General features: G+C 40.6%; 1 pseudogene; it reads left to right on the forward strand.

Annotated features, from left to right (window-relative positions):
• The first annotated feature begins 3,496 nt into the window (after window positions 1-3,496).
• Window positions 3,497-50,533, forward strand: LOC140860956 (uncharacterized; annotated as a pseudogene).
• Window positions 50,534-72,089: the final 21,556 nt, after the last annotated feature.

A 72,089-nucleotide genomic window follows, 5' to 3' on the forward strand; every position in this document is an offset into this window, starting at 1 on the left:
TCCTTATTAATTTTCATTATACCCGAAAAGCACGTTCAAATTGCATCCCTTTGTGGTAGTAGAAGTGCCAGAATTCGAGAAGTATAGCGGAACCACTTTGATCAGTACTGCATAGTCTAGCTCTTTTTTAATCTGCTTTGGCAAAGAAAAAGAGATCATCACCAAACATAATATGAGAAATGTATGGTCCATTGAAACCTTGACAAGGTTCCATGTTTTCTACTTGAGTTTCTCGATTTCTTTATTTTAATTCCCGGGATTCAACTTATTTATGGATTCCTTTGTGGGTACGAAAAAGACGCTCTTGATTAGCATCTACTTAAGTCAGGTGCAAGAGAAAGAAAGGAATTTCCCATAGAAGTAGAAGAATCGAGTAGTTTACTTTTTTTTTTCCAGTGGTCTATGTCGGATAAAGTAGCGGAGACTTGACGAATTGAGTGGATCGAGGTTTTGAAGCGGATACCTACATGGGAAAGACTAAAATCCTAGTAATAGTTGAGTTCTTCGATACCACTGTGACAATAGTAAAGTCATGTGGAGCTGTGTATTAACTTCCTGAAAATCCATCTTTTCGAGAGGGATCTTTGAATAATTTCTTGAGTAAGAAAAGAAAGCAAAAGCGGATTCAATCTAAACAATGGCATAAAGCGTACCACACTGTCTTATTGAATATATTTCTCTTGAAGCCAAGTAGCCAGGAGTGAGAGTTCAATCCTTTTTTTTGGTTCCCGAGTAATAAGTTTATCTCTTGGATACTGTACTACCCAAGCACACAGGTATGGGTTTAAAGGTCTACCTTGACCATAAAATAGATTATAGTCATGCGCCTCAATATGGCTCTATAAGATCTGATCAGAGATCCGATCATGGAGGTCTCCTGCAATACTTTTATACCCTGTACCACCAATACGGCATAAGAGAAGAGCTTTAGCGAAGAAAGAGATGTGATAGTTGTGTTTTATTCGCATATTTTTTATGTTATTTTGTTAGTAGTTTGCATGCATTTATTTGTTTTAGTTCATGTTTTATCTTAGTTTTGTTTTTATGCATGCATTTGGCTACCTAATCTATTCCCGGGTTTAATGTGTAGGAGATTTTAAGTTGAAGAAAACGAAGGCAGAATGTTGGATATTTTCCACGCGCTCGATCCCACGTACTCATAGGATCGAGCACGGTATCCGGATTATCAAGGCAGTGGGATAGCATATTTTGGCGCGCTCGAGCGGATGTACTCGCGCGATCGAGCGCGGCCAAGAAGTTACAAAAAAAAAGAGAACACACATATTTTGACGCGCTCGAGCGGATGAAATCCTGCGCTCGAGTGCGCTAGGCTGTTCGGGAATAATTTTATAATTTTGGTAATTTTTTTATTTTGGACTCTAGGCTTTATTAGGTTCTTAATTCCGTTTTGGAAAGATATTATCAGAATTTTGGAGACTTCTTTGGAGGCTAGGTTTTGTTCTTTCAATTTTTCTCTCTAGTTTTCTCTCTTCCTTGAATTTTTATTGATTTGGTGATGAATCGTTGTAACTAAATTTTATACTTGGTTGAGGGAGATGAAACCTTGATATATTTTATTCATGAGATTTGATTTTCAGTGTTTAATCCTTATTGAGTATCGATATTTGATCTGGTTTATTTCATGTTTGTATGCGAGATTTTAGGATTGGCCATCTTAGGATTTTGTTTTGCAAACGATAGCTAAATTAGAATTCAAATCCGTAATTTTTTGAATTAACTAATTTGCGAAGCAACTACGTTTGATATTTTCTGCTGTTGAATTTATTAAATTGTAGGGTCAAATATCGACTAGGCTAAATACAACCGCTGGTGTTTGTGTTGTCTAGGTTCGTCAGATTTACTAGTTTGAATGCTACCGTAAATTTAAATCTAGATCGCTGGAATTCGGGTTAATTTATTTGTAAGGGTTAATTTAGAATGTTGTTTTCTAATTAACTAAAATTATGGTGAAACAGGAATTTGATTTTCCATGACGAATATTTAATAGTATTAATTATTTTTAGTGAATTGATGATTTAATGAACAAATATCAAGGGTGTAGTCGACCGATACCAAATATCGTCTCTTATTGATTTCTCTAGTTGAATTGTTATTCTTGAATGATAGTGATAATTTTAATTTTAATTGCTTAAAATTTTCAGTAGTTAATTTCCAATCTCAAACCCCCTTTTTGTTTATTAAGAACACAATTAAATTTACCTTTCCTCGTGGAAACGATCCCTACTCACACTACTACATTTTTCATTGTTTAATCTGAGTTGGGTTAATTTGGGCGCGACACGACTAAGCGCTACCAAATTTTGGCGCCGTTGCCGGGGAACAGTGTTAATTTATTGTGTTCTTTTTCTTTCTGTTTTGTTTTGAGTATTCTCACTCTCTTCTTTTTTCTTTGTTTCTAGTTCTTTCTCGTTCATGTTTTCAGGTGACTTTGCTGAAGAAGACTCTCTCTACGACCCGGAAATCGAAAGGACTTTGCATAAGCGAAGGAGAGAACTTCGTAGGCAACAACAAGAAGCAGCCGCTCGAGTTGCTTTTCCAGAAGAAGAGATGACTGCTAATGCGAACCTAAGTCTTAGACAATTGGGCACTCCTGATCCCAATCAACAACCTTTATGCATTACATTTCCTACATTAGAAAATAATTCTACATTTGAGCTTAAGTCTGGACCTGCTTTTCATGGTCTTGCAGGTGAGGAACCGAATAAACACTTAATGGAATTCCACGTGGTGTGCACGAGTATGAAACCCCATGGAGTGACAGAAGAGCAGATTCAGCTGAGGGTCTTTCCTTTCTCTTTGAAGAGTGCTGCTAAGGATTGGCTATATTACCTACCCTCTAGTTCTATCACAACTTGGACGGAGATGAAAAGAATCTTCCTGGAGAAGTATTTCCCAGCCTCTAGAGCTGCGAACATCCGGAAGGAAATCTATGGAATTAAGCAATACTCAGGGGAATCACTGCATGAATATTGGGAGCGGTTCAAGAAGCTTTGTGCTAGCTGTCCGCAACACCAGATAAGTGAAAATCAGTTAATTCAATTATTCTATGAAGGTTTGTTACCTCATGACAGGAGTATGATAGATGCGGCAAGTGGAGGTGTTTTCATGGATAAAACACCGGTACAAGCGAGGAACTTAATTGAGAACATGGCTGCCAATTCTCAACAATTTGGCACCATCAGGAATGAGCACGTACAAAAGAAGAACTCCGAGGTAAATGTCTCTTCCCTTGAGCAACAATTAATTGAATTGACGACTCTTGTGCATCAAATGGCTGTAGGGAATGGACAATCTGCAAAAGCATGTGGGATTTGTGCTGCCATGGGACACGCTACTGATATGTGTCCCACGCTCCATGAATAATTGGTTGAACAGGTCAATGCTACTGGAGGACTTCCTGGACCACCACAACAAAAATATGATCCATATTCCAACACATACAATCCTGGTTGGAAGGATCATCCCAATTTGAGATATGGGAACCCTCAAGCAAATCAATCAGGACCTCAAGCATAGCCGCACAATCAAACATATAGGCCACCATATCCTCTGCAGCAAAAGCATCCTCAAATTCCAAACCCAGGTGAGTTTCTTGAAAATATTGTTAAGGATCTTGCTACTAACACTGTGGCCTTTCAACAGGAAACCAAAACAAGCATTCAAAACTTGAACACCCAGATGGGACAGCTCGCCACCGCCATCAATAAGCTAGAAGCACAGCATTCTAATACTTTACCATCTCAAGCAATTCCAAACCCAAGAGAAAACTCAAGTGCAATCACTCTAAGGAATGGGAAGGAGCTGAAGATCAAGGAGAAAGAAGTGGAGACCTCATCCAAGGAGAAGCCACAAGAAGAACCGAAGGCGATTGATGGAGAAGAAACCAAGGAAGAAGCGCCAAGAGGTAAGTTTCCTCCACTTTCTGAATATAAGCTTGTTGCCTCTTTTCCCTTAGCACTTAAAGAATCTAGAAAAGATGAAGGGATAAAGGATCTTTATGAAACTTTTCGTAGATGTGAGGTGAATATTCCGTTGTTAGATGTTATTAAGCAGGTACCTCGATACGTGAAGTTCTTGAAAGAATTGTGCACAGAAAAGAGGAAACAGACATTAAAGGGTTGTCAAAAAGTGGAGCTTGGTGAGAACGTATCTGCTGTGATCCAACAAAAATTGCCCGCAAAATGCAAGGATCCAGGTATGTTTTCTATCCCATGCACTATAGGAAATGTTAGACTTGAGAAGGCTGTGTTAGATCTAGGAGCATCAATCAATGTCATGCCTTATTCTATCTATGCATCCTTGAAACTTGGTCCATTGAACAAAACTGGAATTGTTATTCAGTTAGCAGATAGGTCTAATGCATACCCTAGGGGAGTAGTAGAAGATGTGCTAGTGCAAGTAAATGAATTGGTATTTCCTGCGGATTTTTATGTGCTAGACATGGAAAACGGTGATCATAATAGTCCTATTTTGTTAGGGAGACCTGTAGTGACCCTTACCTGGATCACCTACTAAACAGAACTTAGGCATGCAAATAACTTAATAAATAGATATTAGAATAAACTGCGAAAACATTACTAAAATTACAATCCCAAGGCAAGAAATCTGTAAATATCCAAAATAAATTATACAACCAAATCGAAAGCTGTATCAACCCAAAACAACAGAAATAAACCTAGACGAAGCTCCAGCTAGCCAACCACTGTCTAGCCCCTCTTGGAACCACCCGCCTCGTCCAATCGCAAACCTGCCCCATGGAATAGGGTGTCCAGAAACACAGAGTATGAGACGTGAGCATAAAACGCTCAGCACGAGAGTATGAGTATACATGCATGCAAAGTGAACTCCCTATAAACTCGAGGTCAAGGATCAGATAACAGAGACAGACCGGGCCCTGGTATATAGAACGCTGTGCCGTCTCTTCAGGAGGTGGCTCCCATACCATAATACAAGTGGATATGCCGGACCCAAATCGATGGAAATCCAACCACTAACAGGATAGGGAAAAACCCTACTAACAGACATCTCGAAGGAGATAGCTCAGTATGCAAATGAATGCAGCATAAATCAATGACATATAATGTGAGGACCTCGATTCTAATCAATTAATCTCAAATAGTAAAACAATCATTGATAAATAAATGAGCCAATTTTTTTTTTTTTTAAATCAAGAACAGTGCCTCGCTCGAGCGGTAGAAAAATATTCGGCTCGAGCGAGATCATCTCAGGCTCAACCATAAAAATCAATTTAACTCGTTCTTCGACATACATCATGTAACACCCGGTATTTTTAAATACGTAAATCCGCATGCATAATTAGGATATTTAATTATTTAAATTTTATATTTATGGGTTAAATAATTATGTGAATTATTTATGCATGATTTAATTTATTTTCAAGCATTTAACCCATAATTAGTGATTTTTATGATTTATGGCATTTTAATTATTTGATCGCGTAGACGGGACCGTGGACGGACGAGATAACAACTTTCTACCCAAATTATTTTATGAGTCTTTTAGGAGCCCAAAAATATTATTTTGAGATTTATTTCCTCAAAATTTTTAGTATTTAATTTTATATAATTTTAGGAGTCCATTTTTATCCAAATTTAGCCATTTTAATGACTTTTAATTATTTTTAAAATTCCCTTAATTTGTAATTTCGGGATTTTTATGTCTTTAATTTAAGTTATTAGATTTTAACTTTTATTTGGAGTTTTAAAACTTTATATTTTATATTTAAAACTTTTAATTTCCTAAAAACCTATTAAATTAAAAACCTAGACTAAGTCTAACCCTAAACCCCACACACTCACACCTCCCTTCACCATTAGCCTCCCCACTCCACCTCCTCCATCTTCATCTTCTTCATCTAGCAATCCTCAAGAATTCATAGCTCGTTTTTGAAGGTCCGAAGCTCGTCGTCGTCCCGTCGTCCCGGAAACGTTCTACGCAACTCGATCTTTGATTCATCGGTGAAAGGCATGTTTTCTTTCTCCATTTTTCGTTCCCTATCAGTGATTAATAGTGTGCGTGTGTATGCATCAAATTTATTCAAGAAATTTTCAGAAAAACGTTTGCTTTTGGATGTTTGCACCTTGTTCATGTGTTATTTTCATCATGCTCACGTTTTGCTATGGTGTGTGCACGGCTGCTGGTCAGGAGACGCATGGGGGGGTTCCTTAGGGTCCCTAGGATGGGTTTGGTTGGATGGTTAAGGCTGGAAGAGGGCTGGAGTCGAGCTACATCAGATCAAGGGTCCAAGGGTTCGCAGCTTAGGGTTTGGGAGAAAAGGGGTCGGCTGGTGCATGCAGGGCCGAGAACCAGCCAACCCATGGCCAGGTTAGGACCGGCAGGACCTTGGGAAGGTCCTGCTGGCGGCGGTCCGGCCAGTGGTGGCCGGAGTGGTGCGACAGCAGCCCTTGAAGGGCTGCTGCACGCAGCCGAGAGGATTTGAGAGAGGGGGGGGATCGGGTTGGGCTGGGTTCTGGGCCTGGGTCGGGTCTGGGTGTACTGGGTCGGGTCAGTAGGTTAGTGGGTCGGGTTAAGTTTGTCCGGGTCCGGGTTTGGTGGGCCGGGCTCGAGTCTTTTTAATTTTAAAATATTTTAGGAATTAATTGGTTTTTGGGCCAATTAATTAGAAATAAAATTATTTGGACTCCCAAATAATTTTATTTGGGCTTTTAAAATTTTAATTAAGTTAGTCCATTAATTTTATGGGCTTTTGAGCCCATGAAAGTTATTGGGCCAGTCTTTGGGCTTTTGGGCCCATTGGGCCAGTTTAAGTTGTTATTGGGCTTAGAATGTTTTAAATGGGCTTTAATTATTTAATTGGGCTTAGAATAATTTTTATTGGGCTTAAGTATGTTATTGGGCCAGTCTCAGTGTTAATGGGCCAGATTTAAGTAAATGGGCTTGAGTGTTAGGGCCAACAGTCCAGGACGATCCATGAGAAAATTGCATGTGTCCTGATTATATATTTAATTATTTTATGCATTAAGTTATTTTAATATTTATATGTTAGTAAGAAATTTAAATTAAATATATATGAAGGACACACATTTTAATTAAGTACATGCATTCATGAAATAATTTTATGCATAATTAAATGTTTAAGGTTGAGCAATAATAATAAAAATATTTTATGTTGGAAGTTGAAGTAGTGTGACAATTTAAGGGGGATTCGTCCCCATATGTGAACTATTGAAGGGCAGTTTACTGCCAATTTAAGAGGTGATTCGTCACCGCCACGTACGTTGGTTTCCACGCTGATCAGTATTTGATGTATGATTTAAGGTTATACTACGGATACAACCATGCGATGTTAGAAAATTAATTGCTCAACAATGTTTATGTATTATGTTATTTAAGTTAAGTTATGTTATGTTATGAAATTTTCAAGCATGCTCATTCATGTATATGTATGTATTAGTATTTAATTATTTTAAATTATTTTAAACCCTTGTTATGTTAGCATGTTGGGTCTCTAGGCTCACTACACTGGTATGGTGCAGGTGAGTTCGTTGAAGATGAGGTTGTACCCACCGGAGGCGAGGATGTATGAGCGGGCATGCAGTGACCCTGTGACCGTGATAGATATCTGAGTCACATGCATGTTTTTGATTATGTCAGCACGTTACACATTTTATATTATTTTTCAGTGGTTGTGAGTTTTGAATATTTTATTGAATATTTTCAGTACATGCAAATTTTAATCATTTTATTTATGCAGCATTTTTAATTAAATGTTTGACTCAGATATTTATTTTATTTTAAAGAATGCATTTTTATTTAAGTATTTAATTGTTTATTTATTTATTTATGTATTTTAAATCTTTTTATTCTGTGCATATATGTATGGGTATATATGTACATATTTTATTTAGTAATTATAAAAAAAAAAAATTTTCGCATATTTATTTATTAATTATAGAGTTAGGGTCGTTTCAGTTGGTATCAGAGCACGGTTTTTGGAGGGGTCATTACTGCTATGCGAGCTCAGAAATCCACGCTACCGGTCTGTAAGTTTTAAGTGTTTACAGCATGATTTACTTTTAAGAATTTAAGTTAGCATTAATTTTTAAACCACTAGTTATGCATGGCGATTTACGTAAAGAAATATGTGGTGGTGCAGAATGCCTCCCAGACCGATGAACCGACGTGGGGGATCTCCATCTACACCTCCACCTCCACCTCCACCTCCGCAGAACCCTCTAGCAGCATTGGAGCAGGCCAATGCGAATATGATGGCAGGGATTACTGCTCTGTTAGAGCAGCAGGCTACTCGTCCCAGGTTGTCCCATGAGGAGGACGTTGCTGAGAGGTTCCAGAGGAAGGGACCCAAGGAGTTTGTTGGTACCACCGATCCTTTGGTGGCGGAGGGATGGATTCACTCTCTGGAGTCCATCTTTGCTTATATGGGGATCACAGACACCGACAGGGTGAACTGTGCGACGTACATGCTGAGGGGTGATGCAGCGCTCTGGTGGGAGGGTGCAGCCAGGGGAGTTCACCTTCCTACACTGACCTGGGCAGAGTTTAGGCGTATCTTCTACGCCAAGTACTTCACTGAGGATGTGCGCAGTCGCATGATCCGAGAGTTTATGAGTCTCCATCAGGGGGACAAGACAGTGGTTGAGTATGTGAGACAGTTCGAGAGGGGCTGTCACTTTGTGCCTCTGATTTCAGATAGTCCACCAGAGAAGTTGAGGCAGTTTGTGGAGGGTTTGAGGGCGGATATCAAGCATGATGTTCGCATGGCAGACGTCCTTACTTATGAGTCTGCAGTCAGTAGAGCCCTGCGTTCCGAGGAGGGTCGGAGAGAGATTCAGAGGGAGCAGCAGGGGAAGAGGCAGTTTCAGGCTGGGTATCAGCGACCATCTTCGCAGCCTCCTGCGAAGAAGCAGTTTACAGGGCCGGCTAAGGGCCCGAATCCACAGCAGAGGCCACAGCAGCAGAGGCCGCAGCAGCAGAGGGGCGGGGCCCCTAATGCCATAGCTTATCCTACTTGCCCGAAGTGCCAGAAGATGCATTCGGGACCTTGTCTATTGGGAGCAGGAGTTTGCTACCACTGTAGGGAGCCAGTGCATCAGATAGCTAACTGCCCGAGGAAGAAGAACACCGCTGGTAGGGTGTTTGTGATGCAGGCCGAGGAGGTAGATCCAGACACCTCCTTGATCACCGGTATATCTTACCCCTAACTTTTAATAATTTTCCTTTGGTTAAAATTTCGTCTTTAATATGGAATTTGTTGTTATTTGGGTTATTTAACTACATGTTAGAATAGGAAGCATGTTTTACTTGTGATTAGAATTAAGAATTTGTAGTGACACGTTGGGGAAAATTTAGTAGTGGTATGAAACTGTTGGGAATTTTCTGCGTGTAGGGAGAATTCTAGTTGAAGGCAACTCCACGTTTGCGTTACTAGATTCAGGGGCTACGCATTCGTTTATCTCCCTGGAGTTTATCAGGCGGGTAGGCATCACACCTGAGAGTAGTGACAGTGGGTATGATGTTACTATGCCGTCAGGGCAGATTATTTCTACCTCGAAGGTTATTCGAGGACTGGAGTTAGAGCTGCAGGGACACTCCATTCGAGCAGATGTAGTAGTTTTGCCATTGAGTGGATTCGATTTGATTTTGGGCATGGATTGGTTGGCAGTCAATGGAGCTTCGATTGATTTTCGTCGGAGATCAGTGTCAGTGAGACCTACAGTAGGCGACCCGTTCACTTTTCATGCATCTCAGAGCAGTGATATGCCTCAGGTGATATCTCATATTCAGGCGAGGAAGTTGTTGAGACGGGGTTGCCAGAGGTTTCTAGCGAGTATTGTCACGACTTCAGAGCCATCTAGCAGATCATTATCAGAGATAGAGGTGGTTCGTGACTTTCCGGATGTCTTTCCGGAGGATGTTGCCGGAATTCCACCAGTGAGAGAGGTGGAGTTCAGCATCGACTTAGTGCCAGACACCGTGCCTATCTCTAAGGCACCGTACAGACTTGCTCCTACCAAGATAAAAGAGTTGAAGGAGCAGATTCAGGAGTTGTTAGAGAAAGGCTTTGTTCGTCCTAGCTTTTCTCCGTGGGGGAGCTCCGGTGTTATTTGTGAAGAAGAAGGATGGCAGTATGAGACTGTGCATCGATTACCGGGAGCTCAACAGGGTCACAGTGAAGAACAAGTATCCATTGCCGAGGATAGAGGATTTATTTGACCAGTTGCAGGGAGCTTCGGTGTTCTCCAAGATCGACCTGCGATCTGGTTATCATCAGTTGCGTGTTAGAGATGCAGATGTGTCCAAGACTGCTTTCAGGACACGATATGGGCATTACGAGTTCTTAGTGATGCCATTTGGGATGACCAATGCTCCAGCGGTTTTCATGGATCTCATGAACCGAGTCTTTCAGCCGTATTTAGATCAGTTCATCATAGTCTTTATTGATGATATTTTGATCTATTCTAGGAGCATCGAGGAGCATAGACAGCATCTTTAGACAGCCTTGCAGACTTTGAGGGAGCATAGGTTGTATGCCAAGTTCAGCAAGTGCGAGTTTTGGCTTGAGCAGGTGGCATTTCTTGGCCACATTATTTCGAGAGATGGGATTGCAGTTGATCAGTCTAAGGTTGAGGCAGTGCAGAATTGGGGTATTCCGAAGAATGCTTCAGAGATTCGCAGTTTCTTGGGTTTGGCAGGATATTATAGGAAGTTCATCAAGGGTTTTTCCTCTATTGCAGTACCCTTGACTTCCTTGACCAAGAAGAATGCGAAGTTTATCTGGAGTTCAGACTGTCAGAGGAGCTTCGATCAGCTGAAGGAAGCACTCACTACTGCACCAGTGTTAGCGATGACAGTACCACACAAGGAGTTAGTGGTGTACACCGACACGTCTAAACTAGGTTTAGGCGCAGTGCTTATGCAGTGTGGTAAGGTTATTGCGTATGCGTTGAGGCAGCTGAAGATTCACGAGCAGAATTATCCGACGCATGACTTGGAGTTAGCAGCAGTGGTTTTCGCTTTGAAAATCTGGAGGCACTATCTGTATGGCGAGAAGTGCAAGATTTTCACAGACCACAAGAGTCTCAAGTACTTCTTCACACAGAAGGAGTTGAACATGAGACAGCGCAGATGGTTGGAGTTGGTGAAGGACTATGACTGTGACATTAGCTACCATCCACGTAAAGCTAATGTAGTGGCCGATGCTTTGAGTCGGAAGTCATCAGTGGTATCATGTTTGACCGTACAGTTACCACTACAGAGCGAGATTCAGAGATTTGGCTTGGAGTGTTATCCGAGTGGCCATGCACCGAGCTTGTCAGTGTTGACGGTGCAGCCAGTTCTGCGAGATCGGATTAGGGAAGGACAGTCTACTGATGAGGAGTTGCAGCGATGGAGACAGAGAGATGAGGCTAGAGGTAATCTCTTGTATACAGTGGAGAATGGTATCGTTCAGTACCGTGGGAGGATGTGGGTACCGAACGTCGATAAGTTGAGAGCTGAGATTTTAGCAGAGGCTCACACATCTCCGTACTCCATTCACCCCGGAAGTACGAAGATGTACAAAGATTTGCAGCTATTGTATTGGTGGCCCGGGATGAAGAGTGACATCGGGAGAGTGGTGTCAGAGTGCTTGACTTGTCAGCAAGTCAAGGCAGAGCATCAGCGTCCAGCAGGACTTCTTAGACCTCTTCCTATTCCGAAATGGAAATAGGAGAATATTACGATGGACTTTGTGGTTGGCTTACCGAGGAGTGCCAGAGGTTGTACAGCGATTTGGGTGATTGTGGATAGACTCACCAAGTCAGCTCATTTCTTGCCGGTGAGGACTACTTATACTTTGACACAGTATGCAGAGCTTTACATCAGAGAGATTGTTAGACTGCATGGCATACCAGTGTCTATTGTGTCAGACAGAGATCCGAGATTCACATCTGCGTTTTGGAAGAGTCTGCACACAGCTTTGGGGACGAGGCTTTTGTTCAGTACAGAATTTCATCCCCAGATAGATGGTCAGTCTGAGAGAGTGATCCAGGTTCTCGAGGATCTTCTGAGAGCTTGTGTCATTGATGTTCGGGGCTCTTGGGAGACTAGACTGCCATTAGTGGAGTCTACCTATAACAACAGTTTTCAGTCGTCTATAAGTATGGCTCCTTATGCAGCATTGTATGGGAGGAGATGTAGATCTCCTGTGCATTGGGATGAGGTTGGTGAGTGGATTTTGCTGGGTCCTGAGATTGTGCAGCAGACAGCTGACATAGTGACTCAGATTCGAGATCGGATGAGGACAGCTCAGAGTCGGCAGAAGAGTTATGCAGATGCCAGACGACGAGATTTGGAGTTCGCTGTAGGTGATCACGTATTCCTGAAGGTGTCACCTATGAAGGGAGTAGTGCGTTTTGGCCGGAGAGGCAAGCTTAATCCGAGGTATATAGGGCCCTTCGAGATCTTGGAGAGAGTTGGCACGTTGGCCTACCGTTTAGCTCTACCACCGGGGCTAGCGGCAGTGCACAACATTTTCCATGTATCCATGCTTCGGAGATATTTCTCCAACCCGTCGCATGTGTTGGATTTCGAGCCCTTACAGTTGCCACCAGATCTAGTGTATGAGGAGAGGCCAGTGCGGATCTAGGCTAGGGAGGAGCGGAGGCTTAGGACGCGGGTCATACCGATGGTCAGAGTCCAGTGGCTGAATCACTCGGAGGAGGAAGCTACTTGGGAGACCGAGGCAGACATGAGGACTCGCTACCCGGAGTTGTTCGGGTAAGTACTTTAATTTTGAGGACGAAATTCAATTTAAGGGGGGGGGGGAGAATTGTAACACCCGGTATTTTTAAATACGTAAATCCGCATGCATAATTAGGATATTTAATTATTTAAATTTTAGATTTATGGGTTAAATAATTATGTGAATTATTTATGCATGATTTAATTTATTTTCAAGCATTTAACCCATAATTAGTGATTTTTATGATTTATGGCATTTTAATTATTTGATCGCGTAGACGGGACCGTGGACGGACGAGATGACAACTTTCTACCCAAATTATTTTATGAGTCTTTTAGGAGCCCAAAAATATTATTTTGAGATTTATTTCCTCAAAATTTTTAGTATTTAATTTTATATAATTTTAGGAGTCCATTTTTATCCAAATTTAGCCATTTTAATGACTTTTAATTATTTTTAAAATTCCCTTAATTTGTAATTTCGGGATTTTTATGTCTTTAATTTAAGTTATTAGATTTTAACTTTTATTTGGAGTTTTAAAACTTTATATTTTATATTTAAAACTTTTAATTTCCTAAAAACCTATTAAATTAAAAACCTAGACTAAGTCTAACCCTAAACCCCACACACTCACGCCTCCCTTCACCATTAGCCGCCCCACTCCACCTCCTCCATCTTCATCTTCTTCATCTAGCAATCCTCAAGAATTCATAGCTCGTTTTTGAAGGTCCGAAGCTCGTCGTCGTCCCGTCGTCCCGGAAACATTCTACGCAACTCGATCTTTGATTCATCGGTGAAAGGCATGTTTTCTTTCTCCATTTTTCGTTCCCTATCAGTGATTAATAGTGTGCGTGTGTATGCATCAAATTTATTCAAGAAATTTTCAGAAAAACGTTTGCTTTTGGATGTTTGCACCTTGTTCATGTGTTATTTTCATCATGCTCACGTTTTGCTATGGTGTGTGCACGGCTGCTGGTCAGGAGACGCATGGGGGGGTTCCTTAGGGTCCCTAGGATGGGTTTGGTTGGATGGTTAAGGCTGGAAGAGGGCTGGAGTCGAGCTACATCAGATCAAGGGTCCAAGGGTTCGCAGCTTAGGGTTTGGGAGAAAAGGGGTCGGCTGTTGCATGCAGGGCCGAGAACCAGCCAACCCATGGCTAGGTTAGGACCGGAAGGACCTTGGGAAGGTCCTGCCGGCGGCGGTCCGGCCAGTGGTGGCCGGACTGGTGCGGAGGGCTGCTGCACGTAGCCGAGAGGATTTGAGAGGGGGGGGGGATCGGGTTGGGCTGGGTTCTGGGCCTGGGTCGGGTCTGGGTGTCCTGGGTTGGGTCAGTAGGTTAGTGGGTCGGGTTAAGTTGGTTCGGGTCCGGGTTTGGTGGGCCGGGCTCGAGTCTTTTTAATTTTAAAATATTTTAGGAATTAATTGGTTTTTGGGCCAATTAATTAGAAATAAAATTATTTGGACTCCCAAATAATTTTATTTGGGCTTTTAAAATTTTAATTAAGTTAGTCCATTAATTTTATGGGCTTTTGAGCCCATGAAAGTTATTGGGCCAGTCTTTGGGCTTTTGGGCACATTGGGCCAGTTTAAGTTGTTATTGGGCTTAGAATGTTTTAAATGGGCTTTAATTATTTAATTGGGCTAAGAATAATTTTTATTGGGCTTAAGTATGTTATTGGGCCAGTCTCAGTGTTAATGGGCCAGATTTAAGTAAATGGGCTTGAGTGTTAGGGCCAGCAGTCCAGGACCATCCATGAGAAAATTGCATGTGTCCTGATTATATATTTAATAATTTTTATGCATTAAGTTATTTTAATATTTATATGTTAGTAAGAAATTTAAATTAAATATATATGAAGGACACACATTTTAATTAAGTACATGCATTCATGAAATAATTTTATGCATAATTAAATGTTTAAGGTTGAGCAATAATAATAAAAATATTTTATGTTGGAAGTTGAAGTAGTGTGACAATTTAAGGGGGATTCGTCCCCATATATGAACTATTGAAGGGCAGTTTACTGCCAATTTAAGAGGTGATTCGTCACCGCCACGTACGTTGGTTTCCACGCTGATCAGTATTTGATGTATGATTTAAGGTTACACTACGGATACAACCATGCGATGTTAGAAAATTAATTGCTCAACAATGTTTATGTATTATGTTATTTAAGTTAAGTTATGTTATGTTATAAAAATTTTCAAGCATGCTCATTCTTGTATATGTATGTATTAGTATTTAATTGTTTTAAATTATTTTAAACCCTTGTTATGTTAGCATGTTGGGTCTCTAGGCTCACTACACTGGTATGGTGCAGGTGAGTTCGTTGAGGATGAGGTTGTACCCACCGGAGGCCAGGATGTATGAGCGGGCATGCAGTGACCCCGTGACCGTGATAGATATCTGAGTCACATGCATGTTTTTGGTTATGTCAGCACGTTACACATTTTATATTATTTTTCAGTGGTTGTGAGTTTTGAATATTTTATTGAATATTGTCAGTACATGCAAATTTTAATCATTTTATTTATGCATCATTTTTAATTAAATGTTTGACTCAGATATTTATTTTATTTTAAAGAATGCATTTTTATTTAAGTATTTAATTGTTTATTTATTTATTTATGTATTTTAAATCTTTTTATTATGTGCATATATGTATGGGTATATATGTACATATTTTATTTAGTAATTATATATAAAAAAAATTTCCACATATTTATTTATTAATTATAGAGTTAGGGTCGTTTCACATCAATTCTAAGAATAATCGGGGCATAAAAATACATGCAGTATTATAAATAAAAAATAAAAGCATGCTTCAATAAATAACCGAGTTCTAAAAGTTATTCGACTCTAAATCGACGCCTCACATCTATCATTCGATCTCAAGCTAACCACGTCGACTCTGACTAGCTCCTGCCCCACCTGTTGTCAAGTACACATACAAAACAAGACAACAGCCGGATAACTCCGATGAGAATAAAATCCCAGTAAAAGCGACGTAACATGTAATATCAAGTAAGTATATTAAAATCATAATATACATTCAAATTCTTCAATGGAAATGCCAATGAAATGCATGTGTTTAAAAATCGGGATTATCAAATCAGATAATCAAGGGAATATCGGACAATCGGTTGGGATCCCGAGGTCAAGATCATGCAACTAACCCACCTACGCTCCCGCTCGAGGTGGTGCTACGCGTCTCAAACCTCTAGACTTTGGTGCAACTATAGGAGTATGCTGACACTAGGGGAACTCAACATCCCAGGCCACTCGATATAGCTCCCAAACGTCTAATTCGAATCTGGGCAACTCAGCCCTCTAAAAATTTAAGAAATTTGGCTCAAGATGATTGCATATGAATCAAATGCAATTTAATCGAATCGAAAATAATAAATCTGTATATTCAGACATCAATGTATCGAAGATGTCAACACATTCAACTCGTATATTCAAACTCATGAATATAATATCGAAAATCATTGAAGTAATTCAAATAAGAAATCTCATGCTTTTCAAATCAAATATATAAATCACTTACTTCAAACAATTTCATATAGACAAACTCATGTCTTTCAAGTAATATTGAAAATCAATTAAATCATTCAAATTCACATTCAATATCAAATAATCAAATAAACATGCAAGTATGTGATTTTAATCGGGAACTCGAAAATCTCAAACTCGCTCGAGTATTAATTCCCTTAGAAATCGACATCAGCTCATACCTCAATTTTTCAAGTCTGGAAAAGTCCAATCCCTAAACTGCTGATCTCTGCCTTAAAATATCCTCGACTGGCTTCCAATCTGCGAAAAATCACATAATATACAAAAGCCAACCATAGTCAACTTTGGTCAAACTTTGACCAATAATTCGTCAACTTTATCGCGTTCTCACCACTTCACTGGTTTGAATCTCGACTCGAAACTTGGATATTTGGATCTATCACGTCGAGACGATCAAAAATGGTTAACTCGCCGGAGGTCGCCGGAAAATCGGAGAAGACGGCGGCGACGCGGTGGCGTCTTACGGCGATGTCAAAACTGCTCCAAAAATTATGAAATTTGGCAGGCTTGTCAAGTTCGACGAGACAATTCCAACCATATAAGCCACGACCGGAACAAAGCTCCGACGCGGCCGGGATCGGAGAAAAACGAGCCGACTCCGACAAAGTTTATAAGCTTCGATTTGCTCGATTCCTTCACCACAAATGCTACAATAAGCTTGGGAAATGTTCTTCACAACTCAAATAATCGATTACTAGCTTTAAAACCAACAAAAACGAGCTTGAATCGCGAAAATCATACCGAGGATGACGATGAACAGTACTCGCGCAGATCCCGTCTGTTCTTCATCAATTTCCCGGCAATCCAACCGTCGGATCGTCAATTATTTACACCAATAGCTTTGTCTTGATGTTGGCTACAAAGTGACCGATCGGATCTTTGATCGGAGCTCCGGTGAACAGTCGGCGATGGAAAATGTGGGACTGCTACAGTGAATAAGAAAATTGGGGAAAATTCAAAACTCTGTGATTGCTTTTATGATGCCCATCGCGCGTTGTTTTCTATTTATAGTAACCCGATAATTTCCTGATCCGGACCAATTTATTAGATACTCAAATGGTAAAATTAATCTCCAATATGATATTTTTCTGATACACACACCCAACATCAATTAATACCATTTCTGAAATTATTGACTTTGACCAGTCAATTGGACTCAAAATTTTCCCAATTAAATACTAAATCCAATTTAGACTCTGACCAGTCCACTCGGTCAAATATTCTTCCAAATTAAGTTATTTGGCATAAATAATTATTTTTATTTCAATATCTCAATAATTTATCTCAAAATGCCAAATATTGGAGATCTCTAAAAAATAATCAAACTCATTGATTAAATGACACGTGTATTTGTAAATATACTCTATAATCTCATTAGCAATAATAATTATTTCGTCAACTCAATAATTGTTTCAATTGCTAATTAATTCGGTAAATATATTTTGGGGCGTTACAATTCTCCCCCTCTAAGAATTGATTTCGTCCTCGAAATCGCATGCAATCCGAGCACATCAGATAGAGATCCGAAAGAATCTGTACTCAATCTTATTGCAATAAAGAGATTCAGATTATATATCTCAAATCTTGTTCTAGCTTTCAAATGACTTCTTCGATTCTTATATAAGTCATCATACTGAAACAACTAGAATGAAATTGTTCTAGAACTACTCCTCTTTTTGGTACTCACTCTGTATCTGTCATCGGTTATCGATCAATAAAAGTAGTTCAAAGTTTCATTCAAATCCGTCTCATCTCTCTAAAGTACAAAGGAACGAATCTTGTTCCCTTATTAAAGTCTGAATCAAGACTTACAATTCTGACACATCTGTCTCGCACTGTTCTAATTCTATTCGGAATCATAATCACTTTCTTTGACATCTATGACAATATCAGGTCAAATTTGACTCTTCAGCTGATGTACTCTAGAACATCATTCTCGAAATAAGAAAAATTCGTAGTACTCATCGTACATCGCTTCGAAAAGAGTCATCTCTAAACTCTTTTGATAATAGTTTAAATCGTAACATTCAATCAAAGTCATGAATCTGGCCAACTAGTGCCAAAATCTAGCACTACGGCTCGTAGAATATCCTCTCAAAAGGTCTGAATAGTCTGCTCTAGATGTCTGTCGGCTGATAAGGAATCAACCAAGAATTCTTCGAAATCCTCTAACAAGTCAACAATTCAATCTTCAATCAATCAATCTCAATCTAAACCCAATACAAAGTTTAGAATTCAACGGAAACTTATGTCAATCACACAGTTTCTAACATCTCAAACTCCTCTACTGAGTCAATCTCAACCAAGTCGACATTCATCCAATGTCTTAAAATCAAATTTGATCAATCAACAATTCGCACAATCCCAAAATTCAATATCAAAAAGTTCTTTCTTCGCTGTCATTTCATAGGATCACTCAATCATCCGCAATCATGGGACAATCAAAATCAAAAGTTCAAAAATTCTCATCGAAGTCTTCCAACATCAATCAATTAATTAATCAAATAGGCCAAAAGTCAATGCCAAAATATCTCATCTGATCAAAAATCGAAAACAACATCGGATTAATCTCATCAATTGAAAGAACAAAACTTTGGTATACATCTGTCTGCTCTGGAACTTATTCGGTACCAGTTTCGCTAATTCAAGCTTCTTCTTCTTCTTCTTCTTATTTTCTCTTTCTGTTCCCAAGTGTAGTAATTCATGCAATCAAAATAGAATGCTAAAAAATTGAGATCAAACATCTCTACTAACACTGAGACTCCAATCTTAATTCTGAATTCAAAATTCTGCTCTTAATCCAAGAAGGGAAAAATTTACCGCAAAATCCATAGATTCCCAAAACAATCATCACAAAAACCAACGATTCATAAGATAATTCTGTTACCACTGTTTCATCGAGTGAATCCTATCAATTCTTCTTAATCATCTGAAATATTCTTAAACCCTAATTCAAATCCACTGCAAATTTGTTTCAAAATTTCACCCAACATACAAAAAATCAAACTATCTTTGGACTTAATCGTTATCTGGATCGGTCAACCACGAAATTCAGATAGTGGTATCAATCTCTATTAGTTACGAGCCAACAAAATCGTATATACTGAAGATATACCTCAAATCATCATTGAATCTCAGAGTCAGAATCAAATTAATATCACGAAAATCGCTCAAATCATTATTATCAAATCGAGTGAATTTCGAACAACAATCATTGCTAAGTGAAAACAACTCATTTGCATTTTTCAATTAAGGGAGAGTGAATCAAATCAGGGCTCCATGAACAAGGAATGCGAGCCAATCTATCAATAATAATAAAATCACGTGATCACCCGTCAACGGGTACGACATCATGCCCAATAACAAGACAAACCAAAATCATGGTTGTCAACGTGGCCTCACTCACGAGGAATCCGCACGCAGTCACCGATTAGGACTCATTCCTAAGGCATATTCGAATGTCCCAATCAAAGAAATCTAGATCACTCAAGAATCAAATAATCGAAACTCTCCCGAATCAATATCAATATCCAGAAAGAAAATTCAAGTTCTCAAGAATTACGAATTTTGGAAATTCAAACTCGGAATTTCAATCGATGCCGAATGGCAATAATTATCGAAGTCAAAGTCATGCGAATCAAGGATGCATAACTAAAATAGGATTCAAAAATCTTCAGATTAATCGAAGGAAGGCTCAACTGTAACTGAATTCGGTGTCAACCTCTTATTCTATCGAAAAAAATTTCTTCCCAACAATTCTCAAATTCATCTCTTTCCAAAATATCAATCACAATAACTCCTCAACCACTTCAATACTAGAAATTCATATAATTTCCCTTAAGACCCAATAAAAGTATCATTCTCGAAAGAACAATATTGGATACATCAATAAAATCTCAATATCATCGATTGAGATCTAATAGAATTCTCAAAATATTCAATTAATCCTAATCATCCCAAAAGTTTAGCATAAGAGTGCTGATATTCTTACATTCAAAAATAACTTTCAAAAATATCGCAAAATTAGATCAATTCCCAATAATTCAATCTATTATCAAAATCTAATCAGAATAGATCCAAACAATCGGATACAATCTGTTCATTCATATATCAATCTCATAATGCTATAAACATAAACATCAACTCAAAAGACATAATCAACAAATGTCCTTACTGAGTACATCTAGATCTTAATTCACTTCTACTCAATCTCTTGATATCAAACAAAATTCAAGCTTGTCATCTCTGATAAATCGAATCATCTACTCAGAATGGGCATTTTCAAACATCTAGCTTTGATCTCAGAGTATTACACAACACTCTCTCAAAACGTACACCACATTCTTCACATCGACAAGTCAAGATCAATAGAATTTTTACCTCGAGGATTCTTACCATTCCAATACAATCGCTGCTCAAATCTGATCTCATTCTGAAATTCTAAAATTCTTAATATCGGAGTTCTATCTCTGTTCCGTATTGAGGTTCATCTGATACGAATCAATTCAATCATCGCTAAGAATTAAAATATCAACTCTTACCTTGATCAATCTAAGCCACAATAAACTTCGAGGGGTTTTTAATTTAATATCCTCAAGAATAGATATCATATAATCATATTCTAGATCATCTCATTTTTCATCAATACTGATTTTCAGTTTCGAGAGCATAAAATTCTTTGCTCAACAGGAAGATACAATAATCATGACAAAGACATAACAATTCAGAATGTCATAAATAAAATCTCCTGTAATCTAATCCTGCTCAACAATTCATAAACCTCAACTTCTTATCATAATCCCAATCCTCCGGAGCAAGCAGTATTTCGTCACAAATCAAATCTAATTTGCTAGCTATCTCAACCATATCGGCTTCACAATTATTATCTCAAATAATCACGTAAGCACAAATCTTGAAATATCAAAATAATCAACTCAGTTTCGATCATCCTCTAATCATCATACTCATGTAATCGCATGAGCTTACAAATTCTCATCTCGAATCAGTTCTGATACTTTTTCATATAATGCATGCTTAAGAAAAAAAAATCAATTCACATAATCATGTAAACATATAATTCTGAATCAGTAAAGCATGCTCGCATGTAATTCAGGTAATCAAAGACTGAAATCAATCACATGCGAAAGAAATAAATTCATGCGGACTCGATCTACCCCGCTCACTCACTTCTAAATCAATCCAAGAATCTTATCGCTCTGATACCACTTAATGTGAGGACCTCGTTTCTAATAAATTAATCTCAAATAGTAAAACAATCATCGATAAATAAATGAGCCAATTTTTTTTTTTTAAAATCAAGAACAGTGCCTCGCTCGAGCAATAGAAAAATATTCGGCTCGAGCGAGATCATCTCGGGCTCAACCATAAAAATCAATTTAACTCGTTCTTCTACATACATCAATTCTAAGAATAATCGGGGCATAAAAATACATGCAGTATTATAAATCAACAATAAAAGCATGCTTCAATAAATAACCGAGTTCTAAAAGTTATTCGACTCTAAATCGACGCCTCATGATCGGCTAAATCGGTTTGATAAAAATCTACTGGCAAGCGCACCAGGTCAAGTAATAGTAAAGTGGACTGAGAGTCCAAGTATCGATCCCACAGGAACTGCAGTCAATTCTCAAGAATTAATTATTTTACTTAATCTAGACAAAATAATAGAAGGATTTTGAATTAAATAAAATAAGAATATAAAATAAAAACTGATTAAGAAATAAGAATAAAAATAACTGAAGATAAAAATAATCAAGACAAAGACAACCAAGACACACGTAGGTACCGAACAAATTTTGTAACATGTAGTCGATTCAGGACTCAGATTTAATCTTAATTCACGGGAATTCTCCTAATTTGTTCAAAGGAATATTTCTAGAACAATCAAACCTATTCAAATATTGATGAACTAATCTTTCGTAATTCTAATCAAATTTGAATGCATTAAATATTTGTGAAAATTCAGTTTACACCTAAACCGCACACTGAAACCGAATTCTATTTCTAGTCGGTTTTACAATATGTTAATTATCAGAGTGATCAAAATCAAAACCTCATCTGTCGATTTGGAATTGATTAACATGCAAGCAAACAGTTAACAAGACAAATATAAATCTGACAATCAATAAAATAAAATCAACTCTAAAAAATCCCAAACAAACATCCAAGTTTTCTACATAAATTTGTTCGGCCCAATCACGCCGTCTTGGTTGAAAATAAGCTACTCAATAATTAAAAACAATAATTCAAAAATAAAAATAAAAAAAAGAAAAGAAAGAAGAAATCTTCTCTCCCAAGCCTTGTAGCCGCCTCCTCTTGCGTTGTCTGCGCTCTGGAGCTTCCAAACCCTCAAAAAGAAGTTATATCTTGTATATATATGGTCCGGAACGCCTACAAGTTAATTTCTTTCACAAAATAGGACTTTTCGGAGCACATATGACCCCCGAACATGCGCGCATGCGCGGCATAGGCCTCGCGCGTGCGCAGCACATAAAAACAGAGGCCTGTACGTCGGACTCGCGCGCGCTCGAGCTTGATTCTCGCGCGCGCGCAGTACAAAACATCTGCGCCGAGCGACAATTTTCAAAAATTCATTACTAGAGATCTAGCCGTCGGATTAAGCTGAAATTTGGACAGCAGCTTCAAAACATCTTTAAATCTAATCTGAACGGTGGAGATTGGATTTCAATGTTTCTAAAATTAAATATGATTTTTCGATCAAGGCTGCTCCGTAATTCACTCTTCAAAAATCCATTTTCCTACAAAATTAACCCAAGGAGTGAAATACACACACATGCACTAAAACACATAAAAATAATATGAATGCACACAAAATAGACTTAAAAATAACATGAAATAATGCATACAAAATGCACTTATCAACACCCTCATACTTAAACCTTGCTCGCCCTCGAGCAAGACATGAAAAAACAAAATGCAAACAAAAACATAAGTAAGGATGATTCATGAGAGTGCACAGCCTCCGAGAAGTTTAATCACAAAACATAAAACACAGACATGCTCTCAACTTTTCATAATACACCTTCGGTTTAACGTGAACGTGTGTGTGTGAAATGTATTCCAGTTTCATACAACTTAGACCGAATTCATCTCAAAACTGCTTAGCGACCTATGACAAATTAGTGCAAGTTTCACTCTTCAAGTGCCCATTCCTTCCAACGACCTCTACACTAAACCCACCTCCCTTGAGATAATGAATTACACACCTCCGGATTTTTCACCCGGTATTGCATTAGCCCCAATAATTACCCGTTGACTTAGCTATAACTGGCTAGGATACGAAAAATCATTCTATTTTTTCTTTCTAATCCCCTCGCCTATAGCCCGGATGGAGCATCAATCCCATTGAATCCGCATACTTAGCCTTAAATTTAATTTTTTTTTTTAGGATTTTAATCCTTTCAAGGCCCGGATGGAATTGTATATAAATTTTTTTTCTCTAGGTGCGCCCAAGATCATAAGTGTAAACTAGAGCCTCATCAAAATTCATAGTACACAATCAAGATTCACAAACCACCTATTGCCGTGCAATGGTCAAACAGATAGAAACTTCATCAAATCTTTCGCTACAATTCACTGGTCTAACATTAGTGCTTAAAAATATTCACGGTTCAACCTACAGTTTCTCATGTCCAGTCAAGAGCATTCATTTTTCAAAAATCCATTTTTTTCAAATAAACTTCATCATCATTGACTATCATGACTCATCCTACCCATGCAGGACAACACAAACAACAACAAAAATACACTATATGCAAACAGACATGAAACAAACTTTATGCAACACAAACACAAAACATAATGAAATAAACTAGTCTACCCCCCTCTACTTATCCAAAGCATTGCCCTCAATGCTTCAGACAATGAACAGAATTCAAAACGAACAAAAACACAATGAAAACAGAAATAACACTCCCCTGGTTTTCATTTCATTCTCTTCCTTCTTGACGGCATCAGCTGGGACAGTAGCATCAGTCTAGATATATCGGTAGACATGACCAACTGGCATGGGAAAGAAAACTTGACCGGCTAAATCGGTTTGATAAAAATCTACTGGCAAGCGCACCAGGTCAAGTAATAGTAAAGTGGACTGAGAGTCCAAGTATCGATCCCACAGGAACTGCAGTCAATTCTCAAAAATTAATTATTTTACTTAATCTAGACAAAATAATAGAAGGATTTTGAATTAAATAAAATAAGAATATAAAATAAAAACTGATTAAGAAATAAGAATAAAAATAACTGAAGATAAAAATAATCAAGACAAAGACAACCAAGACACACGTAGGTACCGAACAAATTTTGTAACATGTAGTCGATTCAGGACTCAGATTTAATCTTAATTCACGGGAATTCTCCTAATTTGTTCAAAGGACTATTTCTAGAACAATCAAACCTATTCAAATATTGATGAACTAATCTTTCGTAATTCTAATCAAATTTGAATGCATTAAATATTTGTGAAAATTCAGTTTACACCTAAACCGCACACTGAAACCGAATTCTATTTCTAGTCGATTTTACAATATGTTAATTATCAGAGTGATCAAAATCAAAACCTCATCTGTCGATTTGGAATTGATTAACATGCAAGCAAACAGTTAATCATACTACTCACAAGACAAATATAAATCTGACAATCAATAAAATAAAATCAACTCTAAAAAATCCCAAACAAACATCCAAGTTTTCTACATAAATTTGTTCGGCCCAATCACGCCGTCTTGGTTGAAAATAAAATACTCAATAATTAAAAACAATAATTCAAAAATAAAAATAAAAAAAAGAAAAGAAAGAAGAAATCTTCTCTCCCAAGCCTTGTAGCCGCCTCCTCTTGCGTTGTCTGCGCTATGGAGCTTCCAAACCCTCAAAAAGAAGTTATATCTTGTATATATATGGTCCGGAACGCCTACAAGTTAATTTATTTCACAAAATAGGACTTTTCGGAGCACATATGACCCCCGAACATGCGCGCGCGCGCGGCATAGGCCTCGCGCGCGCGCAGCACATAAAAAAAGAGGCCTGTACGTCGGACTCGCGCGCGCGCGAGCTTGATTCTCGCGCGCGCGCAGTACAAAAAATCTGCGCCGAGCGACAATTTTCAAAAATTGATATCTCAAGATCTAGCCGTCGGATTGAGCTAAAATTTGGACAGCAGCTTCAAAACATCTTTAAATTTAATCTGAACGGTGGAGATTGGATTTAAATGTATCTAAAGTTAAATATGATTTTTCGATCAAGGCTGCTCCATAATTCACTCTTCAAAAATCCATTTTCCTACAAAATTAATCCAAGGAGTGAAATACACACACATGCACTACAACACATAAAAACACATAAAAATAATATGAATGCACACAAAATAGACATAAAAATAACATGAAATAATGCATACAAAATGCACTTATCACCTCACATCTATCATTCGATCCCAAGCTAACCACGTCGACTCTGACTAGCTCCTGCCCCACCTGTTGTCAAATACACATACAAAACAAGACAACAGCCGGATAACTCCGGTGAGAATAAAATCCCAGTAAAAGCGACGTAACATGTAATATCAAGTAAGTATATTAAAATCATAATATACATTCAAATTCTTCAATGGAAATGCTAATGAAATGCATGTGTTTAAAAATCGGGATTATCAAATCAGATAATCAAGGGAATATCGGAAAATCGGTTGGGATCCCGAGGTCAAGATCACGCAACTAACCCACCTACGCTCCCGCTCGGGGTGGTGCTACGCGTCTCAAACCTCTAGAATTTGGTGCAACTATAGGAGTATGCTGACACTGGGGGAACTCAACATCCCAGGCCACTCGATATAGCTCCCAAACGTCTAATTCGAATCTGGGCAACTCAGCCCTCTAAAAATTTAAGAAATTTGGCTCAAGATGAATGCATATGAATCAAATGCAATTTAATCGAATCGAAAATAATAAATCTGTGTATTCAGACATCAATGTATCGAAGATGTCAACACATTCAACTCGTATATTCAAACTCATGAATATAATATCGAAAATCATTGAAGTAATTCAAATAAGAAATCTCATGCTTTTCAAATCGAATATATAAATCACTTACTTTAAACAATTTCATATAGACAAACTCATGTCTTTCAAGTAATATTGAAAATCAATTAAATCATTCAAATTCACATTCAATATCAAATAATCAAATAAACATGCAAGTATGTGATTTTAATCGGGAACTCGAGAATCTCAAACTCGCTCGGGTATTCATTCCCTTAGAAATCGACATCAGCTCATACCTCAATTTTTCAAGTCTGGAAAAGTCCAATCCCTAAACTGCTGATCTCTGCCTTAAAATATCCTCGATTGGCTTCCAATCTGCGAAAAATCACATAATATACAAAAGTCAACCATAGTCAACTCTGGTCAAACTTTGACCAATAATTCGTCAACTTTATCGCGTTCTCACCGCTTCACTGTTTCGAATCTCGACTCGAAACTTGGATATTTAGATCTATCACATCGAGACGATAAAAAATGGTTAACTCACCGGAGGTCACCGGAAAATCGGAGAAGACGGCGGCGACGCGGCGGCGTCCGGCGGCGATGTCAAAACTGCTCCAAAAATTATGAAATTTGGCAGACTTGTCGAGTTCGACGAGACGATTCCAACCATATAAGCCACGATCGGAACGGAGCTCCGACGCGGCCGGGATCGGAGAAAAATGAGCCGACTCCGACGAAGTTTAAAAGCTTCGATTTGCTCGATTCCTTCACCAAAAATGCTCAATAAGCTTGGGAAATGTTCTTCACAACTCAAATAATCAATTACTAGCTTTAAAACCAACAAAAACGAGCTCAAATCGCGAAAATCATACCGAGGAAGATGATGAACAGTACTCGCGCAGATCCCGTCTGTTCTTCGTCGATTTCCCGGCAATCCAACCGTCGGATCGTCAATTCATTACACCAATAGCTTTGTCTTGATGTTGGCTACAAAGTGACCAATCGGAGCTTTGATCGGAGCTCCGGTGAACAGCCGGCGATGGAAAACGTGGGACTCTACAGTGAATACGAAAATTGGGGAAAAATTCAAAACTCTGTGATTGCTTTTATGATGCCCATCGCGCGTTATTTTCTATTTATAGTAACCCGATAATTTATTGATCCGGACCAATTTATTAGATACTCAAATGGTAAAATTAATCTCCAATATGATATTTTTATGATACACACACCCAACATCAATTAATACCATTTCTGAAATTATTGAATTTGACCAGTCAATTGGACTCAAAATTTTCCCAATTAAATACTAAATCCAATTTAGACTCTGACGAGTCCACTCGGTCAAATATTCTTCCAAATTAAGTTATCTGGCATAAATAATTATTTTTATTTCAATATCTCAATAATTAATCCCAAAATGCCAAATATTGGAGATCTCTAAAAAATAATCAAACTCATTGATTAAATGACACGTGTATTTGTAAATACACTCTATAATCTCATTAGTTAATAATTATTTCGTCAACTCAATAATTGTTTCAATTGCTAATTAATTCGGTAAATATATTTTGGGGCGTTACATATAAACCATGCAGTCACATAATACATGTATACTCAGTTAGGATATCTCGAACAGTACTTTCGTACCTCAAATCAGTGCAAGCTCTACCAACTCTAGGTCCATGCCTATAGTCTGCTCTACACTGGCAAATGATACTACTATCATTAAAGTGCTCTAAAAGCCTTAACTAAGCTATTGCATACTCCTAAATATTTATAGGAATCAAAAGCTATACCTTCGTCCGTCGTTAGCCCTTTGATGTCGATGCCTCCAGAACTTGGGCACAACTCCGCTACGACTATCGAACGACTCGACGACTCCTGGGTCAAGCCTAGGAAGGCTAGAACAACTCGAATACGACTAGAGTAGAGAGGAAATCCGGAATTGGCAATTGAAAATGAATTCTCGGCCTTCTATTTATAGACAACGATCGGGCCTCCGATCCTCGATCGGAACGTCCGAACCTCGATCGGAACGTCCGATCCTGCCATCGGAGCTTCCGAAGATCCTGATCTGCCACGTGTCAAAATATCACTTGTTGACTTCGGATAGGGGTGATCGGAGCTTCCGATCCTGATCGGAGCTTCCGATCTAACCACACGTCATGCCTGACGTAATACCATCGAAACTTCCGATCCTGCATCGGAGCTTCCGATCCTGTTCGGAGCTTCCGAACTCTTCCCATGAATAATGATTAATTCCTTAATTACTGATTTTGGTTACGGGCTACTACATTCTCCCCCACTTAAGATATTTCGTCCTCGAAATCAGATCTTAAGTACTGAATGTAATACAGAAATCAGAAACATTCTTTATTCAAATAAAACGTTTACAGAGTTTGCAACTGAATACAACTTTAAGAGTGAAATCAAAACAACTCAGGATGGTCTTCACGCATCCTGTCCTCAAGCTCCCAAGTAGCTTCTTCAGTGCCTCGGCGCTGCCACTGAACTAAAACCAGAGGAATGACTTTGTTTCGCAAAACCTTATCCTTATAATCCAGGATACGAATAGGTTTCTCAACATAGGTCAAATCCTTGCTCACCTGAATCTCAGACCGCTGCAGAATATGAAACTCATTCGCCACATACCGTCGCAACAGAGATACGTGGAAGACGTCGTGAATACTGGAAAGATGCGGTAGCAAGGCTAGTCGATAAGCCAAATCGCCAATGCACTCCAAGATCTCAAACGGACCGATAAACCTGGGAGACAACTTGCCCTTAAGGCCAAATCTGAGAATCTTGCGGAAAGGTGACACTCTCAGAAACACTTTCTCCCCGACATCGAACTGCAAAGGCCTACGCTTGGTATTAGCATAGCTGGCCTGATGATCCTGTGCAGTCTTAATCCGTTTCTTGATCTGATCAACAATGTCTATCGCCTGCTGGATAAACTCAGGTCCCTCAGCATGTCTCTCCCCCACTTCTTTCCAGAAGAGTTGAGTACGACAACGTCGTCCGTACAACGCCTCAAAAGGTGCCATCCCAATACTAGTATGATAGCTGTTGTTGTACGCGAACTCGATCAATGGCAAGTGATCCTACCAGGCTGAACCAAAATCCATGACGCACGCTCTAAGCATATCCTCCAAAGTACGGATAGTGCGCTCTGACTGACCATCAGTCTCCGGATGATAGACAGTACTCAAACTGATAGTAGTACCCATCGCACGCTGAACACTCCCCCAGAATCTAGAAGTAAACCTGGGGTCCCGATCGTTGACAATGCTCACAGGCACTCCATGAAGTCGAACGATCTCCTGAATGTACAACCGAGCCATACGATCCACATTGTACTCCCGGCTATAGGCAATGAAATGCGCTGACTTGGTGAGTCGGTCCACCACAAACCAGATAGCATCACAGTTCCTAGGGGATACCGGCAAATGGGTCACAAAGTCCATTGTGATAAACTCCCATTTTCATTTAGAAATAGGCAGACTGTGAAGCAATCCTCCAGGTCGTCGGTGCTCTGCCTTGACCTGTTGACACACCAAACATCTCGAAACAAACTGATAAACACTGCGTTTCATTCCCTTTCACCAGAAACGAGTACGTAGATCCTTGTACATCTTGTTGCTCCCACGATGAATACTCAACTTAGTGCGATGCGCCTGAGACAAAATCTCCTCTCGCAACTCTTCATCCTGCGGAATCACAAGCCTACCAGACAAACACAGAAAGACATCTGACTGATAATGAAATCCAGACGAGCTACCCTTGTTAGCTAGACGAGCTAAATGCTGGGTCTTCGAATCAGACATCTGAGCATCTCTGATCCGCGAATACAAAGCTGGCTCAGATAGTATCGCAAACATCTGGATACTCTGCATACCTTTCTTATGCTTGAAGGTATATCCTGAAGTACAACAGTCACTGATCGCACTAGACATCGAACAAGTCTGAAGTGCGGATAGTCGCACCTTGCGACTCAAAGCATCAGCGGTGAGATTAGCAGCTCCCGGATGGTACTTAATCTCGCAATCATAGTCCTTAAGCAAGTCCATCCAACGTCTCTGCCTCATGTTCATCTCTGCCTGAGTGAACAAATACTTGAGACTCTTATGGTCGGTGAAGATCTCAAATTTCTCGCCATATAGATAATGACGCCAGATATTCAAAGCGAACACAATGGCTGCTAACTCCAGATCATGGACTGGGTAGTTGTCCTCGTGAAGCTTCAGCTGTCTAGAAGCGTATGCGATCACATGCCCATTCTGAGTCAGGACACAACCTAACCCCTGAAGAGAAGCATCAGTGTACACCACATACCCTCCAGATCCTGACGGTAATGCCAACACCGGCGCAGAAGTCAACCGCCGTCGAAGCTCACAGAAATTCTCCTCATACTCGGAGGACCTCTCGAAATCCACACCCTTGCGAGTAAGCTGCGTCAAAGGTCGAGCTAGTTGAGAGAAGTTCAGAATGAAGCGACGATAATACCCTGCTGGACCCAGAAAACTACGGATCTCAGCAACTGTCGTCGGACGCGACCAATTAAGTACCGCTTCAATCTTGCTTGGATCAACAGAAATCCCCTCCCTGGGTATGATATGGCCAAGAAAGACCACTCGATCCATCCAGAACTCACACTTGCTCAACTTGGCGTACAACTGCTCATCCCGAAGAGTCTGCAGTACCAACCGCAAGTAAGAAACGTGCTCTTCTGTATTACGCGAATACACCAAGATGTCGTCAATGAAGACCACGACAAACTTGTCCAAATACTCCCTGAAGACACGGTTCATCAGATCCATGAACATAGCCGGTGCATTAGTCAAACCAAATGGCATCACTAGGAACTCGTAATGCCCATAGCGAGTACGGAATGCAGTCTTGGCTACGTCCTGATCACAGACTCTCAACTGATGATACCCAGATCTCAAGTCAATCTTGGAGTAAACTGACGTGCCCTACAGCTGATCAAACAAGTCATCAATACGAGGCAACGAATACTTGTTCTTCACAGTGACTCGATTCAGCTGCCGATAGTCAATGCACAGCTGCATCGACCCATCCTTCTTCTTTACAAAAAGAACAGGAGCTTCCCAAGGAGATACACTAGGACGAATGTACCCCTTGTCCAAAAGATCCTGTAGCTGATTTTTCAATTCACGCATCTCTGACGGAGCCAGACGATACGGTGCTCGAGAAATAGGTGAAGTACCCGGCATCAACTCTATGCCAAACTCGACTTCCCTTGCAGGAGGAAAACCCGGAATCTCATCAGGAAAAACATCTGGGAATTTATCTACAACAGGAATACTCTCTATCCCAATGCTCTCAGCGGACAAATCAACTGCATAGATAAGGTGGCCTTCCCCGCCAGACTCTAGAGCTCGACAGGATCTCAAAGCTGATACCAAAGGCATCGGGGGTTGCGCTCCCTCTCCATAGAAAAACCAGCTCTCACTCCCCTCTGGATGAAAGCGTACTAATCTCTGATAGCAGTCCACTGAAGCTCGATATGTAGTCAGCATATCTATTTCCAGAATGCAATCAAATTCGTCCATCGCCAGGACCATGAGATTCGCTAACAGAATGTTCCCTTCGAACTATAAAGGGCAACCCATCACTAGACGCTTAGCCAAAGCAGATTGGCCCGTCGGAGTAGAAACAGACATCACTACGTCTAGTGCAATGCATGGTAACTTATGCCTCTTAACAAAACGTGCAGAAATAAAGGAATGAGATGCACCAGTGTCAATAAGTACAAGAGAAAGTATACCATAAAGCAGAAATGTACCTGCGATGACTTTCTCATTCTCCTCCACTGCCTGATCATTTCTCAGGGCAAACAATTGTCCAGAAGCTCGTGGCCTCAAATGAGAACTCCCAGCAGGCTGTCCCTGCGTCCTCTGCTGAACGGTAGCCTGAGAACCAGATCCTGAACCTGAACCAGAACCTCCTCCCCCAGATAGTGGACAATCCCTCCGGATATGACCTGAAACGACCCTAACTACTAGACTAAAAATAATTTAAATGAAAATTTGCGGATTTTTAAAAATTTTTGCCATGACTTGTTTGCAAAGCAAACAAGCCATCTTAACCCAGTCAACAATTCAAATAAGGAAAGAAAAACTGACTTAAAAACTCAAGTGCGCTAATCATAAACATGCAATCCTAGTAACCACCTCCCAATTACAGCATAAAGTAAACTAAGACATTTAAAAGTTTGCAATAATCATAAACATGCATAGGTGTAGACATACTACAAATTCATCAACTGTAGCACAGGGAATGCACATCCTGGCTATAAATACTGAAAGTACTCAAATAACTCTTCATTATTACATAACAGAGTAATGTGCGGAAAAGCGTAAACATAAAGAAGCAACGGTCACTGGGCCTTGCACCGCCGATGGCCTCATCCCAGTAGATCATGACCCTCCATCTCAACAACAGACTCCTCACCTGCAAACATTCAAGCATAGTGAGTCTAAAGACTCAACAAGTATAAACAGTGTAATAACAAGGGTTTAAAATACGTGATGCAATAGCTCAACTTTAACTGTAATATGCATGAAACTAGAAGGTATAGAAAACATGCACTGATGAACTCACGCTATAAAAGACTTTCAACTTTCTTAACATCAACCTCATACTTTACTTAACCTCATACATGACTGACTGACATCAACGTAAGACGAGTCAACTAAAATAATGAAACCTTAACTTTTAAACTTTTCTTTTTCCTCATAGAAATCAGTTCCTTGATTTGTGACCCTCTGTTTCGATCATGATCATGGCTGCAGTGCACTATGCCGGCAAGACGATGAGATTTCTCCCGACGAACTTAACCCCTCTGTGGCAAGGAGACCAAGATAACTCCCGATCCCACATTGCCCCTCTGTGGCAAGGAGACCGAGATTACTCCCGATCCCACATTGCCCTCTGTGGCAAGGATAAACAAGATGTCTCTTGCTCCCTACCTAAACCTCTATAACCTCTTGGTGAGTAGACCGAGGCATCCCCCGGCCTAGAAACAACCCTCTTTGTCACAAACAAATCACTTCATTCAAAAACATTTACTTTCTTTTCCTTTTCATTCATTAAGACTCGACTCACACCTCTTTATAGCATGCAAAACAAGAAAACTTCCTTTCACTTTATGAAACTCAAGAACATGTCATATGCACACGAATAGGCAACCTTTAAGACATGAGACTCAACTAAAAAATGTGGATGTAAGGTGGATGAGTGGCTGCCCCTAAGACAAAAGAAACACTTCACTCAACAATTTCCCTCAAACTTGACTTAGCCCGAGCAAGAGAACCGTAAGACCCTAAACTTTGTCATGCCTTAACCAAAACCTGTCCCGCTTGAACCGACACTTAAAAAACACTTCAAATTACCCCTAGGAATAGGTGGTAACATCAAATGATCAAACGAGCTAATTGACAAGACAAGAAAATTGGACAGCCCCTTTTTACAAAGAAAAATCTGCACCTTCACCTCCAACTTAAAAGACTCATAACTTGGTCCAAACTTATCCGAAATAAGCCCATTTTATACCGACACGACCACAACATCATGAACTTTACTATGATAAAGCCCTAACACTGCCCAGACCTCAGCCAAGACCTGCCCTGCCCCGTGAACAGTACTGCCCTGCACACTCAACAACACCCAACTTACCTCTAACTCAAAAATTCAACCCCATAACCCTCTTTCCTCAACTTTTCTCCATACCAAACATCAATACACCTCAAATAACATCACTTAGGACTTTTCCCAAGCACTTGGACAACACCCAACCACACTTTCACCTCACATTTCGAAAACTTCAAATTTTAAGCATCAAAAGCCTCAAAATATTGGGTAATCAATCAAGTCTCATGCAAATCAATTAAATGCCTCAACATCATTTCAATTTCCAGCCCTTACACATGCAAAACTTCAAAATTTAGGGCACCTCACTTCTGAATTTTCGAAATTATGCAAACCCAATCATAAAAATCCATGCCATAGCTTCTAAATTCATCATTTAATCACATAAACACAACTCAAATGCAATACTTAAAAAAAAACAGCCCTACCTCCACTAAATCATGCAAAAACCGAACCCTACATACATATACAACATGCATTTCGAAATTTTGCAAAAGAAACTTAAGGGTAGGGATAGATATTGCTTGAATGAAAGCCCAAGAACAATTTATACTTGCCTTCCAACCTTTACCAACAAGAAAATCGAAAACAAGGGGGAGGAAAGGGCTGGACACTAGCCAAACACCAAGCTATGCTTCTTGTGGAGTTCCTCCGGCGGTGGGGACGGCGGTGGTTGGCGGCAGCGGCAGCTAGGAGGCGAGGGAGAGGAGTCGGCCGAAGTGAAACCTCAAGGGGAAGGGGGGGGGGGGGTGGCGGCTCTTGAGTCAAAAAGGGGCTAGGGTTTTGATTTAGGTTGTAAACGTGTATTTTAGAGGGAAATAAATGAGAGTGTATTGTGTGTAGTGTTTTAAAGTTACTATTGTACTTGTAAAAGTGCTACTAGCACTATTACAACTCTTTACCTCAAAACTTTTGCACCTTTAAAACTTCTAAGTTTAAAATTTCAACTCTCAATATTTTAATTGAAATTACACTAGCCCGGATTTAATAAAATCCTATTTTATGAAAAGTTTAGGAAATAATCCAAGAAAATGATAAAATTGCTTTTTGACCACTTAAAAGTTCAAAATTCACATTTTTGGCCAAAATCCCCTTTTTCCTCTAACTTAAAATCTTAAAAACGAAAGTCTTGAAAATATACCACCGAAGCCCACCATCGTTGCCTGCCGGGATAGAAACTCACTAACTAAACGATTCAAGGCATTTAATTCAAATAAGTCAAGCAATGCTATCTTTAACTGAAACTTAAACAATTAACTTCAAGAAATTAAAAATATATATACTGAAAATAATTTTAGGCATGATATTCAAATTTTAAAAGTTCTTGGTGTTACAATTCCTCCCTCCCTAATAAGGAATTTCGTCCTTGAAATTAAAACTCACCAAAAAGCTCCGGATAGCGATCTCTGAAATCTGCTTCTGCTTCCCAAGTGGCCTCTTCATCCGAATGGTTCTGCCATCTCACCTTGATCATTGGAATTGACTTGTTACGGAGTCTTCTCTCCTGTCTATCCAAAATCCGGATGGGCGTCTCCTCATAGGACAGGTGAGGAGATAGTTGAAGCGGTTCCGAACTGAGCACATGGGATGGGTTCGAGATGTACTTCCTCAACATCGACACATGGAAGATACTATGGATCTTATCAAGGTTAGGCGGCAGGGCCACTCTATAAGCCAGTGCCCCTACCCTATCCAAAATCTCGAAGGGTCCTATAAACCTCGGTGCCAACTTTCCTTTCTTCCCAAACCTCAAAACTCCCTTCAGCGGCGCTACACGGATGAATACATGATCACCCACAGAAAACTCCAAATCTCTCCTCATGTGATCTGCGTAGCTCTTCTGCCTACTCTGGGCAGTCCTCATCCTATCACGGATCTTAGCTACTACCTCGGTGGTCAACTGAACAATCTCCGGACCAAAGTCTGATCTCTCACCTATCTCATCCCACAACACTGGAGATCTACACTTCCTCCCATAAAGTGCCTCGTAGGGAGCCATGCCAATAGTGGACTGAAAACTGTTATTATACGCGAATTCCACTAGTGGTAGTCTCGACTCCCAACTACCTTGAAAATCAATAGCACATGCCCTCAAAAGATCCTCCAAAATCTGAATCACCCTCTCTGACTGGCCATCAGTCTGCGGGTGGAAGGCGGTGCTAAAAAGTAGCTTCGTACCCATAGCGGAATGAAGACTCTTCCAAAAAGACAAAGTAAACCGTGGATCTCTATCAGACACTATGGAGACTGGAATACCATGTAGTCTGACTATCTCCCGGATATACAACTCCGCGAACTGAGTCATTGTGAAAGTCATCTTCACGGGTAAAAAGTGAGCCGACTTAGTGAGATGGTCTACAATAACCCAAATAGAATTTGAACCTCTCACTGTCTTCGGCAATCCCACAACAAAGTCCATGGTGATATTCTACCATTTCCATTCAGGAATAGGGAGAGGCTTAAGCAATCCGGCCGGTCTCTGATGCTCCGCCTTGACCTGCTGGCATGTCAGGCATTCTGACACGAATCGGGCAATGTCACTTTTCATGCCTGGCCACCAATAAAGCTGCTGAAGATCCCGATACATATTCGTACTACCAGGGTGGATTGAGTACGGCGATGTATGTGCCTCTGCCATGATAGTAACTCGCAGAGAATCACCTGCGGGAACCCAAAATCTACCTCTGTACCTCACAATCCCATCTACCACAGCATACAAACCGCTGCCTTTCTCTTCGTCCCTCTGTCTTCACTTCCTGATCTGCTCATCAACTGACTGCGCTGCACGGATACGGTCAAAAAAGTGTAGTCTGCACACTTAGGGAAGACAATCGGGGAGCTCTACCACTTGCATAAAACTCAAGACCATACCTCTGAATCTCAACCTGCAACGGTCTAGACACTGACAAGGAGGTAATCACTGCAGTCTTCCTACTCAAAGCATCTGCAACCACGTTAGCTTTACCAGGGTGGTAGCTAATATCGCAGTCATAGTCTTTCACCAATTCTAACCACCTTCGCTGCCTCATATTCATCTCCTTCTGGGTGAAGAAGTACTTGAGGCTTTTGTGGTCCGTGAAGATCTGACTCTTCTCTCCGTAAAGATAGTGTCTCCAAATCTTAAGAGCAAACACTACCGCTGCCAACTCTAAGTCATGAGTAGGGTAGTTCTTCTCGTGCTCCTTCAATTGCCTAGAAGCATAGGCAATAACTCTGTCTCGCTGCATCAGAACTGCTCCCAATCCCAACTTGGAAGCATCAGTATACACCACAAAATCACCTTGCCCGGATGGCATGGTCAACACTGGCGCTCGTAAGAGCTTCCTTCAAAGTATCAAAGCTCTTTTGACACTCGGCACTCCAAACAAACTTGGCGTTCTTCTATAGTCAACGCTGTCATAGGCACAACAATGGAGGAAAAACCCTTGATAAATTTTCGGTAATATCCGGTTAATCCAAGAAAACTGCAAATCTCAGACGCGCTCCTCGGTATAGACCACTCCTTCACTGCTTGAACCTTTGAAGAGTCTACTTCCACACCGCTCTTAGAAATAATATGACCCAAGAAAGCAACTTTCTCCAACCAGAATTCACACTTATCAAACTTGGCCAACAACTTGTGCTCTCGAAGCACCTCAAGAACGGTCCTCAAATGCTGTTCATGCTCCACTCTATCCTTCGAATAAATGAGGATGTCATCGATGAAAACAATGACAAAGCGGTCCAAGTAAGGCTGAAACACGCGGTTCATAAGATCCATGAAAACCGCGGGCGCGTTCGTCATCCCAAACGGCATCACAAGGAACTCGTAATGACCGTAACGAGTCCTAAAAGCTATCTTCGGCACATCTGACTCCTTCACCTTCAACTGGTGATAACCTGAACGAAGATCAATCTTTGAAAAGACGGATGCACCTTGCAATTGATCGAAGAGGTCCTCGATCCTAGGTAATGGGTATTTGTTCTTCACAGTCACTCCGTTCAAACCTCGGTAGTCTATGCACAATCTTAGACTACCGTCCTTCTTCTTAACGAAGAGAACTGGTGCGCCCCATGGGGAGAAACTAGGGCGTATGAATCCCTTGTCAAGAAACTCTTGAATCTGCTCTTTTAACTCCTTCATTTCGGTAGGAGCCAATCTGTACGGTGCCTTGGAGATAGGCACAGTACCGGGAATCAAATCTATAGAGAACTCCACTTCTCTAACGGGCGGAATTCCCACAACATCGCTAGGGAACACATCCTCAAACTCCCTGACGATAGCCACATCAGAAATAACTGGTCGCTCTGGCAGCTCTGACAAAGATAAACTAGCTAGAAATGACTCGTACCCACTAAGTACAAGCCTCTGAGCTTGCATGGTAGAAATGACTCGAGTCTTCCTCAAGCTTTTAGCAGCCTCGAACCAAAACGGTTCCTCGCCCTCAGGCCTGACTAGCACTGATCTTTGCTGGAAGTCTATCATCACCGCATTATTCGTCATCCAATCCATCCCAAGAATCAGGTCAAACTCTGGCAAAGGTAGCACTATGAGGTCTGCTACCACTGACTGACCCTGCAAAAGCAATACAAGATCTCTCACCAAGCTCCTGGTGGATAGCTCTTCCCCTGAGGGGATAGTAACTGAGAATCCAACCTCCAATTCCTCGCTCTAAATGCCCCTCTCAAGGGCAAAAGACTCCGATATAAAGGAATGGGTAGCCCCTGAGTCTAATAAGGCCCTCGTGGCCACGCCTGCCACAACAATCCTACCTGCATAGCAGTAGTTACAACGACAAAAAGGTTGAAGTTAAAACCACGAGTTCTACTTAGGCTCATTCTAATTCAACAATTCCCAAACAAGATACTATTCATGCTAAACAGTCAAAGGTCCTAAGACATGCAACAAGTTACTAGAGTAAAACCTCAAACAAGCAAAGACTTAGAGTCGCATGCATCAACAAATCTTTAACTGCTCTAACCCAAAAGTTAAGATATTACCTGTGAGAAGAGTAGTGTCTGGGTTGGCCTGCTCGGCCTCCATCACGAACACTCTGCCCTGCACGGGCCTCCTCATATCTGGACAATGGGTAGAAATATGGCCTGGCTTCTTGCACTTGAAGCAAACTCCAGCGTCCTTCAAACATCTCCCAAAGTGCGGGCGGTGGCAAACCTGGAAAATGGGCTTCTCCCCAGCCTTGGGAGGATCCTGCCTATGGGCCTGATGCCCCTGCTGTCCCTGCTGTCTCGGTGGTCCATGATACGGCTTCTTGTCGTGCTGCTGCTGCTGAGAGTGGCCCTGATGACGGAAGGGCCTCTTGCCATGCGCCTCCGCACTAATATCTCTCAGTGTCTGCTCGGACCTCAAGGCACGCCTCAGCGCTGAAGCATAATCAGCTGGCTCTGCCATAAGTACATCCCTATGGATGGCGGGTCAAAGCCCCACAAGAAAGTGCTCCAGGTTCTCCTTCTCGTCATCTCCAATCAAAGGCACAAAATGGCAGCCCCTCTCGAACTTCACCACAAACTGTGCCACCGACAAATCTCCCTGTCTCAAGCTCATAAACTCCGTCTTCAAACGGGCTCTCACATCAGCAGTAAAATACTTCTCAAAGAACAACTTCTTGAACTCAGTCCAAGGTAGAGTAGCTGGGTTCACAATCTTCTCCATTCCCTCCCACCAGAGGGCGGCATCATCCTGGAGGAGAAACACAGCACACCTCACTCTATCTGGATCTCCCAGCTGCATATAGCGAAAGATCACCTCCAGAGAACGGATCCAACCCTCCGCTATCAACGGATCAGTGGTGCCAGCGAAGTCCTTCGGATTCATCTTCCGGTACTGCTCGTAAATAGTCCCCACTCCAGCCCTAGGAGCATCTACATGACGCTCGAGGATACGGGCCAATCCCGCTAGCACCTGTCCTCCTACATCCTCCTGAGGCGGCGGTGGTGGAGGAGTAACTGCACGCTGATCACGACGACGAGCCATCTAAATGCAACGAGAAAATCCAACATTCAAATTTCATGCCTTAGAAAAATATTTTTACTTCAAATCTAAATTTCTCAATAACTCAAGAAACTCATGCATCAAAACTTAAATAGATAGAGACATTAAACTTAAATCTTACAGACTTTGAGGCGAGATCCCCTGAGTTTCAGCAACCGGCAGTAGGCTCAGCCCAAACCAAGACCGTGCTCTGATACCAACTGAAACGACCCTAACTACTAGACTAAAAATAATTTAAATGAAAATTTGCGGATTTTTAAAAATTTTTGCCATGACTTGTTTGCAAAGCAAACAAGCCATCTTAACCCAGTCAACAATTCAAATAAGGAAAGAAAAGCTGACTTAAAAACTCAAGTGCGCTAATCATAAACATGCAATCCTAGTAACCACCTCCCGGTTACAGCATAAAGTAAACTAAGGCATTTAAAAGTTTGCAATAATCATAAACATGCATAGGTGTAGACATACTACAAATTCATCAACTGTAGCACAGGGAATGCACATCCTGGCTATAAATACTGAAAGTACTCAAATAACTCTTCATTATTACATAACAGAGTAATGTGCGGAAAAGCGTAAACATAAAGAAGCAACGGTCACTGGGCCTTGCACCGCCGATGGCCTCATCCCAGTAGATCATGCCCCTCCATCTCAACAATAGACTCCTCACCTGCAAACATTCAAGCATAGTGAGTCTAAAGACTCAACAAGTATAAACAGTATAATAACAAGGGTTTAAAATACGTGATGCAAGTGAGTCTAAAGACTCAACAAGTATAAACAGTATAATAACAAGGGTTTAAAATACGTGATGCAATAGCTCAACTTTAACTGTAATATGCATGAAACTAGAAGGTATAGAAAACATGCACTGATGAACTCACGCTATAAAAGACTTTCAACTTTCTTAACATCAACCTCATACTTTACTTAACCTCATGCATGACTGACTGACATCAACGTAAGACGAGTCAACTGAAATAATGAAACTTTAACTTTTAAACTTTTCTTTTCCTTTTCTTTTTCCTCATAGAAATCAGTTCCTTGATTTGTGACCCTCTGTTTCGATCATGATCATGGCTGCAGTGCACTATGCCGGCAAGACGACGAGATTTCTCCCGACGAACTTAACCCCTCTGTGGCAAGGAGACCGAGATAACTCCCGATCCCACATTGCCCCTCTATGGCAAGGAGACCGAGATTACTCCCGATCCCACATTGCCCTCTGTGGCAAGGATAAACAAGATGTCTCTTGCTCCCTACCTAAACCTCTATAACCTCTTGGTGAGTGGACCGAGGCATCCCCCGGCCTAGCAACAACCCTCTGTCACAAACAAATCACTTCATTCAAAAACAGTTACTTTCTTTTCCTTTTCATTCATTAAGACTCGACTCACACCTCTTTATAGCATGCAAAACAAGAAAACTTCCTTTCACTTTATGAAACTCAAGAACATGTCATATGCACACGAATAGGCAACCTTTAAGACATGAGACTCAACTCAAAAATGTGGGTGTAAGGTGGATGAGTGGCTGCCCCTAAGACAAAAGAAACACTTCACTCAACAATTTCCCTCAAACTTGACTTAGCCCGAGCAAGAGAACCGTAAGACCCTAAACTTTGTCATGCCTTAACCAAAACCCGTCCCGCTTGAACCGACACTTAACAAACACTTAAAATTACCCTTAGGAATAGGTGGTAACATCAAATGATCAAACGAGCTAATTGACAAGACAAGAAAATTGGACAGCCCCTTTTTACAAAGAAAAATCTGCACCTTCACCTCCAACTTAAAAGACTCATAACTTGGTCCAAACTTATCCGAAATAAGCCCATTTTATACCGACACGACCACAACATCATGAACTTTACTATGGTATAGCCCTAACACTTCCCAGACCTCAGCCAAGACCTGCCCTGCCCTGTGAACAGTACTGCCCTGCACACTCAACAACACCCAACTTACCTCTAACTCAAAAATTCAACCCCATAACCCTCTTTCCTCAACTTTTCTCCATACCAAACATCAATACACCTCAAATAACATCACTTAGGACTTTTCCCAAGCACTTGGACAACACCCAACCACACTTTCACCTCACATTTCGAAAACTTCAAATTTTAAGCATCAAAAGCCTCAAAATATTGGGTAATCAATCAAGACTCCTGAAAATCAATTAAATGCCTCAACATCATTTCAATTTCCAGCCCTTAAACATGCAAAACTTCAAAATTTAGGGCACCTCACTTCTGAATTTTTGAAATTATGCAAACCCAATCATAAAAATCCATGCCATAGCTTCTAAATTCATCATTTAATCACATAAACACAACTCAAATGCAATACTTAAAAAAAAACAGCCCTACCTCCACTAAATCATGAAAAAACCGAACCCTACATACATATACAACATGCATTTCAAAATTTTGCAAAAGAAACTTAAGGGTGGGGATAGATATTGCTTGAATGAAAGCCCAAGAACAATTTATACTTGCCTTCCAACCTTTACCAACAAGAAAATCGAAAACAAGGGGGAGGAAAGGGCTGGACACTAGCCAAACACCAAGCTATGCTTCTTGTGGAGTTCCTCCGGCGGTGGGGATGGCGGTGGTTGGCGGCAGCGGCAGCTAGGAGGCAAGGGAGAGGAGTCGGCCGAAGTGAAACCTCAAGGGGAAGGGGGGGGGGGGGTGGCGGCTCTTGAGTCAAAAAGGGGCTAGGGTTTTGATTTAGGTTGTAAATGTGTATTTTAGAGGGAAATAAATGAGAGTGTATTGTGTGTAGTATTTTAAAGTTACTATTGTACTTGTAAAAGTGCTACTAGCACTATTACAACTCTTTACCTCAAAACTTTTGCACCTTTAAAACTTCTAAGTTTAAAATTTCAACTCTCAATATTTTAATTGAAATTACAGTAGCCCGGATTTAATAAAATCCTATTTTATGAAAAGTTTAGGAAATAATCCAAGAAAATGATAAAATTGCTTTTTGACCCCTTAAAAGTTCAAAATTCACATTTTTGGCCAAAATCCCCTTTTTCCTCTAACTTAAAATCTTAAAAACGAAAGTCTTGAAAATATACCACCGAAGCCCACCATCATCGCCTGCCGGGATAGAAACTCACTAACTAAACAATTCAAGGCATTTAATTCAAATAAGTCAAGCAATGCTATCTTTAACTGAAACTTAAACAATTAACTTCAAGAAATTAAAAATATAAATACTGAAAATAATTTTAGGCATGATATTCAAATTTTAAAAGTTCTTGGTGTTACATGACCAGTCTCTCCACAACGGAAACAAGCTCCAGAAGCTCTACGGCACTTGTCGGATGGATGGTTCTTCCCACAGTGATCAAAATTGTCCTTCTTACCGAAATGGACAACACCGCCAAAACCAGAGGAAGAAGTAGATCCAGACTTCTTAAAAGATTGGGCACGGGGACCCAAAGAACTAGCAGGCCTCGACTGAGGGAAAGACCTGTTCCGCCGAATGCTGTCCTCCGCTTGGTGACAACGGCTCACCAAACCCTCGGAGGACATGTCGTCGCCAACCGCCACACGGTCATGGATCTCAGGGTTAAGGTCCTGAAGGAACAGATTATACTTCATCCCAGAGCTGTCAGCAATCTCGGGGCAATAGGATAGCAGATCAAAGAACTTCTGCTGATACTCATCAATAGACATGGCTCCCTGTAGCAGACTCAGAAGCTCGCCTGCCTTCGACTGACGGAGTGCAGGAGGAAAATACAGCTTCTGAAAAGCTGTGCGGAACTCGGCCAGGTGGCCACTCCTCTCGCCGCAACAAAAGGTGCAGAAGTAAACCTCCACCACCTGTGCGCACGTCCATCCAGAAGATAGCCAAGGGTCTCCATCTTCTGCTCCTCGGTGCAGTGGTAAGTCTAAAAAGTCGTCTCCATACGGTCTAACCAGTTCTCCGCATCCTTCGGAGACTCACCTCCAACAAGGGGCTTAGGACCCATCTACAGAAATCGCCGTACAGTGAAAAGATCCTCATCACGATGACGATGATGACGGTCCCGACGACGCTCACGGTCGTCATCTCCCCAGCGTCCACCTCCACTACCATGGCTACTCTGGTCATCGTAGTTCGCCATCTACAAAAGCACCTCACGGTTACCTTTATTGAGAGTCTAAATCCCAAGAATACTATGCATGCTCTGATACCATAAATTTAGTGACCCTTACCTGGATCACCTACTAAACAGAACTTAGGCATGCAAATAACTTAATAAACAGATATCAGAATAAACTGCGGAAACATTACTAAAATTACAATCCCAAGGCAAGGAATCTGTAAACCAAATCGAAAGATGTATCAACCCAAAACAACAAAAATAAACCTAGACGAAGCTCCAGCTGGCCAACCACTGTCTAGCCCCTCTTGGAACCACCCGCCTCTTCCAATCGCAAACCTGTCCCATGGAATAGGGTGTACAGAAGCACAGAGTACGAGACATGAGCATAAAACGCTCAGCACGAGAGTATGAGTATACATGCATGCAAAGTGAACTCCCTATAAACTCGAGGTCAAGGATCAGATAACAGAGACAGACCGGGCCTTGGTATGTAGCACGCTGTGCCGTCGCTTCAGGAGGTGGCCCCATACCAAAATACAAGTGGATATGCCGGACCCAAATCGATGGAAGTCCAACCACTAACAGGATAGGGAAAAACCCTACTAACAGACATCTTGAAGGAGATAGCTCAGTATGCAAATGAATGCAGCATAAATCAATGACATATAAACCATGCAGTCACATAATACATGTATACTCAGTCAGGATATCTCGAACAGTACTTTCGTACCTCAAATCAATGCAAGCTCTACCAACTCTAGGTCCACGCCTATAGTCTGCTCTACACTGCCAAATGATACTACTATCATTAAAGTGCTCTAAAAGCCTTAACTAAGCTATTGAATACTCCTAAATATTTATAGGAAGCAAAAGCTATACCTTCGTCCGTCGTTAGCCCTTTGGTGTCGATGCCTCCAGAACTTGGGCACAACTCCGCTACGACTATCGAACGCCTCGACGACTCCCGAGTGAAGCCTAGGAAGGATAGAACAACTCGAATACGACTAGAGTAGAGAGGAAATCCGGAATTGGAAATCGAAAATGAATTCTCGGCCTTCTATTTATAGACAACGATCGCAGCCTTCAATCCTCGATCGGAACGTCCGATCCTGCCATCGGAGCTTCCGAAGATCCTGATCTGCCACGTGTCAAAATATCACTTGTTGACTTCGGATAGGGGTGATCGGAGCTTTCGATCCTGATCTGAGCTTTCGATCCAACCACACGTCATGCCTGACGTAATACCATCGGAGCTTCTGATCCTGCATCGGAGCTTCCGATCCTGTTTGGAGCTTCCGAACTCACCTTCGGAGCTTCCGAACTCTTCCCATGAATAATGATTAATTCCTTAATTACTGATTTTGGTTACGGGCTACTACAAGACCATTCTTGAAAACTTTCATGACTAAAATTTATGTTCACAGTGGCACACTTACTATGGAATTTGATGGCGAAGTTGTGAAATTTAATATTTATGATGTCATGAAGTTTCCTGATAGTGATGATTGTGTTTTCTCTGTTGATATTGTGGATAACTTGGCACAAGATTACTGTGAGCATACAGGAAAAGTTGATCTAGAGGTAGCTATTGTTGCACCCATTCAGCCGGAGGATGGAATTGGATTCTGCCAAGAAGTGAAGGAGATTGAGGAAATTCTGAATAGTTCGCCTGAGCTACCTCAGTCAGGTAATATATCATATATATCATTGCCAATCTCTAATACTAGGCGCTTTCCATCTGTTTTGCAGGCACCAGTGGTCGAGCTAAAGACACTTCCGAACCATCTTAAGTATGTTTTCCTTGGAGAAGGAGAAACATTACCGGTTATCATCTCCAACAGTTTGGAAGTCGATCAAGAGGAGTAGTTAGTCAAAGTATTGGAAGAGCACAAGACTGCTATAGGGTGGACTATAGCAAACATCAAGGGAATTAGCCCTTCCACGTGCATGCACCGAATTTTTATGGAGGAAGGAGCAAATCCCTCACGTCAACCGCAAAGAAAGCTGAATCCACCGATGATGGAAGTAGTCAAGGCTGAAATTTTGAAATTACTTGAAGTTGAGGTCATCTACCCAATCTCTGACAGTCAGTGGGTCAGTTCAGTACAAGTGGTACCCAAGAAAACCGGAATTACTGTGGTGAAGAATAAGGATGACGAGATGGTTCCCACTCATATTCAAAATGGGTGGAGGGTTTGCATTGATTATAGGAAGCTGAACGCCGGAACCCAAAAGGACCACTTTCCTTTACCCTTTATTGATGAAATGATTGAAAGGTTAGCGTGTCACCCTTACTATTGTTTTCTTGATAGGTATTCTGGTTATTTTCAGATTTCTATCGCGCTAGAGGATCAGGAGAAGACGACATTCACTTGCCCGTTTGGCACTTTTGCATATCGACGAATGCCTTTTGGACTCTGCAATGCGCCGGCCACTTTCCAACGGTGTATGGTTAGTATCTTTTCAGATTTCATTGAGCATATTTTAGAAGTTTTCATGGATGATTTTACTGTCTATGGTGATTCATTCGAAAACTGTCTGTCTAACCTTGCACTTGTCCTTAAAAGGTGTGTCGAAACCAACTTGGTCTTAAATTCTGAAAAATGTCATTTTATGGTTGGCAAGGTGTTGTATTGGGTCATGTCATTTCCTCTAAGGGAATAGAGGTAGATAGGGCTAAAATTGATATCATTCAGTCTCTCCCTTACCCCACGTGTGTGCGGGAAGTGCGTTCTTTTCTTGGCCATGCAGGTTTCTACAGGAGGTACATTCAGGAATTCGCCAAGATCGCATCCCCCATGTGCAAACTGTTGCAGAAAGATGTACCGTTTGAGTTTGATGAATCATGTAAAACATCCTTTGATAAACTCAAAGACTCTTTGACATCTGCACCAATAATCCAGCCATCGGATTGGAGCAAGCCATTTGAGATCATGTGTGATGCCAGTGACTATGCAGTCGGCGCGGTTTTAGTTTAAAAAGTCGAGAAAGCATCACATGCCATTTATTACGCTTCGCGTATCCTGAACGATGCCCAACGAAATTACTCCACCACTGAAAAGGAGCTTTTAGCTGTTGTTTTGCATTCGAAAAATTTTGCTCTTATTTACTTGGTGCTAAAGTTATTGTTTACTCTGATCATGCAGCTCTCCGTTTTCTGATGGCGAAGAAGGAGGCAAAACCAAGGCTCATACGATGAATACTACTTTTGAGCGAATTTGATGTGGAAATCAAAGACAAAAGAGGAACCGAGAATCGAGTGGCTGACCACTTGAGTCGCCTAGTTCATGTTGATGAGGAGCTAAAATTGCGAGAAGAATTTCCTGATGAGCAGTTATTTTCAGCAAGTGCCGAATTACCCTGGTACGCAAATATTGTTAATTATTTAGTGACTAAAGGGTTTCCTCCTGAATTTTCTAAGGCGCAAAGGGACAAAGTGCGGAGCGATGCAAAATACTATGTATGGGATGATCCATACTTGTTGGAACACTGTTCGGATCAAGTGATACGTCAATGTGTAGCCGCGAGCGAGGTAATCCCTATCCTCACGTTTTGTTATTCTTATGCATGTGGTGGCCATTTTGGAGCAAAAAGGACAGCAAGGAAGGTGTTGGACAGCGGATTTTTCTGGCCCTCCCTGTTTCGAGATGCTTACATGTTTTGTAATTCGTGCACTCAATGCGAAAAGACAGGTAATATCTCCCAACGAAAGGAGATGCCCCAGCAACCCATTCTAGTTTGTGAAATCTTTGATGTTTGGGGCATCGACTTCATGGGGCCTTTTCCTAGTTCATATGGATATATATATATATATATTTCTTGCTGTGGATTATGTATCAAAGTGGGTGGAAGCAAAGGCCACCCGGACTGACGATTCAAAAGTTGTTGCAGAGTTTATCAAGCATAACCTTTTCTCTAGGTTTGGCATTTCAAGAGCTATCATCAGTGATCGAGGTACACATTTCTGCACTGGATTGACGCACAGGATCTCCACTGCATATCATCCACAATCCAACGGTCAAGCTGAGATATCAAACAGAGAGATCAAGTCTATCCTAGAAAAAACCGTGAATCCTACAAGAAAGGATTGGAGCCTGCGTTTGGATGATGCTCTATGGACGTATAGAACGGCGTTCAAGACACCGATTGGAATGTCTCCTTATCGGCTGATTTTTGAAAAACCATGCCATTTGCCGGTGGAATTGGAGCATAGAGCTTATTGGGCAATCAAACACTTCAACATGCAGATGGATGAGAGTGGTGAACACCGAAAGCTGCAGTTGCAAGAATTGGAAGAGATCCGCAATGATGCTTATGCCAGCTCTAAGATTTATAAGGACAAAACAAAGGCCTTCCACAACAAGATGATCTCTAGACGGAACATTGAAGTCGGACAGAAAGTTTTGCTCTATCATTCGCGACTTCGGTTATTTCCAGGTAAGTTACGTTCACGTTGGAATGGACCATTTGTTATTACTAATGTCTTTCCTCATGGTGCAGTCAAAATTCAAAGTTTGGACACATCCAAAACATTCAAGATGAATGGCCACCAAATTAAACACTATTATGAAAGAGTCCAAGCGAGCGTAGGAGGAGACGAGCATGATATTCCTCTAGATGCTCCACCACTTGTCGACTAAATCGCGGCATGTAGTCGAGCTATAGACTGACTGTAAATTTAGCGCTGACTGGGAGGAAACCCATTGTTCTTTCCCTTTTCTTTTTACCTGCATTTATTGTTTTGTTTTGGTTAATTTCTGCATTATTTTGTTTTTCGGAAAATTTCAAAAAACTAAAAAAATATTTTTTTTTCTTTTGTGCGCTCGATCCTGCGTACTCACGCGATCGAGCACACGATTTTCCCCTGTTCTCTGCCCGAAAATTTTTAAGAGGCGCGCTCGATCCTGCGTACTCACGCGATCGAGTACACGATTTGAACACTACTCTCTGGCCGGATTTTTTAAGAAGCGCGCTCGAGCGCACGAACTCGTGCGATCAAGCGCGCTCCCCTGTGCGATTTTATTCCTTTCTTCTCTCTCTTTTTCCCTTCACTTTTTCTTCTCCCCTCTCTCGGTTAACATAGAACCCTAAATCCCCAAATTTCGAACTCTACCAATCTTCACCAATTTCTCTTCATCCATTGCAGGAATCACTCCCAGGATTGCAATCCTCATCCTTCCTCTCCTCTCCACCTCTCCAGCGCCTGATTTTGCTCAGAAACACCGGCATTCTTAGTGCACGCCAAGTGTTTGATATATTGCCCCGGTCAAGTTTCTTGCTCTTCTAACACAATTATGGGCCCGAAACGCACTCGATAGCGCGGCGAATATTCTTACCAAGGTACACGGAATGAACACGATCCAATCCACCCAGCCGGCCAATTCGTCAACCAAGCGGCTTGGGATAGATACGATCATGCAAAAACCCATCGCCCCCCTATTACTGAGAGGGGTTTTGACATAGAGGCTTATGACAGCAATGTGGCTAACCAAGTTGTGAATCGTGGGTGGATAAAATTTGCTCGAAAACCGTCTCCGGCTATTGTCCCTATTGTGAGGGAATTTTACGCTAATGCTGCGGAGCGCGTGGATAGTAATGCCTTCGTTCGAGGCATTCTGGTTTCATATGCGCCCCAAGATCTGAATAGCCTTTTGGAGGCGCCCGACGTCGATGATAGTTTGTACCAGAGCATAGCTTTCGCCCTGGATTTGCACGAGGTCATTCAGAAAATTTTCATGGTAGGGACTGCCTGGCAAGATCCAGTTACTTTCAAGTGCTTCAAGGAGAAATACCTGTTGATGGATCCGGCAACCTGGTAAATTTTTGTAGCCCGCCGCCTCATGCCCATTTCACACACGAGCGAGATCCATATTTAGAGGGCCATGTTACTTTATGCTCTTGATCTTCAGATTCCGGTGAATGCGGGGCACGTGATTCACGCACAGATGCGGCATTCCATCGCTACAAGGACATCGGCTCTTTTCTTCCCGATGATTATCACGCAGTTATGCTTGCGTGCCGGTGTGCCTTATCGCCCCGACGAGGAATGGCTGTCACCCATGCGCCCTATTGACGGTGCGACTATCAATGCCAAGCGTGCATATCGGATGAGCCAATTCTTACTTGACGATCAATTCATGCCGGTCCCCGATCTAGTCCACCCTCCGCCGCTTCCCCGTCGAACCACTACTGTTACGTTTCGAGAGCTGGCCCACTAGGCTCAATATCAAAATGCATTCAATGCCGTTGTAGCCTCGAATTTTCAGGCATTGGACTTCATTTGCCGCGGCATCTCAGAGCGCCTCGGGATCGACCCAACTACGCTGCCACCGGCTGTACCATTTCCACAGCCTTCTGGCTTTCAAGGCGTCGATCCTGTCCTTCCTCCCGAGCATGAAGAGGAAGAGGCCACTGACCATTGAACCCGGGGAGTTTTTTTTTACATTTTCGCATCGTATTTTGTTTTTTGTTGTTTAGTTGTGTTTTGTGTTGGTGTGCATTGGGGACAATGCTTACATTAAGTGTGGGGGGGTTGCATTGCATGCATATTGTTGCCTTTGTTTGTATTGCATTCTCGTGTTTTGTTTTTGCATCGTATTGTTGTTGTGTCGTTTGTGTTGTTAAATGCATGCGTTGAGGATGAAATTGTTAGCCTATGATGAGATAGTTGAAAAATTGTGAATTTTTGAAATAAATTTTACTCTTGATTGGATATGAGAAACCATAGGTTGATTGTTGAATATTCTTAAACACGCATGTTTAACCGGTGAATTGTAGCGATGTATTAGATATCATGGATGTCTGTTGGACCATTGCACGACAATAGGTGTTTGTGGAACTTGATAGTGCTTGAATCTTGATGATTTCTTTGATATGGCATACACTTTCTTGGGCGCACCTTAAATTTTTTGTGGTTTTTTTTTTAAAAAAAGAAAAACTCCATCCGGGTTGATAGCAAGATGTTTGAAATCCTATTCATCTTGTTTAAGTCTGCGGGTAAAATGGGGTTAAAAATTTGAAAAGTTTTGAAATAACAATTCCATTCGGGCTTGAATTGTGAATGAAATCCTATTCATTATTTCATAGCTAAGTTTGCGGACCAAATGGGATTGTAGTTTCATCCGGGCTATAGAAGAGGGGATTGAAATTCGAATCCTATCTAGTTATAGCTAAGTATGCGGGTAATTATTGGGACTTTAAAATTTTGGGGTGCAAAATCCGACGGTGCGTAATTATTCTCAAGGAAGTTGTGTTGTGTTGAAGGATTGTTGGGAGGAGAGTTCTAGATTGTGAACCTTACACTGAATTGTTTTAGGTCGGCGAACAGTCTTGAGACTTTGTCTTTTGAAGTTGCATGTAACTGGGATAACATGACACACACGCACGTTCGCATTCGACTGAAGGTGTATCATTGACGATTGAGAGTAGCTATGAACTTGTTTGAAAATGGTTTTCTCTGAGGCTATATTATGCATGATCGTCCTTACTTATGTGTTTGTTTGTTGTTTCATTCTGTTTTTGCATGACTTGCTCGAGGGCGAGCAAGGATTAAGTGTAGGGGTATTTGATAGTTGTGTTTTGTTTGCATATTTTTTATGTTATTTTGTTAGTAGTTTGCATGCATTTATTTGTTTTAGTTCATGTTTTATCTTTTTTGTTTATATGCGTGCATTTTGCTACCTAATCTATTCCCGGGTTTAATGTGTAGGAGATTTTAAGTTGAAGAAAACGAAGGCAGAATGTTGGCTATTTTCCACGCGCTCGATCCCACGTTCTCATAGGATCGAGCGCGGTATCCGGATTATCAAGGCAGTGGGATAGCATATTTTGGCACGCTCGAGCGGATGTACTCGCGCGATCGAGCGCGGCCGAGAAGTTACAAAAAACAGAGAACACGCATATTTTGACGCGCTCGAGCGGATGAACTCCTGCGCTCGAGCGCGCTAGGCTGTTCGGGAATAATTTTATAATTTTGGTAATTTTGTTATTTTGGACTCTAGGCTTTATTAGGTTCTTAATTTTGTTTTAGAGAGATATTATCAGACTTTTTGAGACTTCTTTGGAGGCTAGGTTTTGTTCTTTCAATTTTTCTCTCTAGTTTTCTCTCTTCCTTGATTTTTTATTGATTTGGTGATGAATCGTTGTAACTAACTTTTATACTTGGTTGAGGGAGATGAAACCTTGATATATTTTATTCATGAGATTTGATTTTCAGTGTTTAATCCTTATTGAGTATCGATATTTGATCTGGTTTATTTCATGTTTGTATGCGAGATTTTAGGATTGACCATCTTAGGATTTTGTTTTGAAAACGATAGCTAAATTAGAATTCAAATCCGTACTTGTTTGAATTAACTAATTTGCGAAGCAACTACGTTTGATATTTTCTGCTGTTGAATTTATTAAATTGTAGGGTCAAATATCGACTAGGCTAAATACAACCGCTGGTGTTTGTGTTTTCTAGGTTCGTCAGATTTACTAGTTTGAATGCTACCGTAAATTTAAATCTAGATTGCTGGAATCCGGGTTAATTTATTTGTAAGGGTTAATTTAGAATGTTGTTTTCTAATTAACTAAAATTATGGTGAAACAAGAATTTGATTTTCCATGACGAATATTTAATAGGATTAATTATTTTTAGTGAATTGATGATTGAATGAACAAATATCAAGGGTGTAGTCGACCGATACCAAGTCTCGTCTCTTATTGATTTCTCTAGTTGAATTGTTATTCTTGCATGATAGTGATAGTTTTAATTTTAATTGCTTAAAATTTTCAGTAGTTAATTTCCAATCTCAAACCCCATTTTTGTTTATTAAGAACACAATTAAATTTACCTTTCCTCGTGGGAACGATCCCTAATCACACTACTACATTTTTCATTATTTAATCTGAGTTGGGTTAATCTGGGCGCGACACGACTAAGCGATACCAAGATGCGGCGGGATAGAGATGATAGGGAAGCCAATATCCATAAGTCAAAGGGAGGTGCGAATGTGAGCTTGCCTTGTCTATTCCTAACCAGTAGTCTACTATAGATAAGTTGTGGGTGGCTGCCCCCGTCTAGTGTGGATCCGTACCGCACTTCTTAGGCAATCCATCACCATCATCAATCAAATTGGAAGTTGGCAAAGGCTAGCCAGCAAAGTCCCTCTTAGGAAAAAACCTATATCTTTACCTCTCGAGCAAGCTAGAAAAAAAACTCGTTTAGGAGCATTTTCATACTGTGAAAAAATCTAGTGTTAACCCATCCAATCAACTGCCTTTATAATATAATGTTAAGGTAATTAAGAATAGGGAATGCTAATAGGTTTTGTAATTGCTTCCCCTTTCTAAGATCCTAAGGCGTCCCAGGAAGTCTGGGGAGCATTCTCCATACTATTGTAACAGTATTTGTACCAGCCTAGTTGTAAGCAAAGAAGTTATCTTTAAGGCAAGTTGAAAGCCTGATATAGGGCGTCTCAATCCGAAAAGGCAGAAATAGGGATAGCCTATTTTAGGGAAAAGGATACTTAACAACTCCTCTACTTGAGAGTCCAATTAAAAGAACCCTCCTGGCTTAGCTTAGATATGAGAAAGACCTGCATCTGGCTTCGGACAACAAACACTAACCCGGAAGTTTTATTATCTGAGCTAACCAATATTTACAGGGCAGGCAAGTAAGATAGCTAACCTCGGGGGTAATACTTGCTTCTTGCTCCGATCAGTCCACAGTTCTTGGTGGAAATAAAGATCTATAGAAGGAAGGCATGATGACAAGCAAGCTAGAAGAAAGAACCAAAAGACTAGACCCCAACTTAACCATGCCTCTCTTCCACTTAGAAAAAAGACGAAGAAAAGACGAAAATGGAAACTTAACAGGAAAAGACTACCCGGGAGACATGCACCAGAGTGGGGTATCACGCCGCGAGAGCACGTGAGAAAATGAAAGATTGATCGAGAAATAAGTAGGGGCGACCAAGACAAAGGTCTGTGGGAAGGATAACCTTTCCTATGCAAGAGGGTTTGACGGAATTGAATCTACAACTGTCTTGCAAACTCTTCCTTCTTAGGGGTAGACCCTATGGAAACTCCCAATGTCAGGTCCAATTTCGACTGTAGAGGATTACCCATGGAATGAAACTTTCTTTTTAGCTTACTTGATTAGTTGCTTAGCTGGATTGCTTCTCCTAGCACCAGGCTAACTACTAAAAGGCATGGGCAAAGGGGAATGACTGACTATAGCGCCTGCACTTTCCTTATAATATCCCTTCAACTAGTTTACCCTTACTTCTATCCCCATCTTTTAGGACTTCTTTCAATTCCAATATCCTCACTCTCATTCCCAAGGTGGATAGAGCCAGGGGATAGCTGACTCGATAGCTCATTCTCCTACTCCTATTTCTTGAACTTCTCGAATTTATTCCTTCGGCTCCTCCAGCGCATGGTAACTTACGCTCTACAATAGCGCTCTCTAGCTCTATCCCAGGTCAAATCTTTTCAGTCTTGAGGGAGAACGCTTATAAATCACCATGCTATTTGAAGGTCAGTCCTGAGTTCCAAGAAAGTGGAGACTGGTTGTCTAGAAGGAAGGGAAGGTGCTAGAGATTTGAATTCCATGGTTGAAGTCTCTGTGGATAGGTAAGTCCGTTTCTATTAATAAGCTAATTCCCTCATGCTAGGAGTAAACCTACCCTAAAAGAGCGATGTATGAGGAACGGGATCAAATAGACCTAAGTTTAGATCTAGAATAAATAAGGACAGAGTCTACCTACGCTAGAATCTCTTTTGCTATCGGTTCTTACTCCAAGGGGATATATGATCTATAAAGAAAGTGTGCTATCGCAACGTTCTTAGTCCCTGCTTATTTTCCCAGCCTAAAAGGACTCATTCTACCAGAAACCATGTTCACAAGGAGATAGTAATCTCAGGCCTAAAGGAAGCAAGGTGAGGATAGAAGAAGGCAACCTGCCACCGAGTAAGCCCCTCTTTCTCCTTTTCGGTCTAATTAGGCTTAGGTATTCTATCAGGCTTGACTAGACCTCCAAGAGTCGGCTACTTAGCTTAGATGGACACAATTTCGGACCTTTGTATTGTGGAGATATATGTACATATCTTAATTGAATCTTTGTTGCCCGATTCTTCGAAGGCGGGTCAACCTCAAGAATCCTAGGGGGCCAATCCCTACTTTCACAGCTTTTATGGGTGATTCTCTCTTCCTCAAACCTGTCATAAAGCTAGGAGTTCTTCTTCAAATATAGTTAGCTATAACTTGTTGGGTCAGGAGATCCTGGTGATTCGGAAGGTGTGGAATCCTTTCTTGTCACCTTCGTTAAAACAAGGGCTGAACCCGTAATGTACCAACGAGGAAAAGAAAGCTTCATCAAATTCCAAGTATGTACTTGGGAAGATTGAGTCTTTCTATTCATTAATAAATCAAAGGGCAGGAATTCGCTTCAAAGAAAAAGGGGGATCGCAACTTCGAATAAGAAAAGCAACTCTCCAACCTTATTGTTGCGCTACGCACCTAAGCTAAGTCTTTCTGGCAGCTATCTTGCTAAACCTAGATTCTTGCTAAAGAGTTCCTTTTTCCTATCTTCTCTCTTCAATTACCGAGACCCGTACATACTTAAATATAGGTAGCTCATCTCCTTCCTATATTCTAAAAAGAAGAAGTTCTAAACTCTTTCCTTTTTGTTGGTTGGCAGGGGCAGGGCCTTTCTCGCTGAGCGAGCGCATCCGATTCTAAAGTCCTTTCCTAAACCACTTCCCGTTCAGTTGCTGAAAGATAGAGAGTTGGTTTTCTAAATGAGATTAAGTTCCACGAATATGCAGGCTAGAAAGATGCTATTTGCTGCTATTCTATCTATTTGTGCATCAAGTTCGAAGAAGATCTCAATCTATAATGAAGAAATGATAGTAGCTCGTTGTTTTATAGGCTTTATCATATTCAGTCGGAAGAGTTTAGGTAATACTTTCAAAGTGATTCTCGACGGGAGAATCCAGGCTATTCAGGAGGAATTGCAGCAATTCCTCAATCCTAACGAAGTAGTTCTTCTGGAATCCAATGAACAACAACGATTACTTAGGATCAGCTTGCGAATTTGTGGCACCGTAGTAGAATCATTACCAATGGCACGCTGTGCGCCTAAGTGCGAAAAGACAGTGCAAGCTTTCTTATGCCGAAACCTAAATGTTAAGTCAGCAACACTTCCAAATGCCACTTCTTCCCGTCGCATCCGTCTTCAGGACGATCTAGTCACAGGTTTTCACTTCTCAGTGAGTGAAAGATTTGTCCCCGGGACTACTTCTCTAGCTATAGTAGAACTCATTCGAGAGGGCTTGGGGGTCTTAAAAATGGTTCGGGTGGGGGGTTCTCTTAAGAATAAAGAAGACGAATAGAATCTAATTCATGTTCATGCTAACAGAAGAGCGGATCCAATACCAAGACGACTTCTTTCTCAGGAAGTGCAGCAATTGAGGAGCGCAGCGGGATATCATGCCCCACGACAGATATACCGACATAATAGTAGAAGAAGGAAGGGAATGCGCTGGTGCCTTGGGGCAGAAGCTTTGGTTTTCTTTATAATAAGGAAAATAAATATCATGTCATGGTTCTTGTTTGCATATCCGCAATTGGTCAACTATTAGTTGCCGCTGCAAGTGCTTGAGAATGAGTACGAGTAGGAGCTCTAATCTTAGCAATTAAATCATAGTAAGCCCGTCTGGATCTGATCTTGCCCTAAGTAACGATGTTGATCCGAGTATAGAAGAAATGAAGTTTCGATTTGGTGAGCATAAGAAGACGCATCCGAAGAGACTGAATCTGAAACATACGCTTAAAACAGACGATGAAGCCGAAACTGACGCAGCAAAAACGGAATTTTCTTTTTCTTGGGTGGAGGGTCTTTCTAGAACAACAGAATCAAGAGGAGCAGAGCGAACAAAATCCGCTTTGGAGTGAATTCCCGCCCTTGGCGCTAATTGAGCCGTAGATTATGAGCTTACTGATTCAAAGCTCTCATGAGATCTCGTTGGCATGCCCTACCAAATTCAAAGGAAGTCGCAGGAGTTAAGAGTTCTAATTCCCCGACTCCGTTCCCATTTATTAGTGTTCTTTCCACTTCAACATCAACTTAGTTAGTTAATTAAGTTGTTGATCCTCGCCCATCTTTGGCTGCCTGTGAGGAGGTTTATGTTGGACCAATAAATTGTTTATTTACGACATCAATAATCATTTGGAATTGTCGATACTTTGTAAAAAAAGTGATCATGACACCATATTAGCTTATTCAAAAAAATTCGAGTGCATTGGATTTTCTACTTAATATGTTTAAGCTAAAACACCTATACAGATTCTGATTGACTTGTGGACCAATAACTCACTTATTTACGACATCAATAATCATTTGGAATGGTCGATACTTGGTAAAATAGTGATCACAAAACCATATTAGCTTATTTAAATCATTAGAGTGCATTGGATTCCCAAATTAATACGCTTAAGCTAAAACACCTATATGGATTTTGATTTACTTGTGCATCAATAACTATCTTATTTCGACATTAACAATAATTTTGAACGATCGATACTATGTAAAAAAGTGATCATGACACTATATTAGCTTATTCAAACCAATTAGAGTGCATTGGATTCCATACTTAATATGCTTATGCTAAAACACCTATACGGATTCTGATTGACTTGTGGACCAATAACTCGCTTATTTATGACATCAATAATCATTTGGAATGGTCAATTTTTTTTGTAAAAAAGTGATCACGACACCATATTAGCTTATTCAAACAAATTAAAGTGCATTGGATTCCCAACTTAATATGCTTAAGCTAAAACACCTATACGGATTCTGTTTGACTCGTGCATCATTTACAACATATATTAGCATTTGTAATGGTCTATACTTTGTAAAAGAGTGATGAAGATACCATATTGTCTTTATCTAATCAAATAGAGTCCATTGGAGTCCTTACTTGATATTATTATGTTAAAATACCTATACGGATTGTGATTGACTCGTGGACAAATAACTAGCTTATTTCGACATTAACAATCATTTTGAATGTTCGATACTTTGTAAGAAAGTGATCACGATACCATATTATGTTATTAAACTACACATTTAGTACTATTTGCAATACACTAAATTCAGTAATCCATAAAACATTTAAAAAGTATATAATGTACTAGACTACACATTTACTACTAATTACAATGCATTAAGTTTATAAATAAGCATACTATTTCCTGCGTATAAATTGTATTTGACTACAAATTTAGTGTTATTTTCAATGCACTAAATCAATAATCATTGGTAAGGGTCGATAACTTGTAAAAAAGTTATCACGACACCATGTTAGATTATTCAAACCAGTTAGAGTGCATTGGATTTCCCTACTTGATATGCATAAGCTAAAACACCTAAACGGATTCTTATTGACTTGTGGACCAATAAATTGTTTATTTACAACATCAATAATCATTTGGAATTGTCAATACTTTGTAAAAAAGTGATCACGACACCATATTAGCTTATTCAAAAAAAATTCGTTTAAGGCCCGAGATTATTTAATTTTAATCCAAGAATATTTAATTTGGGAATATTTAGAGTTTAGAATTAAATTCTAATATTCTTAAATGAATAAGGATTGAAATTGAATTAAATCGCTTTTCCGGGGACTGGATTGAAAATAGCCCAAATTTCAGGGACTAAACTGCAAATTGACTTATATTTATCAACTTTTCCACCTTAATTAGAGAATTTGCACGTGTATCACCATCAGAAAGAAGGGAAAAATATCAGAACATGAAGGAAATGCCATTTTTGATCTGGAAAAAGCTCCGTTAATTTGTGATCCGGCCGTTAGAAATTCGAGATAAATATATATCTGCGATCACCGCTCCGAGAGATACGTTTTGGTACAAGTTTCATTCACTTTTCTCATATTTTATTTTTATGTTGAAGATGGAATTTCATGCTTTTAAGATATATGCATATATGAGCTGTACTGATTGTATATTCGCAGACGGTTCGGAAAAAGACTGTCGTTCGAATTTTATCTGTGTTTAGAAAGCAAAAGTAGAACCCTATCATTTCTGATGATGCTGATTTTCGAGTTATGTGTGATGATATGTTGTGAGTTATGTTGAGAAGTAATGGATATATTGCTTGTGATATTGATTCGGTCGCCGGTTTTTAGCCGTTACGCCGTCGGTTTTAGAATTACTACACTTTTGAGTCTATAGAATTAGTGAAGTCAAGATTGAATGTATAGCTGAATTTTTGGCTCATTCATATTCCATTTTCAGCCTAGTATCAAAGTGTGTTGAAGCCGAGACGATAGTCTTCAAACCGAGACAGATTGAAGAAGGTTTGAAGTAGTTTGATTGATTGACTTGCAACGAATTTGAGCAGATTTTGATATATGTATTCTTCATTTTATGTTTTCAGATTTGACGTGCTTTCAGACTCGACATTGAAAGGTATAAATTACAGCTAATCCAGATGGGATAGAATACTCGAAATAGCTATTGTTTCGAGTATTCCCTTGTCAATCACATACTTGTTTGATTATGTGCTTTATGTGATTAGATGCTTTTTGTTGTTTTTATTGTTTATTTGATTAAGTGTTCAAGTTGTTTTATAGCATTTAATGCATACAGATTATGTTGCATGCATCTTGAACTCCAACCTAAAAAGTATAGAGGGCTGAAAGGCCTAGAGTGCATATGACGTTTGGAGGACTGTAGTTGAGTGGCACGAAATGTAGAGTTACTTCCAGAGCCAGAAGACTCACTATAGTTGCACCAAAGTCAGAGAAAATAAAATATTTGACTTGACCTCGAATGGGTAAGTTGGTGTTAGTTTGAGTTTTTATTTCCTTGGGATCCCAAGAACCGATATTTGTTTGATAGCGTGTCATTGAAACATGCATTGCATTCATGTTTATTATACTGCATGTTTTGTTTTTTATACTGGGATTTATTCTCATCGGAGGTATCCGGCTATTGCTTTTTTTTGTATGTGTGCATGGCAATAGGTGGGGCAGGAGCTGGTCAGAAGCGACAAGAATAGCTCGAGAGAGAGTAATAGCATGTGGTGATTTGGGTTTTTAGTAATTGATATACTAGATCTTGTATCAGACATGTTAGAACACTAAACTTTGGTATATATGTTTGATCTTCTTCACTTTTGAGTTTGGTACATATTGTGTATTCTAGAATATACTGTTAATGTATATTTATGCTTATGTCTAGATATGCGATTTATAGAATCCAGTTGTGGATAGCAACAAAGCAAGTTTATTTTATGTTAGAATATATATTTCTGCCTGAGCAATGTATGCACTGAAATCGCTGGTTTGTTGACCTGCGCGCGGGCGAGAAGCCTTCTCACGCGAGCACAGGCTATCAGCGAAATTCGCTGGAACATTGCCTCGCACGCAGGCGAGGTGCTATTGCGTGCACGCGCGAGTCATTGGTGAGCCGCGGGAAGTTTTGCTCGCGCGCGCGCGAGGTAACCTGTGTTAAAAAAATAATATGGTTTTAATTACTTGAACTTGATTGTGTTATATGATGTTTAAGAATAAATTTCCCCAAGATAAGATTAGCAACCCGGGTCCTCACAACAGGTGGTATCAGAGCGTAAGTTTCTAGATTCAGATAGAAGTTGATGAGCGGGGTAGCTTGAGTCTGTCTGATTGTTTTATATTGCATGAGATTACATGTTGTATCTGATTATTTGCAGTATATGCTAGCATGCTTTATATTGCAAAACTTATGTAAATGCATGATTATGTGCTTTCATTGCTACTGCATGCTAGATATATGCAATTGTATTCCAGATTATCCTCAGTCAGAACCTGAATTCTCATGAGAGTGCATGAGAATGCTTATCAAAGAAGGATGGAATAAATTGTTGCATATGATATTGTTTATGCACTAATCTGTTTGACAATCAGATATGCCTTCCCGCAAAGCACCGGTTACTAGACAAACATTGGCTGTTTCCCAGGCCGAACCAGCACCAGTACCACTGCCAGTTTCTGAACCTCAGAATGCACAGGGTAGTACATCTGCTGATTCTATGGATGCTACTGCTACTCCGATGGAGACATTGTTGAAACGATTTCAGTCGTTCAACCCGCAAAAACTGAAAGGAACAGAAAATTCAGTTGATTGTGAGAATTGGTTAGAAGACATTGAACAGTTGTTTGATTCGATTGATTATTCTGATGATCGTCGTATCAGACTTGTAATACATCAACTTCATGAAGTTGCCAAGATTTGGTGGTTTACTAAAAAACGGGCATTGGAACAACGAGGTACGACTATCACCTGGAATGTTTTTAAAACTGAATTCTATCAATGTTTCTTTCCAGTATCCTACAGAAAAGATAAGGGTGCTGAATTTGCCAATCTGAGGCAAGGCAACTTGAATATTGAAGAATATGTGGCCAAATTTTCAAGTCTTTTGAAATTTGCCCCACATATAGCAGCGACTGATGAAGCCATGGCAGATCAATTTATTAATGGCCTCAATCCAGATGTGTTTACTTTGGTGAACAGTGGACGACCCAATACCTTTTCTGATGCCTTGAATAAATCTAAGGGAGCAGAAGCAGGTTTATTGCGACAAAGAGGAACACCGTTTATTCCACAGCAATATCCACAGCTTGTATCAGTATCATTGCCACAGAATCCGCCACAGTTTCAGCAACCATCTCCCAGATTTGAGGGAGGAAGTAGTGGCAGAAAGGATTCTAGATTCAAGCCAAAAGGTAAACAGTTTAAGAAGTCTGGCAGTAGTTCCTCTAGTTCTAGTGGCCAGAGGCAGTTTGGCGTAGGGCAGATATTTAGTGAATCAGGGGTGTATTGTGGCAAGTGTGGTGGACGAATCGCACCTCAATTCGATAACAAAAGAATTCAAAGATTTTTGTCCCGACTTTGAAAAAAGTAACAGATTTGGATCTCCACCTCTAGTTGAACCCGTACTAGCAACAGAGAATCACGATAAAAAACAATCAATAATTCAATTAGATCTTCAAAGGAACCTGTCTTTGACAACCCAATTGAAAATCGACTGACAAACGCCACAAAGCTATGAAACTTTGATAAGTTTGATTTTTGAGTAAAGCAAAAGCTTTGATAAAATTCTAGAGAGAATTTTGTATTGAATAATCAATAATCTGAAAATTTTATTTCCCCTTAAAAATAAAGAATGTTGTAGTATTTATATTACAACCCAAAATATTGAAAGATAATGCAAAATAAATCAAAAATATATCAAAGATATCTCCTAAAGTTTCCTAGTAGGAATAAAAGACTTAAAAATAGCATAGAATATCAAAATAAACATAATATCTTGCACACACACAAACACCTTCGGTGTGTGTAAAATATGGCGGGGCGGGCCCGCCGCAGTTGCGCAGGACACGGCGCGGGCGCGCCGAAGTTTCGCAAAAACTTATTCAATTTGGTATCCGGACGCGTGGGCGCGCTGCTGGTTCGCTAGGCAAGGAGCGGGCGCGCGAACTCTCGGACGCGGGCGCGCTGTAGCTTCGAACATGGCCTTCAAATTCTTCACTTTATTGATCTCCTTTGACCTCAATAAGATTATAACATCCTCCAAATTGAATATCAAGAAATCCAACGCGCTCGTATGACTTCAACATCAAGGATTGAAGTGCTTCCTTGAACTTCTGAGCTCGGCCTCTCGTAACTGGTCCTCTTGGAATTTCCAAGGAATCCTTAGCCACTCGATCAACACGCGAACCATCCATGATCGCATCATAGATTCTGCCCAAAAATGGGAAGATTTAGTCTTGCTCAGATTCACTTTTTTATCATAATGCCCAGAATAGACATCTAGTTTTGGGACGGAGACACGCGCCCTTAACACGTCCATTTTGGTGAGACTATTTCACTCCTACTTCCTTCCGATCCACTAGTGGAATGGTACCTGGAAACACTAGCAATCAAGTATGGAATTGAGAAAGGATAGTCATCGGTTACACCTTTTTGAAAGAAAAAGAAGGGATTTACAGGAAGAACCGCGTTCTCTCATTGAATCATCAGGTTTGAGACTTCTCTTTAATCAAAGACCCCTTGGCTTTCGGGTTCTGATGCCACTACATCCACTAGAAAAAGGCTAATCGTCGGATTTGCTCTTGCTTTTTGGATTCTTTCAATACATTGTATTTTGCTAAACACACGCAATTTGGACAATCGAATTCCATTCGTTGTTATGAATAGAACGACCTCACTCCACGAATAAACAGTTCGGATGAAATAGCTTAAAAAAGCTAAAGAGTAAATGCTTCTTTTACTTACCACACATTCTTTCTAGAAGAAAGTCCCACTCATGGTTATGAGCGGAATCTTAGGGGGATAAATCCCAATAACTAAAAAAAATAGGATAAGCGGATACCGTTAAAGGACGACTGGAAAAGGGGCTTCACCCAAAAACCTTCTTCAAAGCCCTTGGTAGTTCTTGCAAATGAGTTAGGGACCAAGGTCTGTAAACTGGCGCCTTCTATTTGCAATAGCCGTCCATACTATATGGGCTTTACGAAATAAGGCGGAGCATGAGCCCAGTTGGACCAGGCCGTCCAAGCCCACTTTGGAAATCATGAGAAGGGCAAACGAAGCCCATAGCGCCAATCAGAAGCAAATATCTAACAACAGCAAAGAAAAAGTCCTGGTCCATTGGATTCCCCAACATGATGATTGGGTAAAAATCCATCTTGATGGATCTGTTAGTGGCAACCCTAGTCCAGATGGAGCTGGTTTTTAATGAATTGAATTAACATACGCAAATCCAATATCAATAATAGACTCAGCTTCAACTTCTAAAAAAAGGAAATGACTCTTTCAAGCAGTGGAAATATATCCTTTTTCTAATCCAGTTACATTGCTCCAGCACGGGTTCCCTAGCAGGGGGTAAGCAAGTCTATCTGGGTGTTCCTTCCGGGGAAGAGCTTGAAGAGGGGTCATTTCCTAGTTTTATCTATTTGTCCAGGTTGAGAAATCACTGGTTCTGAAATTACTACGGTAATAAGAGAAACTGAATACCGGTATGCTCTGGAGCCCGTTACCACTACCCCAATGGTACACTAGAGAAATGTTGCACTAACGGCACAGAGAGGTTGTTTTCAAGACAATACATGGAGTTATGGTTAACTTTCTTGGTGGGCGTTGGACGAGCACCCTGCGATAGCTTGTCTGTAGGGGGGTGACTCCCTACATTCGGGAAATACCTGTGAAGCAAGCATTTTTCCCATACCAGAGGGGTTCAGATAAGACGGCTATGTTATTGAGGGTAACCCGTGAAACGGTGTTAAATTAGGCCTGCATGCCGCTAGTATGGTCACCAACCCTCGAGGGATTCTCAACCGATCTTCCCCCACGCTGTGAAGCGAGGCTGGCTCCATACACATGATTTAAGGCGGGCGGGGAAGAAAGACTTTTTCTTGAACCAAAACTCAAGATGATCCGATCCGTGCTTCGCCCCAAGCAAGGCACTAGGATAAATTCTCTCTCTAAAACCGATATGATCCACAGGTCGTTCAACCAACCCATAGACAGGATAAGAGATCTCTGTAGTGTGCAGTCCCTAGCCTTATGGGGTGGTGAAGCATGCAGCCCTCGTGTTGATAGGAATATCTAATAAAAAGACGTTTCATTCAACTGTGCTTGAAAGAGAGAGGATATGTGTAACACCCAGTATTTTTAGTACGTAAATTCGCATGCATAATTAGGGATTTTATTTATTTAGAATTTTAGATTATGGGTTAAATATTTATGTGAAATTATTTGTGCATGTTTTAAGTTATTTTTAAGCATTTAACCCATAATTAGTGATGTTCATGAATTATGAAAATTTAATTATTTTATCGCGTAGACGGGACCGTGGACGGACGAGATGACAACTTTCTACCCAAATTATTTTATGAGTCTTTTAGGAGCCCAAAAATATTATTTTGAGTTTTATTTCCTCAAAATTATCAGTATTTAATTTTATTTAATTTTAGGATTCCATTTTTATCCAAATTTAGCCAAAATATTGACTTTTAATTACCTTTAAAATTCCCTAAAATAAATATTTCGGGATTTTAATTAATTTTTATGTTAGTTAGTATTTTTAAAAGTTAAGATTATCTTATTTATGTTATTATCTCCCTATATTTGTTATTAAAATCCTATCTACCCAAATTAAATCCTAAATCTACCCCAAACCTCACGTTCAATCATTTTCTCTACAACCTAGCCGCCTCCCTCCCCCATTATTCATCTCCTTCATTGACCAAGTAGCCTCCAAGAAGGACTCCATAGCCTCGATATTGTTGAAGCATCAAGAAAGGTTGTTCGTCGTACCGTCGTCCCGAAAACGTTCTACGCACTTTGCCCTATTAATTCTACGGTGCAAGACATGTTTTATTTCACTTTTATTTCACCATATCAGTGTTATATGTGTATGTTGGGTATGCATCAGTTTTTATTCAAGGATTTTTAGAAAATAATAGAGATGGGTTGAATGTATGCACTTGTTCATGTTTTTGTGAATCATGCTCATGTATTTGGCTAGGGGGCATGCATGGCTGCTGGTCAGGGCTATCAAGGGGTTCGTCGGGGGTCCTTAGGCTAGCTTGGCTTGGTCGGTTATGGGCTAGGTAGAGGCCTGGGCGAGCTGGTGCAAGAAGAATCCATGGGGTGCGCAGGTTAGGGTTTATGGAAGGGTGGTTCGGCCTTGGGCTAGGGTGAAGGGCTGAGGCCGAGCCAGGGCAGGTTAGGACCGCCCAAATGTGGGCTACGTCTGGGCGGTGGCGCTCTGGCCAGGGGCGGCCGGAGCTGGCCGACAGCAGACCAAGAAGGTCTGCTGCTCACGGCCGCAGCTAAGGTAAGGGAGGGGGTGTTCGGGTGTAGGGTTTTGGGTGATCCGGGTCGGGTTGTTGGGTCCGGGTCGGGTCAGGAAAGTCATGGGTTATGTTAGTTGGGTCCGGGTCCGGGTTCGGGTTAAGTTAGTCGGGCTCGGGTATTTTATTTTTAAGATATTATTTAAGTTTAAGTGTTTAATGGGCCTAATTAAATCCCAAAAATTTAATTGGGTTCCATGTAATTATTTGGGTTGAATTTAATTGTTAGTGGGCTTAATTAAATTAAATTAAGTTAGCCCAATATTTTATGGGCTTGGGAGCCCATGGAAGTTATTGGGCCAGTCTTTGGGTTTTTGGGCCCATTGGGCCAGAATAGATTGTTATTGGGCCAGGAATACATTAATGGGCTTGAATAAATTAGTTGGGCTTAGAAATGTATTTTTGGGCTTAAGTTTGTTAATGGGCCAGTTTCAGTGTTAATAGGCCAGAATTTAAGAAAATGGGCTTGAGTTTTAGGGCCAACAGTTCAGCACAAACCATGAGAAATGCATGTCTCCTAAATATATATTTAATTATTTTATGCATGAATGTTATTTTAGTATTTATATGTTAGTATAAAAATTAAATTAAATATATATGAAGGACACACATTTTATTTAAGTACATGCATTCATGAAATAATTTTATGGCATGATTTAATGTTTAAGGTTGAACTAGAAAATAATTTTTATGTTGGAAGTTGAAGTAGTGTGACAAATTTAAGGGGGACAAGTCCCCACATATTAAGGGCAGTTTACTGTCAATTTAAGGATAGTTTACTACCAGTAAGAGGTGATTCGTCACCGCCGCGTACGTTGGTTTTAAGAGACTGATCAGTCGAACTTTTAAGTTTAAGGTTACACTACGGATATGACCATGCGATGTTAGAAAAATGTTATGCTCAACAATGTTTATGTATGTAATATATGATTATATTTAAGATCAAGTTTAAGTAAGATTTTAAGTTATAATTCATAATTTTTAAGCATGCTCATTCATGTATATGTTATGTATTAGTATTCCAATTATTTAAATTATTTTAAACCCTTGTTATGTTAGCATGGTGGGTCTCTAGGCTCACTACACTTATATGGTACAGGTGAGTACGTAGAGGAAGATGTAGTTCCTACCGGTGTTGAGGACGTATGAGCGGACATGCAGTGATCCCCCGTGACCGTCGGCTGAGTCCTTATGAACATTTTTAAGAATTTTTAAACTCTGTTTCTTATTTACTTCTTTTATGTCTTTTCAGTGGTGAATTTTAGTACTATTTTTATTAAATAAATTTTATTGCATGCAAACTTTTAAATGGATTGTGTGACAGTATTTTATTTAAGTTTGACTCAGTTATTTAAGTAAAAATGTTGCATTTTATTTATGTTATTTTTAAATCTGTTTATTCTGTGCATTTATGTATGGGCATGTATGTACATCTATTTTACTTAGTATTAATAAAAAAAAAATAAAATTTCCACATATGTTATTTTAGAATGTTTGGGTCGTTTCAATTGGTATCAAAGCCAGGTTCTTGGAGGGGTCATCACTGCTATGCGAGCTCAGAAATCCACGCTACCGGTCTGTAAGTTTTAATTTCTTTTAGTCTGATTTAGTCGTATCATGTTTAAGACTTAAGCATTTATGTTAGCAGAAAATCTTTAAGTACTTAGTTATGCATGTCGATTTACGTAAAAAATATGTGGTGGTGCAGAATGCCTCCGAGACCAGTGAACAGGCGTGGAGGATCCCCACCTCCGCAAAACCCTCTTTCAGCATTGTAGCAAGCCAATGCAAACATGATGGCTGGGATTACTGCTCTGTTGGAGCAGCAGGCGGCGCGTCCGAGACTTTCCCATGATGAGGACGTAGCTGAGAGGTTCCAGAAGAAGGGACCTAAGGAGTTCGCAGGTGCCACAGATCCACTCATTGCTGAGGGGTGGATCCGTTCTTTGGAGAGCATCTTTGCTTACATGGGTTTGACTGATGCAGACAAGGTGAGGTGCGCAGTGTACATGCTGAAGGGTGATGCAGACTTATGGTGGGAGAGTGCATCATGGGGAGTGAATCTAACTACTTTGCGATGGACAGACTTCCGGAGGATGTTTTTCTCCAAGTACTTCACTGAAGACGTGCGCAGTAGCATGATTCGAGATTTCATGAGTCTCCGACAGGGAGACAAGACAGTTGTGGAGTACATCTGACAGTTCGAGAGGGGCTGTCACCTTGTGCCGCTGATTGCTGACAGTGCACCTGAGAAGATGAGACAGTTTATTGAGGGGCTTAGGGCAGAGATCAAGCATGACGTTCGTATGTCGGACGTCCCTACTTATGAGACGGCAGTTAGTAGAGCCTTGCGTTTGGAGGATGGTAGGAGAGAGATCCACAGGGAGCGGCAGATTAAGAGGCAGTTTCAGTCTGGGTATCAGCGACCATCTTCGCAGCCTCCTGCAAAGAAGCAGTATACTGGGCCATCTAAGGGCCCGAACCAGCAGAAGCCACAGCAGCAGAGACAACAGCCTAGGGGCGGGGCCCATAATGCTGGAGGATATCCTACTTGCCCGAAGTGCCAGAAGATGCATCCAGGACCATGTCTTCTAGGAGCGGGCATCTGTTTTCATTGTACAGAGCCAGGGCACCAGATGGCCAATTGCCCGAGGAAGAAGAACACTACAGGGAGAGTGTTCGTGATGCAGGCTGAGGAGGCAGACCCAGATACCTCCTTGATCACCAGTATATCTTACCCCTAGTATTTTATAATTTCTTCCTTTGGTTAAGAATTTTGATTTTTTTTTTCTTGTGGAGTAATTTGTTATTTGGGTTACCTATCTGCATGTTAGAATACAAAGCATGTTTTACTTGTGATTAGAATTAAGGGTTATTAGTGACTCATCTTTGGGGGAAAGTTTAGTAGTGGTATGAAGTTGTTGGGATTCTTCTGCGTGCAGGGAGAATTCTAGTTGGAGGCAACTCCACGTTTGTGTTGCTAGATTCAGGGGCTACGCATTAGTTTATCTCCCTAGAGTTTATCAGACGGATAGACATCACACCTGAGATTGCCGACAGTGGTTATGATGTCACTATGCTGTCAGGACAGATTATTTCTACCTCTAGTGTCATTCGAGAGCTGGAGTTGGAGCTACAGGGGCACTCCATTCGCGCAGATGTAGTGGTTTTTCCGTTGAGTGGATTTGATTTGATATTGGGTATGGACTGGTTGACAGTCAATGGAGCTTCGATTGATTTTCATCGGAGGACAGTGTCAGTGAAACCGCCGGGAGGCGACCCGTTTACTTTTCATGCATCTCAGAGCAGTGATATTCCTCAGGTGATATCTCTTATTCAGGCGAGGAAGCTATTGAAACGGGGTTGCCGAGGTTTCCTAGCGAGTATTGTCATGGCCTCAGAACCAGCTAGTAGATCATTATCAGAGATAGAGGTGGTTCGTGATTTTCCGGACGTCTTTCCGGAGGATGTTGCAGGGATTCCACCAGTGAGAGAGGTGGAGTTCAGTATCGAATTATTGCCAGACACGGTGCCTATCTCAAAGGCACCATACAGACTTGCTCCTACCTAGATGAAAGAGTTGAAGGAGCAGATTCAGGAGTTATTAGAGAAAGGCTTTGTTCGTCCTAGCTTTTCTCCATGGGGAGCTCCAGTGCTATTTGTGAAGAAGAAGGATGGCAGTATGAGACTGTGCATCGATTATCGAGAGCTCAACAGGGTCACAGTGAAGAATAAGTACCCACTGCCGAGGATAGAGGACTTATTTGATCAGTTGCAGGGAGCTTCGGTGTTCTCCAAGATCGATCTGCGATTTGGTTATCATCAGCTGCGAGTTAGAGATGCAGACGTGTCCAAGACTGCTTTTCGGACACGTTATGGGCATTACGAGTTCTTAGTGATGCCATTTGGGATGACCAATGCTCCAGCGGTTTTCATGGATCTCATAAACCGGGTATTTCAGCCGTATCTTGATCAGTTCATCATAGTCTTCATTGATGATATCTTGATCTACTCTAGGAGCGTTGAGGAGCATAGGCAGCATCTACAGACAGCCTTGCAGACTTTGAGGGAGCATCGTTTGTTTGCCAAGTTCAGCAAGTGCGAGTTTTGGCTTGAGCAGGTGGCATTTCTTGACCACATTATTTCGAGAGATGGGATTGCAGTGGATCAGTCGAAGGTTGAGGCAGTGCAGAAATGGGGTATTCCGAGGAATGCTTCGGAGATTCGTAGTTTCTTGGGTTTGGCAGGATATTATAGGAAGTTCATCAAGAGTTTTTCCTCTATTTCAGTACCCTTGACTTCCTTAACCAAGAAGAATGCGAAGTTTATTTGGAGTTCAGACTGTCAGAGGAGCTTTGATCAGCTGAAGGAAGAACTCACTACCGCACCGGTTTTGGCAATGGCAGTACCACACGAGGAGTTAGTGGTGTAAACCTACGCGTCTAAGCTAGGTTTAGGCGCAGTACTTATGCAGTGTGGTAAGTTTATTGCTTATGCGTCGAGGCAGTTGAAGATTCACGAGCAGAACTACCCGACACATGATTTGGAGTTAGTAGCCGTGGTCTTCGCTTTGAAAATCTGGAGGCACTATCTGTATGGTGTTGGAAAACTGGCGTTCAGATCAATCACGATTGATACCCGGTGCAGCGGAAGTTTAAAAATTTTATTATGGAACAATTCCATAGTGTAGGTATCAACCGTTTAACGATTAAATTATAAGTGTGTGTAAAATTAAATAACTATTATTAAATTTTACCTTCAATCTCGAAGCGAGATTATTGGACACCACACAGATTTCTCTGCGCTTCTTGTATCTCCCTGGAACTGATGAACAAGCTTTCCTTCAATCAGGTCCACGAATAGAGGTTTAATCCCTCTGATAGATTGCACTAGAAAATCTATCAGAAGTTTTCTACGAAAAGAATAAACGAATTTGATTCGCTATTCCAGACTGCAATTCAAAATCACAGACCGGAATTTCTCACGCAGAGAAGGGAGGGGGCGGCCGATTTGAGAGAGAGGAGGCTAGGGTTTTCGAAAAACCTGTCTCAAATTATGACCTGTTGTGTGTAATTTCTGTACTGTAATAACTTATTTATAATGCAGGCCACTAACACCTTAGGGCCCATTAGTCATAAGTTGAGGCCCGACAAGCAAAGCCCGCATGTTCAGAAATTAATATAAAATTTATCGTGACTCCGATTGATAAACCGATTTTACCAATGTGCACAGAAACCATTTCTGCACATTTGAAAGTCAAGATAAATTTTCCTGAATCCGAATTCAGTGGTTTCCAAAAATGTACATCCCTATGTCATTTTAGGAAATCCTACTCCCTTACTCTTATTTAAGAAGTCCAACTTCTTTATTCATTAAATTTAACTCTTTAAATTTAACTATCTCAACGGGGATTAAAACTCCATTACACTGTGTGACCCTCAATGGTTCAGGGATACAGCTAGCCGTGGGCTCACAACTCCTTGTGACTCGGAACAACGATTTCCGACTTGCCCAACGAATCATGGTAAAGCGCCTAGCAACATCGCCCCATGATTCCCTAGGTATCACTGATAGTGCCTACAAGAACCAGTAGATTTTGGTTAGCATACAGTACGGTCCCTTCATCCATATATCCCGATCGAATCAACAACCATTGGTATATCGAGAGTCGCTCAAGATTCGATAACTATGCAATACATCTTGAAGATCAAATTAGTGACATCGCATGTGCTACTAAGAAACCATTTCTTAAATCACATCAAGTACTCTGGCCAGAGATTTGTCACACTAATATCTCCTCAGATCGCATAGGATATCCACACTCGCAAGTATGTGGTGAATCCTTGACAACAATGCATCGACTCCTATATGTGTTGTAACTGTACCCAATCCCAACACCTGATGACCCCCCATAGAGTCGGTAAACGAGTCAAAGCACAGTACTAGCATATAGAGTCTCCATGATGTTTCAAGTAGTAAGGACTAATGGTGTACAACCAAAACCGCAGACTTTATCCACTCGATAAGTGATAACCACTTGGAAAGTCCGGATAGGGTAGTTCGATT

Source organism: Henckelia pumila, chromosome 4 (assembly GCF_033568475.1).
Source record: "Henckelia pumila isolate YLH828 chromosome 4, ASM3356847v2, whole genome shotgun sequence".
Lineage (NCBI taxonomy): Eukaryota > Viridiplantae > Streptophyta > Magnoliopsida > Lamiales > Gesneriaceae > Henckelia > Henckelia pumila.